A 72089-nucleotide genomic window follows, 5' to 3' on the forward strand; every position below is an offset into this window, starting at 1 on the left:
CCAGAAGCTTGTACGCCAGCTACGGCTTCTATGAAAAAATCAACAACAAGAAATGGTTACTGACTTGATCTAAAAGAAAGTCAGAAAATAAGAGCGCAATACGTACCTTGGCGCAACTCCGTTCGCGAAGCAAACATCGCCATGAAGTCCATTCTACCCTTCTTTGAGGGTAAAACAGGGGACTTCGAAGCGACCTCCGGCGCAGCCTCGGCATCTTGTTGCGCTGTCGCCGGCTCTACAAATATTTGAGTGAGCAAAGATTCATTAGTAATTCTATCAGAATCACGCTCACAGAATCATAAAAGATAAGCAAAAGATATGCAAAATATACCTGTCGAAGGCGCGAGCACCGCTTCCCTTTTCCGCCGCGCGAAGGGAGGAGGTAGCGCCACCATATCTCAAGTGGACAGGAGGTCTGCCCACCTTTTGAGGCAGGGAAGACAAGGAAATCTTGGTGGTAAACTCCTGGGTTTTCCCAAATCCCCCCGCCTTAGTAGGAGGATCCTGAACAACAGGGGCATTATCCTTCTTCTGCTTCTTAACTGGCCCCCTGCGCCAGTTTTCCCCTTAGCTTTACGCTTTAGTTGGGGCGGCTCCTCCTCTTCCGCGAGCTCCAGCTCATAATTTTCAAGCGCATATACAATACATGCAACAGAAGTGTTAGCCAAATTTGGTATTATAAGGGAAAATGCATAACTACAAAGGCTTACCAGGCGCATCGCTGTCGAAGACAAATCCCAGATCAACAGGGATGAACATGTCATCAAAGCGATCAGGGAAACCAACCTCCCCAGCGCCGGAGCGCGACGGAGCCACCCTCCATATGCTCATAATATGCGGTGTGGATATACTCCTTGGTGACTGCACAAAACAAGTCAAGTGATATCAGCAAAAAGAATTATATTCGCGCAGAAAAAAAAAAGCAATGAGATGAACTTACACAAGCCGTCGACTTGGATAACGGGCTCAGACGCGCTGTCCGCCCACCTCCTGCTCATACCCACCCCCACCAGCGCCTCCTCACAAATTTTCTTGGCGGGGGATGGTTCAGCAGTCAACTTCTTCACCCAGGGCGCCAGTTGGGTTCTTGACGACACCCACATCCGCAGGCGCAGAAGAGATCGCGCGCATGGTCATGCGGATGGGGATCATACCAGCCCTAATGTAAAAAAACCTCTCAGACCAGTCATGAAGGCTCTTGAATGAAACAGTGGAGCACTTCACCTTCTGACTGCGAGGAATAAAAGAGAACCAAGAGTCTTGGATCTTGGGCTTGTAAAAAAATTGAAAGCGCCGAGGGGTGGGCTCCTCGCGCTGAGATTTGCACATGAACTCAAAGTGAGTCATGCGCACGAGTCCAAACGGATGGACTTGGGATATATGAATCCCATAAAACTGAAGTAGTGCACCCACAAACCTTGTCATCGGGAGACGAAGGTTGCAGTGGGTGAAAAAATGGCTATAAAGGGATATATAGCCGGTAGGCGGGTCCGCCGCCGTTTGCCCGGGCCCCAGGCAACATGCAGCCAAACAGGGGGGGGGGGGGGGGGAAACCCTGAGAGGCAATAAGGCTGTCAAGATCAGCCTGCCTCAATTTGCAGGGGATTTCATTCCACCTCTTCACAGCCTTGGTCCTCCCTACCTCCTCCGATGAGACCTCAGCAGCCTTCTTCCCCTTGCCGGTCTTCTTCAATGTAGACATTACTAACGATTTTCTACGGCAATGGATGGGGGAGATTGTGTTGTCGGAGCTATCAGACATACAACTGTGACAACGAACAAAGATTGCTTCTGAATAACAGATATTTGGGAAGCAGAACAAAGATAATCAGAAGACAAAGAAAGAAAAGAGCTATGAATATTAAACAAGAAGATGAAGGATAAAAAAACTCTAAGGGCTGGCTTTTATAGGCCCAGGAGAGAGAAATTTTGGTGCTGAACGGACTTCACGCGCCCCCACTCGCAGGTTTAAGCCAATGCGAGCGCGACACGTGTCCCTGACACTGTGTGAGGGGACGTGAAAGGAAACTATACGGCTGCTGCCAGAGTTCACGCGCCACCACTCGCAGGAACGGACCAACGCGTGAGCGCGGACACGTGTCCCTGACAGCATGTGAGGGGACACGAAAGGCAACTGTAGCACCTCGAGCACACGAAAGGCCTGACACGTCCTCCATCACTGGCCCACGTCAGCAACAACCAACCCACGTACAGGGACGATTCGTTTGCAACCAAAAGGATAGAATTTCGCGCAACGATCAATACTAAGAAGAAAAAGACAAACCCCAACTAAAAGAACAAACTGTTAAGTCTAATATCTATCTTGCCTCGCTCGCGCGAGACAAGACACACATTAGACTGGGGGGGCTTGAAGAGGTATGTACCCGCCTCAACACCGAGCAAGGCGGGTCAACCCACAAGATATAGACAAGAGGCTTAAAATCAAGGCATTACGAAGTCACAAAGCCAAAACCTATGCACATGGCGCATATCACATATGCTCATGCATCACATGCTCAGGCATCATATGCCCAGGCACCACACATGCTCAGGCATCATATGCCCAGGCACGCATATGCTCGCGCATCACATATGCTCACGCATATCACATATGCGCGCGGCGCATCAGCGCGCGGCGCATATCACATGCTCGTGCATATCACATCTGCGCATGAAACATCTGCGCGTGAGAATAAAGAGAAGACCTCGCGCATCCTCAGGATTGGCGCATATCACACATGCACATAATCAACCTCGTCCTTATCCAAATCAGGATTAGGGCAACCTTGATTGTGCACGTCAGACAACCTTCCAGAAGGTATCTTTTTAAGGAATAAGAATATGCTGATGTTGAGAGCTGCCAAATGAAAGGTGGACAACTCAGCATAACCCATGTGCTACCACGTGATTATAACCAATGAGAAAGCACCAGGTGTCCCAGAGGACACGTGGCGCAGAGCAATTGGAGGAGGCCAACAAGGCTGAGCCCAATCAGTGGAAACCCTAGCACTATAAATACAGCATCAACTCCACAAGGAGAGAGATACAATCATATCACATTCAATCATATTCAATTACATTCAATCAGACAGTTACATCCAGTAACACAATCACACAGAGTATTCAGCTATTAAGCAATACACTCCAAATTCCTTACTGATATTATTATCTTCTCCCACAAATACTTATTCTCACACCGGAGGGTTACCCCAAAGAGGACCCCTCTGTCCCTTTCTGAGGGGTAAGTTTACGGTGCTGTTCATTTTGTAGGTGGAAGAACCCAGATCCAAGAGAAACCATCGGTGAAATAGCATAATCACACCCGAGGAAAGTAGATCGTCTACCAGTGAGTCGATCCACGCTTCTTCAATGTCGAACATTATTTGATGAGTCCGTTTTTCCTATACACATTTTTGTAACCTAATAAAAATGTGTGCTACTCTTTAGCCATTTACACATATGTTTCATATGTAGTTAGATATAACGTAATCGATTAAGTGGGTGTTTGAGATTGCTTATTTTCACCAACTTATGACTTATAAACATTTTGAGAAATAGTAAAGCATTTGGAATTGATTATATTGTGAGAGAAAAAGTTCTATAAGGTACACTTTTGTAACTTATTAACTTAATAAAAAGTTATAAGGAATCCCGAACACCCCCTATATGCTGACAGTTACTTACCATCCAACCCCCACTCAGTAGTAGAACTTTCATTTAGTTCAAGGGAAGAAATCGGTAAAGAAAAGTTATGATTCGAAGCAAAACCGGTTGCAAAAGCCTTAGGGTTTTGATTCAATATTGTGAGTTTGTAGATTTTTAGTCACTCAAACCTGACTAAAACCAAATATCGCACTCCCAAACACAACTAGATGGAAGTTATTTAGTAATTACAAATAGTTATATTTATATACAAAGTTACTATAAAAACCCAATAAATTTTTTAACGGATTTTTCAATAATTTACTCTATTTTTTTGTAATTTTAGAAATTCGATATAATCGATGTTGATTCAAGCATTTAACTTTTAGTTCTATTGGCATTTGGCACGACAAAAGTATAAATTATTACCTAGATATATTAGTTTAAAATAAAGTTAAATTACTTGTAGTTCACAAAACCAAATTGTAATTGGACTTTTGAGAATATACTTTTATTTAAATTTTATTGTATAACCAATAATATATAATTCCTTAAAGCAAATTAAACGATGCTCTTTTGACCAATAACTATTTTGTCTATAAATTAGTTTTACCAATTATGAGGCATCACTAAAATGCATTTTGATGACATAAGTTATCACAAGAATAATAAATTATTAGTTAAAATAATAAATACACACGTATAAGTGAGAGCATGAGGCTCTTGTTAGGTAAGATGATTATTCTTCGATGGTAATAATTACAATAATACAAAATTTCTACAACCTGACAAGTACACACATAATATCTTTTACAATAACTATAAGTCTAGTATGTAAAAAAAACATATACATAAATTAAAGATAAAAAAATATGCACATGATTGAATCAATAGTATTTAAATTATATAAATAAATAGTATTTGAATTATAAAATTTAATATGTATGTTATTGTTGTATGATGTGTAAATTGATAAACAATATTACTTAAATAAATCAATAGTATTTAATTTATATAATTTAATACGATGTGTATTGTGTAGTTACTTAATAAATAATAGACGTATTGATTTTTATTAATTTCAAGACAGAATTACAAATTTTGTCCTTTAAAATAAGACGAATTACGGTTCGTGTCCTTTTTTTAGTTTCCTTGCAGGCGGTGTACTTTAAACTTTTTTTTCCTACAAGTTTTGTCCTTTACGCTAACTGGGTTAGAAAAAGTCAGTTAAATCCCATCACGTGAGGCGCATGTGAGGGTAGTTTTGTCCTTTCATATATCTCTGCAACTAAACCCCCCTTTATCAGTCTCCCCCCCCCCCTTTCAATCGATTCAATTCCCGGCGATTAAAAACCCTCATATCCGACTCGACTCAACAACCCGACAGTTAATACCTTAAATTGCACATCATTGTCAAAACTTAAAAACGTAAGATGGATGATCCTCCTCCTCCTCGATTCTACATTCGTGAAGCTGATGAACAATCAAATGCTGATGCGTTTTATGGTAAGTTAAAACTTTAGGGTTTATAATTGGGTTTATTTAACTAACAGCTGTTTAATCTTGTTTGTGTAGTAAATAATCCACATTTGTTCACGATCAAGCTGCACCATGGTGGCAGTTTCACTAAATTTCCTGGACGGGTTTATAACAGAGCTGTTGTCCATTTTGTTGACATGCTAGATATTGACAAGTTTTTAGTTCACGAGCTTGATCGAATCTTGCTTGAATTATCCTATCCTACAGATAAGGTTAGATTCTACCATTATGTAGTACCGGGTTCAGAATTGGATTGGGGGCTTAGAGCTTTGGGAAGTGATGATGATGTTAGGGGATTTGCTAAGTATATTGGAGCTTTTAATCAGTTAATGAATGTGTATGTTGAGCATGAGTTCACCTCTGTACACACATACTTCTGCTCACCCTCAAAGTTTACCATTGAAGAGATAACAGATGAGGAGTTTCTTGCAAGTGAGGTCGTACTAGATAAAGCAAACTCAGTTAAGAAAAGGTTGTTGTTGGAATGACAAGATAGCACAAATGAGGTTGTTGTTCAAAAGGTAGTTGTGGAACAAGACAAACAGGATGCAAATGTGAATGTTCAAGAAGAGAATAATGTTGGTGTTGTTGAACAACAAGACCAGATTGATATATGTCATGAGGATCCAGAATTTGACCCTATGTTTGGAGAGGATGCTTTTGGTGTGCAACCTACAAATGAGGAGGAGATTGATTACAATGGTGATGTAGATGGAGGTGGGGATGGAGGTGGATATGGTGTGCAGCCTACAAATGAGGTGGATATGGATTACAATGGAGGTGGGGATGGAGATAATGAAGATTCTTCAATTTCAGATGAAGAAAGTGGAGATGAGTCTTCAAGTTCAGATGAAAGTGGAACTGATGATAGTAGGGATTCTAACTATGAAATGAGAGATGAGAGTTCTGATGATGATGAACATCTAGAGGGTTGTCCAGTTAAGAAACCAAAGAATGTGAAGAAATCTAAGAACAAAAAGAAATCTAAAAATGTTAAGAAAACTAGGGATGGTGATGAAGATTCAGAAAGTGATTCAGATAGTGATTTCAACTATGAAGATGGTGAAACACATGATGTAGATGTAGATATGAGGGATTTCAGACTGCATACTGATTTTGAAGTTGAACAGCAGGATGCAAATTGTAGTTTAGAGGGTTTGGACATAGAAATGGATGATGTGATGTTGGATAATGATAGGATGTATAATGAGAAACAAAGAAATGAGGGGGACATGGATTATCTTTTCCATGTGGGACAAGTTTTTGGTACAAAAGCAGAGGTGAAGGATATGATCAAGGCACATGCAGTTGAAACAAGAAGACAAATTAGGATAAGAAAAGATGATTTGGTAAGGGTCAGGGCTGTGTGTGAAGGAGATATGGAAGATGGGTCCCACATGTAAGGGGTTGGATCTAGCAGTGCTAATAAAGATGAGGGACCAGTCCAGAAAGTATTGGGGGTAGGGGAAAAAGGAAAGACCCACTTGATATTAGATGCCCTTGGGTACTGTTGTTGTCATACCAAAAGAGAACAGCTTCATGGAAAATTACAAGGTTGATAAATGAACATAAATGCCTTCAATCTAGGGAAATTTATGCTTGCACAGCCGGGTTCCTCTCAAACCATTTGGTTACTGATCTTCAAGATGACCCAAAGCTGAAAGTTAAATCCATCAAAGAAAGGTTTCAAAGGAGGTTTGAAGTTGGTGTGTCTGAGATGAAAGCTTATAGGGCAAAGATGTTGGCCAGGGAACATATAATTGGAAATTTCAGAGGCCAATATGGGTTATTGAGGGATTATATTGAAGAGTTGAAGATGACTAATCCAGATACAACAGTGAAGCTTGAATTAGAAGAATGCTCAGATCCAACATCTGAGACAAGACAATTCAAGAGGATATACATCTGTTTGGGGTCTTTGAAAAAGGGGTTCAAAGTAATAGGTAGGGATCTGTTGGGACTAGATGGGGCTTTCCTTAAAAGTGCTTGGCCTGGTCAACTTTTAACAGCAGTTGCTCTAGATCCAAACAATGGATACTACCCTGTTGCATATGCTGTAGTTGAAGCTGAAACATTGAACTCTTGGGAATGGTTCTTGGAATGCCTTGGTGATGACTTGGATATAAACAACAGATCCAAGTTTACCTTTATGAGTGACAGGCAAAAGGGTCTTATACAGGCTGTAGATAAGTTGTTTCCTTCTGCAGAGCATAGGTTTTGTGTGAGGCACATTGAAGATAACCTAAGATCACTCTTCAAAGGAAAGCTTTTAAGGGATGCTCTTTGGAAGCTGGCTAGATGTACATCACCTACACAATATGAGAGAGAGATGAACAACCTAAAAAACTTGAACAAAAGGTGTCATCTTTGGGTATCTAAGATCCCACCAGAAACATGGTCAAGGTCACACTTCTCTGGTAAGTTTTTAATTTTGTATCCTTTATTCTCTCATAACTTTCAAGTTTTGTTCTTTATCTGTTGTGTTTTGTTATAATAGGTAGAGCAATGTCTGATGTGTTGACCAACAACATGTGTGAATGTTTCAATTCAAAGCTGGTAGATGGAAGGGACAAGCCTATTATCACATTGCTGGAATACATCAGAGAATATGTGATGAGGAATATTGTTACTGTGTTGAAGGTAATTGATAGGTCATCAGGGTTACTAACACCATATGCTACACAAATTATGGAGTCAGTGAAGAAGGAAGCAAGCAGGTGAGTTGTATGTGAATATTTACTTGTCTTGTAAATGATGTGAATGGTTTACATATTTGGATGATAGGTACTCTGTGCATTGGAATGGTGAGGATCATTATCAGGTAACAGGTCCATATGGTGATCAGTGTGTAGTGAACATGAGCACAAGTACATGTGCATGTAAGAGATGGGAGATAACTGGGATACCTTGTAGACATGTGGTGGCATGTATTTGGGTGAAGGGTGCACATGACAGATCTGTTGGCAGGCTAGAAACATTTGTCAAAACAATTTACACAATGGATAGGTGGAAGGCAGTGTATAGCTACAAGGTGTATCCCATCATTGGTATGAGTATGTGGCCCACATCACAAGTCCCAATCCAGATCACAGCTCCTAAATTCAAAAAGCAAACTGGAAGGCCAAAGAAATCAAGGAAAAAGTCAGCAGTGGAAAGGGAAGATGGTGGTTCAAGGAAAAAGTCAAAGGTTGATGCAAAGGGCAAGGGAAAGGCTGTGGAGGGTGAAGGTCAGAAAGTGAAGGCAGTGAGAAAGACAAAGCCAAAAGGATCAAACACTTGTGGGACATGTGGTCAAAAGGGTCACAACAAGAGATCATGCATGAAAAATCTTGCTGATTAATGTGCCTACTGTTTGACTGTTTTTGTAGTTTTTATGACTTTATGGTATGGATATTTTTAAGTTGTTAGACTTTTTTTGAAGTTTTTCATGGTATGGATGTATTAAGTTGTTGTCTGGACTAATGTTGCTTTAATTTGTTGACTTTAATATGGTTGATTAATGTTTAGTAGTTGTTAAATGACAAGTAGCTTTTAATATGGTTGTTCATTATTTAACTTGGTTGTTGTTTGCATTTATGGTTGTTGGTAATGGTTGTGCAGAACTGCAGATGGATCAGATGTTACTTATTTTAAGGGTTTGGACATATTTGCCCTTGGATCAGATTTTACATAATTTAATGGTTTGGCAGATGGATGTTTGTGCAGATGACTCATTCATCTTTTTGTGCATATTGTGCAGTTTTTACTTATTTGCCCTTGGATCAGATCAAATCATATTATGCAGTATTCATCTCTTGATTTATGGTTTATGGATGTTGTAGATGGATGTGTAGATAGTGCACAATGTGCAGATTGTGCATGATGTGCAGATTCTGCATAATGTGTAGATTGTGCATAATGTGTAGATAGTGCACAATGTGCAGATTGTGCATCATGTGTAGATAGTGCACAATGTGCAGATTGTGTATAGAATCCATCCAAAAGTCCAAAATAAACTAACCAAAGATCCAAATTAAATCCAAAATAAACTGATGATACATTGCTTAAAAGGGATCCAAAATTACATCCAAAATAAAGTCAAAATACATAATACTTAAACTGCATAAAGTTCTAAATTAACTAATAAAGTCAAAATACAAATAGTCAACAACTTCAAATTCAGTCAACTAGTTACATTTTCATTGCAATTACAATTGCAATGAAAATGATCCAACTAATGACCAATCTGTTCTTCATCTTCCTTGCTTGTTCTTTATAACTCTCTAAACTTTGTTCAACAATGTTTTTCGACTTCAATAAGCTCGGGATAATCTCCAATGCCCGTTCACACATTGGTGGGTCACGCCATCCAAGAAAGGGGCAATCCGATGTCTGGAAAAGAGGAGAAACATGAAGTATAAACAATTGACTGGAACTTAAATCGAATTACACACTTACCATGTCCGGACAAGAGAAAAACCGACGACCTGGATTTCTATCAGTCCATGAAGTTCGAACAACTGCTACCTTGCCACAACACAGTAAGCCATCATCAATTGAGCCCTGGTATTTGAATTTCGCATCGAGCCCTAATTGATTGAAGCCTTAATCGTACCCTGATCGATTGAAGGTGGGGTTGGGTTAAAAAGAGGGGGAAGACTGATAAAGGGGGGGTTTAGTTGCAGAGATATATGAAAGGACAAAACTACCCTCACATGCGCCTCACGTGATGGGATTTAACTGACTTTTTCTAACCCAGTTAGCGTAAAGGACAAAACTTGTAGGAAAAAAAAGTTTAAAGTACACCGCCTGCAAGGAAACTAAAAAAAGGACACGAACCGTAATTCGTCTTATTTTAAAGGACAAAATTTGTAATTCTGTCTAATTTCAACTATAATTTTTTGTTGTTGTTGTTGGTCTGAACTAACAAATTGGCTAATAATGATCCCACATTTAATCATATTTGTTCTTAATGGTCCGCGACTAACAGAATGCTAACGTCGTTAGTTACATGTCACCAAGAAAACGTTTTTGTTTGGAAAAGTCACATTTTTTTGCTAGGAAACTCAACTTAAAACCACAACCATTACCAACTGACTCACCAACTAACAACTACCACCACTTGATTACTAGAAAAGGTTCCTAAAGGTCTAACTAAGATTGCAAAGATGTTTGGGACGAAAAATGTTGAGTTTTCTAGAAAAATGTGAGTTTTCTAGTCAAAGTGGTTAACTCGTTGCTACTTGTTAACTCGCAACGTATAACATCATCAAAAAGGAATAACTAAGTTGAAGCGATATAAAACCCACGTAGGAAAGGGAGTATATAAACGTTCACTCATTAATAATAATAGTTAAAATTAATGTTTAGAATTCAAGGTTATATTATGTTTTTACTAATACTTTATGAGAAGAAAATTAAAAGTAATTATTAACGATTAATTAATAACACAATGGATGAAAAGAATAAGATGTGGTTCAAATCAATTGCATGAGAGTGATGGCTAAGGACTTAACGGTTAAGATTCTTTAGGTTTAAGACTCAAAACTTGATTCAATGGGTTTTTTTTTTCAGAGTGGTGAATTTTCTCTTTGATGGTGTTTTTGGATGAGTTGACATTTCGTCTTAAAAAAACTTACACATGTATTTAAAAAAAAAAACAAACAGGTTAGAGCTCAAATAAGTACAAAAGATATAGCATTAACTAATAACTATATAACAAACAAAATATCATAATATATGGTAAATATATAAATGTAGCTTATACTTAATAATAAACCAGCTAAACTCTAGTAATATGATTCATGAATCGAGGTTGATCCTATTCGTACGAGATTGCGCTAAGGTTTGAGGTCGACTCCACTCAAGACATTTCTTTATTTTTGTTTTTATTTTCTAATTATTATTAATATTACTATTATTATCTGCATTAATTTTAAACTAAGTACTTAATTTTAATCCATTTTACGAAACATTTCATCTATCTCCAAATCTCAAATATAACATAACCGGTACAAATTAATTTTATTTAAATTAGTAACTCACACACTCATCTAATATACTTTTAATTCAATTCGACAATCTATAGTGCGACTCAAACCCTCAATTTTAAAGAGGAGCATCATTTAACACGTTAACATATCATTGTTAAATTAAATAAATAGATTTATACTCAATATTCATGTTCAATGCACAAATACACAATATTTTAAGAATGGTAATCAAAACACAAAAGGAAAAATAAGTGTGAAATGGAAAGAAAAAGTATGGATGCTATTTAGCACTAATTTCAGTCTTTATGCCTTAATGGCTTTAATTATTTGTGACAAGCTTTGAACAAAGAAATCTTAGAAATTAATATTTTAAAACTTAAAAAGCATTATGTTGCCTATATAAAGCATTTGGTTTCTACATACATGGTCATCAAAAAATTTCTTAATATTCAATTTTAGAGTTGAAGAAAGTAGATAAACTATGAAGGCTAGGGTGAATATTTATGGTTGGAGCTTTCCTGTCGCCCCAATCCTGAAAGAAATAGTTGATGGTTCATGGTTTGCTTGTTCATGAATAGATGTAGGTGCATGCACCAACAATGAACATGATTGTAGATCCATGATTCCGTTATCTTTTTGGATTGGGGTGAAGGGAGCTCCTCCCATAAATGCCTTTCAAGTTTTTCGATCTTTTTACGATCTTGTTTCTTTTAGACGGGTTGTTATGAATCATTAACATTTTTTATGTTTTCCTTTTATGTACTTAAGTTAAACATCTTTTTTGCCTTTCAAATACTTTGATCTTCTAACGATTTTTGATTTTTCCTTAAAACAATGTACATTTATTATAAATTGTAATGATAAAAACAAGCATGCCAATCAGTGTTATTAAAACAAAATGACATATTTGTTTCACCTTTATATTCTAACTTTTATTATGTCTTGTAGATAGAAAGAGATTGTAAGATGGAAGTTAGTTGAAATTTCAAGAAAAAGAAACCCAAGTAAACAAAGATACAATATTCATCACAAGAAGATTTTCATCCGCAAATGTTGAATGGCTATTAGTCCAATGATTATTATCATTTTTATTTGTTTATGGTTATTCTATTTTGTATGAATTTGTAAAGTATAGATTCGGTGTGATGAATATAATATATAAGGTTTAAAAAACAAAATAAGAAATGTTTCAATGATACAAAAGCTTACTTCATGTGTTTGATTATAGGGTGATGTGTGCTTCTTTTTTTGTTTTTAAGGTGTTTAATATTAAACAACAAACCATGAACTTTATCTTTCAGATGACCACTTGAGATTTTCAGATTTTGAATATAATTTAATTGGGTAGTTGGTTATGTTTCTTAGGAGTTAAGATGCCTCACTTTAATAGACACATTAGCTTTTCTCAAAGTACATTATAATTGTTGAATTGGATGACATCATTAGATTGGGAATTTAATTATTTTGTGACATGTAAACGTCAACTTGTGTCACAAAAAACCCAGTCGAAATTAATTAAACGTAAGAACATCAAGTTCAATTGTGAACCTATGATTAATTCCTTAATCAAATTATCAAAACTTTACTAATGTGACCAGATTTTAAAGAGTTAAAGAATACAACTCAAATTTAAGTCTTAAAAGGTTTTGATATTCCCTTTATGTTATGTCGAGTATGTTTGAATTCGATGGAAGTTTTGGAACTTGTTTTTTTTAAGTGTCACGTTGCTTCAAAGATTTGGAATGTTATCGGTCTTTGATTAGAGATGGTTCTTCTGGTTAATAAATGGCCAAAAAGTATTTTAGATTGTTTAGATTCTCATGGAAGGTGAAAAAGAAAATGTTAGTGAGGTGTTTATATATACTATGTGGTAGATTATTTGGAGAGCTTGAAATTAGGCTATTTTTGGTCAACCCAATGACAACAAAAAAACTTGATTTGATTGGATTGTTTCTGTTTGGTATTTTTGGTTGTCATCTCGTAATTGTAAATTTTATTTAAACCGGGCAGCGTGACTCATAAACCCGTTACTTAGTATGTAATTTTTGTTGTGTCTCATGTTAGGTTTTTCTTAATTGGGTATGGTTTTAATTCAAGTTTGCCTTAAAAAATAACATTACAACCTTTCGGAAAAACACTGTAAGACCTAATTAGAATGAAAAAAAAAACAATCTAAAGACGATTTTGTAACCCCTTAAATATAAACACATCGGAGTAAAATGATTCTATAAAGATTGAATTAACGAATGATTTAGCAGCAGATCTTCACAACTTGATTTGGAACATATCGGGAAATTGACCATCTCGCTTTTTCTACTCATAAACGCCTTTTAATATAGGTCTAGACCATATTACATTATTAGCCCTTGTAATTTCAAGAAGTATTTATGTAGTCCCTAAGCAACCACACTTTCACTAGTCACTACTAAGTCCTTGTGAATTAGCTAGCTGCCATAAATCCTACATATCTTCACATAAAACAAAATAATAAATTTAAACTTGTTTAATCAACTCAAAATTGAAAAATGATCTCATAAATTGTAACAACTTTGGCAAAATGGGGTTTTTACATTTTAACTAACTAGAGTATGCCATGTTAGGGTTAAATGTGGTGATCGAGTACACTTCTACAGCTATATGAATAGAAAGTTTTCAATGGCACATGTTTATTCAAGTTTTATTACTTTAGTCCTAAAAGATAAGAAGATATAAATATATTTTTCTCTCAACACTCTACAATACATATAGTTTAGGCACACATCTAAAGACACTTAAGATGCTTCGGTACCAAATCAAACTTATATAGTATTATTATTTGAATGCACATGTGATATATTTCTTACAAAAGAAAAACCTGCTTTCTATTTCTTTGATATGAAATAAATAAATAAATACAATCTTTTCAGTATTTAATGTTGACATAAAGTATTCTTAGCATTTCGGAAATTGTATATCACTATTTTATTGATAACAAGTCAGATTGCTAATACGTTAGATTGCAAATCATCGCACATGCCAAACCCCTAAACAAGTTCCGAACATAGGGCATAAGAGAAAGTTAGTACAATCTATTAAAAATAGTGACGTGTGGTGCATTTTAAAAGCATGGAAAAACTTGATTTTCTCCAACAAAACTTTAAAGATAGAGAGCATGCTCAATGATATTAAAGTTGTAAGCTATTTATGGATAAAGAATAGATCAAAATGTCAGGATATATATTGGAACAAGTGGAATTTGAAAGTTATGTAATATTGTTTCTATGTTTGTAGCCGAATTCTGCTAGCTGCTGGTTAGCTAGGGCTCATGGTTTTTGGTTTTAATGGAAGTTAAAAATATAAAATATAAAGGTCTAATAATATACTTATTATATAAATTTTTCTTAACTTATGAAGAATTAGAAAAAAAAAAACAAAATAATATAAAATGATATCTTTCTTTAATGTATGACTAATGAGATTTGGAAGAGAAGCAAATTTAGAAAAAACATTATTGGTAAATATTTTTCAATATCATCATTTTGTTCAATAAAACATTAAATTTGTTATTGTAATTTAAAGCATTTAAAACAAGACTTTAAAAAAATAATGACCAAATCACCCAAATATGATTTACTAGATGATTTAGTTATGTTGCCTATATAAAGCATTAAGCTTCTACATACATGGTCATCAACAAAAATTCAAAGACTTTCAATTTTAGAGTTAGAGAAAGTAGAAAATTATGAAGGTTATGCTGAATATTTATGGTTGGAGCTCTCTATCACTCCAATCCTGAAAGAAATAGTTAATGGTTCATGGTTGCTCGTTCATGAATACACTTTGGTGCACCAAAAGTTATAGTGCATGCCAACGGTGAGCATGAATATGGAACCATGATTCCGTTATCTTTTTGAATTGGAGTGAAGGGAGCTTCTCCCATAAATGCTTTCAAATACTTTGATCTTCTTACGATTTCATTTCATTTCATTTAGATGGGTTGTATCAATATTCTCTACTTGATAAGTTTAGGTTACGACTCATATTTGTCAAGGATAAAAAACCTTGTGTTTATCTTTGTCCTTTAGTATAGGCTTCTGAATGCTAACAATAATGATATAGGTATCGGTGAAGTTAAATTAAACACGATGCATGTCAATCAGTTTTATAAAAAAAGACTTTTTTGCTCCACCTTTATATTCTAACTTTATTATGTCTTGTAGATATAAAGAAAGAGATGAAATTTCACAAGAAGGAAATCAGAAGTAAATAAAGAGACAACATTCATCACAAGAAAATTATCATCCGCAAATGTTGAATAGCCTATTAGTCCAAAGATTGTTAGTATTTACAACAAGAGCTTCAGTTGTTGAAATTGTTCAAACAATTATACATATTTTTATTTGTTTATTCATTTCTATATAAATTTGTAACTTAGGATCCGGTATGATGAATAGTAATTTACGAAGTTTAAAAAACAAGGTAGAAGCCTAACAATGATTCAAAAGCTTACTAATATTAAAAATAAACCATGAATGTACGAGTTAAGATGCTCACTTTAATATTCATATTAGTTGTACTCATGTACATTATTATGGTTCAATTAAGTGACACCATTTGCTTGGAAACCTAAGGCTACCTATATAATAGGTGTGAGTTAGGCTATGTGAAAGTGGTATTTTGTAAATGGGGCTTTCGCGTTTAGAGTGTTATAGAGTGGTGAAATGTAATGGAGTGAGTGGACTCTTTTTCAAAATAACTAAATGAAAGAAACGATTAAGTGGTTAAATCAAACTAGTTTGAGGGACAAACTTTAACAATGAACTTGGGCAGCACACATGAGGGAATTGGATGTGGAGGGTAGAGGTGATCATGAAAATTTGGATGATGGGTCAGGATGAATTTTTAAAATAGAGGATATGGGTCAAAATGGGTAAAACTAACTCATCTTGACCCAAGTGAAGGTTGACATACAAAGGGTTTTAAAAACCCCTCAAAAAAATATTCAAAAAAACTATTAAAAAAATAATAACTCAAAATATAAATAAAAAACGCAAAATGTAAAAAAATTAAAATGTTCCCCCCATCATCCACGTTCTTAAAAAAAAAACTTTTTGTACCGGTTCAGGTTCGAGTTTTTCGGGGAGGTTTTTTTGGTTCGGTTTTTTTCATTTCGGTCGGTTTCGGTATCTGCTCGGTTTCAATGATTTCGGTTTCGATTTCTCGGTTTTTTCAGTTTCAGTTTTGTTTTAGTTAGTTTTTTCGGTTTCATTTCGTTTCGTAACATTTGTTTTATTTTGGCCGGCTACGTTTCAGTTTTTTTTGTTTCATTTTGGTCAGTTTTTTGGTTTCATATCGATCCATCAACCGTGGACGCCCATCCCACTTCACCTTGGACTTGCCAATATGAAAATTATGTGTGGTCATTGTATTAAATTTTTGGTTTCTAATGTTGACCAAAACATGTGGGAAGAAATTCTCTTCACCTCCCATTTAACCAAACAACATCTGACAACCAGAACGTTTTTGCTAATCATAAGAAGAAAAACTGCTCAAACATTAGTGGCACTAACCAATTTTTCAGGACGAAAATTCTTCCAACAAGGGGATGATGTGACACCCAGAATTTTCATGTTAACGTCGTTAACACAAACTCCGTTATCTCAAACACTCATTAATGCATTTCACTCAATTAGGATTAATTAAGTGTGTCAGTTTTATGCACAAACATTCACGTAGGGGTAATTTGGGGAAACCAAATCACACAAGTCTAACCCGAACTTTGGTATAAAGATGAAAATAATATCTCGAGTATATATTGATAATATAATTTATGTGAAATTATGTGCTAAATTATTATGTGTTTAGTTCGTTGCTTAATTTGTGAATTATGATCCATTGTGTGTATTTATTGCGTTTTCGGCTTTTATAAAATAGTTTTTATAAAGTATGAACGAGGTTTTATTTTTAAAAACTTGGGTTAGTGTTCGGGTTATAATGGTTTGTTTCTGATCCGGTTTGGTGTTAAAAAGTTCGTTTTAAGCCGAAACTCATTCAAAAGGGGCCATTCTTGTATACATGGTTTATATATTTTGAATAAAAATTACCCAAACCTATTTCCCCTCCCATAATCGTGACCAACCACTGGCTGCCCTCATACGATTGAACAACACACAACCATCCACAATCATCTTCAATTCCTTGGTGATTTCTGAGCTTTGTAAAACTCCTACACGCATACCTTGTAAGAATCATTGTCATTTTGATTAGTTCTCATGAAACCTGCATGTCCAAACGATTTCTTCATATTTTTTGTGTTTAGAATCATGATGTGTGCTAGTTTAATCATTACATGTAAGTGCTACACATTTGACGGATGTTCTATGAAAAGTCTATTATTTCTTGATGAAAAGTAGATCAAATTCACTTTAATATTGATTATATAATATGATTATGTTGTTAACTGATTGTATATAATCGATTTAGAACCCTATAGATGTCATAAAAATCATTTTGGATGAATGTTGATGACAACAGTTTTCTGACAAATTCATACATGTTTCTTAACATGGATGTAACTTACAAAAAACTAAGTGTTTTTGATAGATTCGTTTTTGTTTCGTTTTAGTCAGTTCAGGGTTTTTGTTTCGTTTTGATAGTTTTTTTGGGTTTCGGATGAGTTTTGTTTCGCACGTGATAGTTTGGCTATTTTGAATTAGATAAATTTTGGATAACTTGGATATTTTGTTTTGACCCATTTTAACATATAAATGAAAGTCACTTGTATATTTCCAACCCATCCTGACCCACTTGAAGAATTTTTATAATCCATCCTAACCCATTTTACTTATAAAGTTTATCCATCTTGACCCAAAACAATCCATTTGGGTTGGGTTTGCCACCCTTAGTGGAGGGGGCAGCACCCCATGGCGCTAAAGGCGTTATAATGGTGGGTGCTAAAGCTTGCCGACAGTCCGACACGGACATTTTCGCGTCTCAAACAAACAACCATAACCACTCATTACCCATCTAATCAGTAATCACAAAAGTTGAAACTGCATTAAAATCTTTAAGAATCAAAATCAGATTATTAGATACATAAGCGCTATAAGCGCTATGTGCAGAAACTTTCTACAAAAGAAAAACCCGCTTATATTTCCTACAAACTTAATACACATGAAATAGAAAACTTCAATCTTTTTAGTTTTTAAAATTGATATAAAGTAGTTTAAGTAAATGTTAGAAGTGCTAACAAGTTCCATATTCCTATTTTGTTGGTGGCGAGTGATATTTTGCATATTGCATTTTCTATGTAACAAGTCATATTGCTAATGCTTGGTGACATTAAAGTTTAAAGTTATTTGTGGATAAAGAATAGATCAAAATGTTAGCATATAGATTGGAACAAATGAAAGTTGAATGTTATGTAAAAAAAAAGTTATGTGTTTATAGCTAACTTCTAGTAGTTGCGGGTTAGATGTGGCTCATGGTGTTTGTTTTTAATGAAAGTTGCAATTAAAAAAATAAATATATAAATATTCAATAAAATATACATAATTTTTTAATTAATATATTTTTACAAACTTTTTTAAAAATAATAAACCAACATATTCTTTAATGTAGTGAGATTAAGGCTAGAAGCAAATTTAGAAAAAAAACATTATTGGTAGATATTTTTCAATATCATCATTTTGTACAATATATCATTTAATTTATTTATTATGTATTTTACAACATTTAAGACAAGACTTGAAAAAAATAATGACCAGATCACCCAAATTATATGATTACTAGATGATTTAGTTATGTGGCCTATATAAAGCATTAGGTTTCTACATACATAGATATCAACAATAATTCTTAAAAGCTTTCAATTTTAGAGTTAGAGAAAGTAGAAAAACTTTGAAGGTCATGGCAAATATTTATGATTGAAGCTCTCTATCACTCAATTCAGAAAGAAATTAGAAAGAAATTGTTGATGGTTCATGATTGCTCGTTCATGAATGCATGTGGGTGCACAAAAAGTTATAGTGTGCATGCCAACGATGACCATGAATGTAGAGCTATGATTACATTATCTTTTTGAATTGGAGTGAAGGGAGCTTCTCTCATAAATGCCATTCAAATACTTCGATCTTCTTACGATTTCATTTCTTTTAGATGGGTTGTATGTTTTGAATCGATATTCATTAACATTTTTGTGTTTTCCGTTTATGTTCTTAATTAATACCTTTCAGATAATTTTAGGCTATTCTAAAATATTACGACTCAGATTTGCCGGGAATCAAAAACCTTATGTTTATCGTTGTCCTTCCGTAGAGGTTTTTATATGCAAACAATAATGATATACTTAGTTTTGAAATTAAATTAGATACGATACATGTCTATCAGTTTTATAAAAAATGACATTTTTGCTCCACCTTTATATTCTAATTTTTATTATGTCTTGCAGACAAAAGATGAATTTCATGACAAAGAAATAGAATTAAACAAAGAGACAACATTCATCAAGAGAAAATTTTCATCGGCAAATGTTGAACAACCGATTAGTCCAAAGATTATTTAGCTTTTACAACAAGAGCCTTCAGTTGTCGAAATTGTTTAAACAATTGTACACATTTTTATTGTTTATTGTTATTCTTTTCTATATGAATTTGTAATGTACGGATTCGGTATGATGAATAGTAATTTACGAAGATTAAAAAAGCAAGATTAGAAGCCTAACAACGATACAAAAGCTTATTTGATGTGTTTGATTATAGGATGATGTGAGTTTCTTTTCTTGTTTTAAAGTAGTTTAATATTAAACAATGAACCATGAGTGTATGAGTTAAGATGCTCACTTTAATATTCATATTAGCTGTACTCAGAGTACATTATTATGGTTAAATTAAGTGACACCGTTAGCTTAGAAAACTAAGGCAAGTTATTAATGTGCTAAAAGTAGTTAAATAATTTATTAACTAAAATATGCTAATTTAGACACTTAAAATATATAAAAAATAAAAAACATTCAAATAAATAAAAAAGAACTATTCGTCGTCCTTGTTCCGTATTTTGCCATTATCCTTATTTTTATTTTCTCCAAAAACGCTCGTGTGGCTCCATCTAGATGCGAGAGATCCTTTGCGATGAGCTTGAAATCCTTCTCTCGTTGCCGCTCTGAGTTAGCCTTCTTTCTTTCTTCATGCATGCCTTTATATTCCGCATGCCTCACTTTTCTTTCTTCATGCATTATCTTGAGTTCATTTTTTGGATGTTTTTATCTAATCGCGAAACTCTTTAAGTGCAAGCTCCAAGTTGTCAAACCACGCGCTCACATCGGAACTCATCGAGGATGTCGTTCTAGACGAAGATCCCCCAGCTCTAGCCACCGCCTTGGCCTTTCTCTTCCTACTGGACGTGGCAACTTATCCAGTTCATCAAAAAGAAAATCGGGATCAATCTCGTTTAAGTTAAATTGAGAACGAGCATCCGACCCGGCTTGAAACGGCGATTGATTGGCCGAAGTAGACGTTGTTTTTGACCGTTTGGACGGTCACGATGAGGATGTCGGGACCATATGCCACTTTGGTGAGCTCGTGCATCTCCTCCAAAATTCCAACATACCGAACTCGTGACCATTAAGGACATGTATTGTTTTAAGCAAGTCTCAAGGAGGTCGACATCGTTCGTGCTGCTTCCTTTATTGTTTGTAAGGTGATTGTAAATTTTGGAGAAGTTGTTCATATTTAAACCCATTGCCTTCCATTTGTTGGAGACGGAATCATCCCCGCGGTAGCGACCTCGACCCATTATCTCAAAGAACTTACTACGAATTTCTTCCCAAAATATTGTGTTGTGTTTTCTGTCACCTACGATACATATAAAAGCTTAGTATTAGTAAACAAAAAAAAATAATAAAACATGAAATACATATAAGTAATTTGATGATTTACTTTCAATTGAGTCTTCGGATGAGTCGATCCACGCTTACGGTAGCTGTTTGACCGACATCAACCTTCTTTTTATTACTTCGTTTGCGATGAACTTGCAGTTCATTTACTTGGGTTTGGGGTGTCTGGGTTTGGGTTGGCGGAGGCATAAACAACATTGGCATTCGATACAACATATCGTTGGGAAACGGTTGTATGGTTGGAGGTATTGCGGGTCGATGTTGGTTGGCATAGAAAGGGTTATGAGGGTCATTGTTATTTGAGAGCAGACTAGCCCAAAACAATTGAGCCGGATCCCACGGGTTTGGGTTCAGGTTTGAGCTCGAGCTTGTTTGGGTTTGGGTTTGAGCTCGAGCTTGTGAAATTTGAGAAAAGATCCATGGTAGAAAGTTGTAAGATTTTTAGAGTGAAATTTGAGAGTTTGGTCGAGTGAAATTTGATATTTGTTTGAGTAAAAATTGAGAAAATGTTTTGTATTATATAGAAAATAAATAAATACTTTTTTTAATGTTACTGTTAGGTGACCGTTGGGGGGGGACCCACATTCACCTTGGATCGCGTCCATCGTTTGGACGACCTTTGGGTCCTCGCACCATCACTAAGGGCGCCCCTTGGTGGTGTTCCGTGCCCAAGAGCGCTCGCCTTCACACCATTAGGCACCCCATAGAGGGTGGTCTAAATAATGGGGTGAAAGTAATGGAGTGAGTGGACTTCTTTTTAAATAACTAAATGAATGAAACGATGAAGTGGTTAAATGTAACTAGTTTGAGGAACAAACTTTAACAATGAAATTGGGTTGTAACATCCTAAATATTCTAGTGTTTAATAAAGAAAGTTTGTGTTAAATTGTCGTGTGTTAAATACTTAATTAGTATTAAATAACGAAAGAGGTATGGACTTGGACTAATCAAGATGGATTAAGGGAATGAGCCTTAGGTCCATGGGCTTTAAGGGATATAAATACCCCCCTTAAACCACCCTAAAACCCTAACCATCATTTCCATCTTTCATAAATCTCTACACCTCCTTAAAACACACACTTAAGCCATAAAATACCTCCCCTAGCCGCCGGCCATTATCCAAACCCTAAATCGATCTTAGAAACGTTAGATCTTTGATCATACAAGCAAGATAACAAGTCCTCGATCACTTATTAAGCTAGCCGCGACCTAATAACCGTATAAAGGTATGTTCTTGACCTTATAGATTACGTTTTTATGAACGGTTAGTCATGAAACTTAACCCTAGAGTAGATCGGGTGTAGATGTTCCATAAAAATGCAAACTTGGAGATTAAAATGAACCTAATGGTCTTATGATAGTATTCGGCTCATATATGAACCCTAGATCTAGTAAAGAACGTTTTATGGCTAAAGGTCCGAGCTTTATGCTAGGAAACTGGCTAAATCCCGATGAGGGAGTGATAACGGATGTAAACAGTTATGACTAATGATGAAAAAGGGTTAAAAATGCATGATTTTAATCATTGAACAAGTTAACTGGGCAAAGTGGGAACCTAAGATAGAAAAATTTGCTGAGCTGGGTATTTTCGGCCAAAATTTGAGAATCCTTGGTCAAGCCATAGGGTTCTCGGTCAAACATGCAGTCACCAAGAGTTCTCGGTGGCCGTGTGTTCTCGGTGGCCATGTGTTCTCGGTCAGGGTCTCGGCCGAAAACACGAGTTCTCGGTCAAAACACGAGTTCTCGGTCAAAACAAGGTTCTCGGCCAGAACAGGTTCTCGGTCAGAACAGGTACTCGGCCAGGAACAGGGTTCTCTGCCAAAGAGTTCTCGGCCAGTTCTCTGTTTGGATTTGGGCCTGAGTCCAGTTGGCCCAGGTACCATAATGGATAGTTGGGCCTGAATCAGCTAAGCCCATACCCAAATTAGACAAACTAGCCCATTATCTTGGATCTTAAATAGACAAGCCCAAGCTTAAGCCCAGCCAGGGGCTCTGCCCCTTGGACTCCGCTAGGGGCTGCCGCCTCTAGAACCCCGCTGCCAGGGGCGCTGCCCCCGGACCCCCGTTCGTTGTGGGTCATATAAAGATAGAAATACGAGATGAGTAGTAATAGTTAATTAATACGTGTAACCCATATACAGTTAGCAGAGCACAGTTAAAGAGAGGAATCACGATTAACGGAGAAAATAACAGAATACAGGTGAGTTTCTAGCCCCATTCCTTGTTATGTTTTCGGGGCTGTATGCATACTCGATGTGACTAGTTAATACACTTATCCTAAGTGATAAGTGTATGCCATATATGTATTATGTGAGATGTATGAATGAATTCTTGTCAATACATGAACGATCTTCGGAATTGCATGTACTATCAGGAAATGGTTGATGTTATATGTATGATGTAAGATGAATGAATGATGTATGTATGTGCAACACCTACGATTATGTATATAGAAAGCATGTTAAGAAGGTATGGAATAAAAGGTGACCGGACCCTAATAATATCCGAGGATGGAGGGTGACCGGACCCTAATAATATCCGAGGTATGTAGGGCGAATGCTCTTTATAATGTAAGGATAGTTATGTATGTGTATGAAAGATTGATGGACAGGTTAAGTATGTGATGCGTACCTTTGGGCACGAGTATGTGTATGTAAAGTAAGTTATGCGATTAACTAGAACTCACTCAGCGTAGCTGACTTTTAGTATGCACGCAGGTGAGTAGAATGAGGCAGCTTGCATAAGGGGCAGCACATGGCATGATCTTGAAGAAGCTGGCATCTCGAGAAATGTTATGTTATGATATTTTAAAAGACAATGTTTTATGTTTAAATGATTTGAATGCTCGATAAGACAAGAATTACGGTTATGGAAAGTAATGGTTCGAATGTTTTTAATGTTCCGCGAATTATTTTAATTAACTCTGATATTTAGAACTGCGTTTATGAGTAAATCCAACGGTAATGTGAGGCACCGGTAACGGGGCCTTACAAGTTGGTATCAGAGCAAAGTTCGAGAGATTTAAGCATCCTACATGCTTAGACTCGAACAAAGAATGGGATTTAAGTAAGAAAAGAAAGAAAATGCTAGTTCAAGAATGCCATGTGTCGCTCAAGCAAGCTCAGTAAAGGTAAAGTGTATGGTTAAAAGACGTATGTGAAAAGATAAGGAAGGTTATGTGAATGATAGAGATAGGATTACTTGATTGTTTTGATTGACTAACTGTTTAGAGTAGAACCAGCACAAATAGACTCATAAAGGGGAGTGTATAGGACACAGAAAGTAACGTGATTAGCTAATCACAGCTGGCCACTGTTATTACCTGTTAGCCTTACTATCCTTGTACTAAATAGTTCTCTGAGTGATGATGTTTGTGTTTTCCCTTTTAGAATACGATGGCTGGAGCTGGAGAAATTGTTGGAGTTGGAGGTCGCACTGGACGACGCGGCAGGCCTCGTCGTGTCCAGCAACCTTCGGTTGAGACAGCCTCCAACACCGGTGATGAAGGGAGTGCAGTGAGAGTAAACCTGAACAACAATGAAGGGGTTCAACTGGATCCCGCAATCCAGGCAGCTATCATTCAAGCTGTAGCCACTGCTGTGAAGAATATTACTCCGAGAGGGTCTGCTGGAAGCCGTGAAAGAACTGCTGGAGGGGCAGGTGGTGATGGTAGGAGAGATGAGGAAGAAGAGAGGGAGGCCTCGAGTGGAGTTAAATCTGTGGAAGCTGCTGACAGGAAGAGGGGCCGAGGCGGGTGTAACTATAAGTCCTTCAAAGGATGTGACCCGCCGAAGCTGTCTGGGTTGGGTGACGCAATCGCTACTCATCAATGGATAACCACCATGGACAAGGTTATCCGCATTAGCGAGTGTCGTCCCGATCAAGCTGTCGGTTATGCCGCCCAATCGTTTGAAGATGAGGCAATGTATTGGTGGGAATCGATTGAGCAGAGAAGGAGTCGAGAGGAAATCAAGGCTATGAGGTGGGAGGATTTGAAATAATTGGTTATGAAGAAATTCTGCGCTGACGCCGAGGTGGAGAGGGCGGAGATGAAGTTCCTGAACTTGAAAGCCAGAACGATGACACATCGTGAGTATACCACCGAGTTCAACCGCATGTCTAGGTTGGTACCCGATATGGTCAACACTGAGGCTAAAAGAATCAAGTGCTATGTGAGAGGATTGCCACAAAAAGTCCGCATGCTAGTCAGGACGAGTAAACCCGCTACCTTTGAATCTGCTGTCGAACTCGCAGAGATGGTTTATGCAGACATGGCTGTGGGAGATATTGTGGTGGATGAAGAAAAGAAAAATAAGAAGTGGGTCAATGTCAAACGACCCGGTACCCAGTTATGGAACTCTAAGGACAAGAAGCAGAAGGTGTGGGAGAGGAAGACATGCAAGACGTGTGGAAAGGTGCACGGTGGCGAGTGCAAGTGGGGTGTTGGTTCGGATGTGTGTCACAAATGTGGGAAGACTCATGGTGGGGAGTGTAGGCTCGGGACAAATGCCTGTTATAAGTGTGGGAAGGTGGGTCACTATGCTAATGAATGTGATGCAAAACCCGCATGTTTTAAGTGTGGTAAGACAGGTCATATGGCAAGGGAGTGTACTGATGGTGGAGCTGGAGGTAGTGGAAAGAGAGATGCTGATCAGGCTAGGCCAAAAGCTAGAGCCTATATGCTGACTCAGGAGCAAGCTAGGCAGATTCCTGATGTTGTGACCGGTACGTTCTTAGTAAACGGTATTTCTGCTTCAGTATTATTTGATTCAGGTGCGAACAAAAGTTTCGTAGCTACACCATTTACTAAATTAGCTAAAATGAAATTTTATAGTAGAAACCGCTAGTGACACTTCGGTTAAAATAATGAAAATGGTTAAGAACTGTAAGATAGAACTAGAGGGGCATGAGTTCCCTGTTACCTTGTATGTTATGACCTTAGGAGGGTTCGATGTGGTTTTGGGGATGGATTGGTTATCTGAGTTCGAAGCTCAGATAGTATGTAAGAGTAGGATAATAAGGTTAAAGTCTTTGGATGGTATTGCGGTGACGGTTTATGGTGATAAGGAAAGTTCTGGGCTTAACGTCATTTTGATGATAAAAGCCGAGGGATTGTTAAGGCGAGGGTGCGGTGCTTACCTGGCGTATGTTGTCAACGCTACGACCGAGACGAAAGAAATGAAAGATGTTCCTATTGTGCGCGACTACCTAGAAGTATTCCCTGAGGATCTTCCGGGGTTGCCACCGGAGCGAGAGATAGAATTCCAGATAGATTTAGTACCGGGGCCCAGCCCGTCGCGAAAGCGCCTTACCGTCTAGCACCGTCCGAGATGAAAGAACTGATGTCCCAACTGCAAGAACTCCTCGACAAAGGTTTTATAAGACCAAGTGTTTCCCCGTGGGGCGCACCCGTCTTATTCGTGAAAAAGAAGGATGGAAGTATGAGAATGCGCATAGACTATCGCGAGTTGAATAAGCTTACAGTAAAGAATAGATACCCTTTGCCAAGAATTGATGATCTGTTTGACCAACTGCAAGGTTCAAGTTAGTTCTCACGAATAGATCTTCGATCAGGCTATCACCAGTTGAAAGTGAAAGAGGCAGACATCCCTAAAACAGCGTTTCGGACGCGGTATGGACACTACGAGTTCCTCGTGATATCATTCGGTCTAACAAATGCTCCCGCAACATTTATGGATATGATGAATAGGGTGTGTCGGCCGATGTTGGATAAGTCAGTTATTGTCTTCATCGACGATATATTGATCTATTCAAAGAGTGAATCTGATCATGCTAAGCATCTGAAAGAGGAATTAGAAACTCTGAAGAAAGAGAAGTTGTACGCCAAGTTTTCAAAATGCGCGTTCTGGTTGCGAGAAGTGCAATTCCTAGGACACGTGATTAATCCGGAAGGGATTATGGTGGACCCAGCTAAGATTGAAGCGATAACTAATTGGAAGACTCCACGGTATCCAACTGATATACGAAGCTTCTTAGGGTTAGCTGGCTACTATATGAGATTCATCGAAGGTTTCTCCAAGATAGCCGCACCGTTGACCTGTATGACCCGAAAGTCGATAGTATTCAGTTGGGGAAAGTTTCAAGAAGAAGCGTTTGAAGAATTAAAGAAGAGACTCACGCAAGCTCCAATTCTTGCTTTACCCGATGGTGACGAGGATTTGGTTGTTTGTGCAGATGCCTCGCATCAAGGGTTAGGTTGCGTGTTGATGCAACGACGAAAAGTAATTGCTTATGCGTCTAGACAGTTGAAAGTCCACGAATGTACTTATCCAACGCATGATTTAGAACTAGCAGCTGTAGTGCATGCTCTTAAGATATGGAGGCATTATCTGTACGGTACTAAGTGTACCATCTACACAGATCATAAGAGTTTAAAGTATTTCTTCGAGCAGAAGGAGTTGAACATGAGGCAGAGAAGGTGGTTAAAATTGATAAATGATTACGACTGCGATATTAAGTACCACCCTGGAAAAGCTAATGTAGTCGCTGATGCGTTAAGTCGTAAGAATGAGGAGGTCCTTGCAACACTGAAGTCATACAAGCTAATTATGAACACAAGTCTTTTTGAAGAAATCATCAAAGTACAGTCAGATGTGTTATTAAATGAAGAGTTAGTGAAGAGGGAGAGAGTTTACGATGAGGGTCAGATAGAGAAACTCGATTTGAAATTGCTTAACGATCACTAGCTAATCCAGAAGTTAGCAGACTCAACTTTTACGTGGACCAGCTAGACAAAAGAAAAAAAAGCAAAAGGAACCCAAACTTAAAATTATCATAACTTGGACTACAAGTGGAGCTATGGATTAGCTAGTGATCGTTGAGCAATTTCAAAAGGATTGGTCCAACAGTGATAGCTAAATATATATATATAAATGTCCCTTGAATTAAAATGTTTTGCAAAAGAATGGAAAATGATAGAAAAATTGGAGATTGGTTTTTCAAAACTATTATATATATATAAGATAATATAAAAAGAGAAAACGCACTTAACGTGTGATGTGTTGGTAGGCCCAACCGACTTTGAAAGGTTTTTTCCCGAAAATAAAAAAAATATATACTTAATTAATCAAAAAGTTTTGGTGGGTTCCCATCTTGGGAGTAATGGCGAAACCGAAAGTCGATACGGTATTAGAAGTATTACTGTAAGATGACAACCCTTAGGTGGTGGGAATTAGATGAATTTAAAATTAGCACACCATTCGGCTTTTATGAAAATAAATAAAGAATGGTGGCGCCCGCAAAGTCCAAATTTTATACGAGCTTAGAAATTAGTTATATTTTAGGGTGAAGATGCCTAAGAGCATAAAAAAACAAAAAGCAAAATAAACAAAAAAGAAAAGAAAAAAGATTTTAAAAAAAAAGCCATGCAAAAAGATGCGAAAGAGCATCTTAACTTTAGAAAAGAAGGCCAAAAAGTCCATACTAGATGAGCCGATAACCTACGCGTTGATCTTGGGGATGGTGACTCTGAGTGAAGGCTATTGGGGTCTAGGATTTAGTCAATAAATATTTGCTTAAGGAATACTGAGAACAAAGTCTAATAATAAAATTTAGGTTATGCTCGTAAAGACCTTCATATGAGAATTCATCCATTCACTTTCATCTAACTTAACATTAGTTCTTACCATTAAAGGGTTCTTGTTTTACGGTGATAGGTCAACCAGTTTGTTTGACCTTAGTTTTGAAATGCTTGAGATAGGGTAGGTCCAGCTGTGAATTTTGAGTGTGGGACCCATGGACTTATTGATATGTACCTAGACTTAATTGTTATTTATAACTGGGGCCAAGATTGTCGGTGGCTGGGTTTAATTGGACAAAAATACCAGCAATCGCGGTTTTTGCGCTTTTCTTTCATCATTTAAAATAACTTAAACGTTTTGAATACCGGTTTCCAGTTCTGATTCCATTGCAAATAGCTTTTTTAGGGACGAAAAAGCTTTAAGTATGGGGATATTTGATATGGTCTATTTTATATACAAATATTATAAATATTTCCGACACTTTGAATTACTTTTTAGTAAGTTTTTGTTTAACTTTACGCCTAATTGGTTCATATTCGGATTTCAATGTCTTTTAAATCTACGAGCTAAAATAGATTACTTATACCATTCTTGAGCCTAGCGAGACGAAAACAAAAATTAAACAAGTTATTTTATATATATATTGGTTAGTGTTTAACGAATTAGAATTTTAAGTGTGATTCGTAATATATAAAGCCTCACTAAATATAATACTTTAATACTTATATCGATTTATATTATGTTTGGATTTTTTATGTAGGAGTAGTGAGTTTAGCTACAAATGCAAGTGGGTCCACACAAGAAGTAAAGAAAAAATAAAAAAAAAGATTAATGCAAAGTATTGTGAAGCAAGCGTGCATCAGTTTTATAACTAATTAATTGAAGGCTAGGGCCCATCTCAATATTGTTATGAAGAAAAAGAAAGGAAGTCGGTTAAGAGAGGGGACTATATTAATTGATTGGCATTTTTAACCTTGGGGGGGGGGGGGGCGTGGGAGTTGGCGGCTGTGGTGATTGGAACGAAAAAAGAAGAAAAGTGCCGAAGCACATTAAAAAGCAAGCAGCTCAATAATTGATTTCTTTTCGTTGAAGTGTATTAACGAAGTAAGCAGTCAAGCTTCTTAATTAATTTAAGCTACTAAGCAGGCTAGTAGCTGAACCTATTTTTATTTCTTTCTCGATGAACTCATTTATAATTATATTGTCTGCTGTTTTGAACATGGTTGTTGGCTAAACCCCGTTAGTTACCTAGGTTTTGGATGATGAATTGTTGAATTTTGGTTCTTTTATCAGTTTATGGGTATTATTGTTGGACTAATGTTTATGTAAAAAATCTAATTTTAGTCGATTTGACGTAATTATGCGTATGTAGTTTTTATTATTTATTAATTATTGTTCCACATGTTATCTGGTTGAATTTCTTTCAATAATAGTTGCATGTTAGGTTGCTTACTGTGTGTTCGTGTCTCGTTTATGGTTTGCTGAGCTCGTGATCCATAGGAATAAATAATTAGTAATTAATTAGGACTGCATATTCAACCTATCTGGATAACCGACGGGTGATAGGTAGTCGGGTTCGTATGTGGGATTAGAATTTCAGGTTTAAACGCTCTGACAGGAGGTTTCCCTAGAACACCCTAGTTTCATTGTTTTCCCGTGTCTTATTGACTATTATTAGATTACCCCTTTGTATTTAGGTGCATTGAGATAGTGAAACTGACGGGTAATCTGTCTTTTAGGGTACTTAATCATTGTTGGAGAGACTGACAGGTGATCCAACCAACCGGTATGTGTCATACGTCCCTTAGGGTTTCCTTTTAGGTCACACCCGGAGAATGATCAGGGATCCACTAGATTGTCTAGGGGTGTCGTATCTTTAGATCCCGGTTCCATCATATCCCCGTAACTGATAGAAGTCCAAAAGTCACAATTAGGATTCCAAGCCTAGGTAACGCCTTTCTCATTATTGTTTTAGTCTAAAATTCGCTAGCTCGTTTAAGGTCAGTTTAATCTAGTATTTTAATTAAGTTTTTATTTTTATTATAATATAGTTATTTAATATATTTAAAATTATATTTTTATATAATTAAAATCAATTTATTTTTTTTTACCGTTTCAAGTTACTGTTTAAAGTCTAGTTCGTTTATTCGATCGTGTCCTTTGGGTTTGATATCCCGGACTTCTTTAGCTAAATTACATTCGATAGGTACACTTGCCTGTCGTTAGTGGTCTAGTTTAGAGTTTTCTAGGTTTTATTACAAGCTGTGTTTAGCTCGTTTTTACGCTATATTTTATATACCGCTTTTAGCACATCAGCCGTCTCATTTGAAATGGATCCGTGACAAAATCCTTGGATGAGACGGACCGTATCAAGATTAGACGGTCCGTCTAATCCTCTGTTTAGGCCCGTTAAGGCAAAAATGTTTTTTACATCTTTTCGACGTCCGTTTTTGCATGCTATGGACCGAAACATGTTTAGGAACATTTATACAACATGTATGAATGAATTTGACTAAGGTTTGATCGATAATGACTCGAATACTCGTTAAACTATAGCAACGAACTTAAAACGAATATTAACATGCTATACCTTGTATCTGAGCTTTAACAAAACCTAAACACGACTGGTTAAGGTTTCTAACACCTCTGGAACTTGGTCACACGAGCTAAACAGATTAGAACCTCCCCCTCTTTGCATGAATACACCAAGAACACCTTCTTAGTTTGTTCCCCTTCAATCTCCTTGATCTCCAGATGTTTGTGGGTGTTATGGGCTGGTTAGATCGTGTATTTATAGCCCAAGGTGTGAGCAAGAGCCTCAAATGGTCGTTTGCCACGTTACACACGATATTTTATCAACTTGTGCTGTCAAGGGCGGTTATACGGACTGTATAACAATGAGACGGTCCGTATAACATGTCCGTATTAAAATTTTAGGCGGCTTATACGGCCCGTATCAAATGATATATTTATACTCAAGAAAGGTTTGAGACGGACCTTATGAAGATTATACTGTCAGTCTAATCTGAATTTTGGAAAACTGCAGATTAGACCCCGGACTTTAACTTTGGCTTAATTACCAAATGGCCTTTCAACTTTTAAAGTTGGTAAAAATGACACGAAAGTTTTGGAAATGTTACAACAAGACTTCAATTTTGGATCTTTATGACAAGCAATACGAAGTTTTTTATTTTGATTCTTTTTTACCAAAATTATTGTAGGCGGAAGGCTTATTCAATCATTATTAATTTGCTTATGTGACATTCATCAATTTTCAAACCCAAAATCCGGCCCGTTTCAAAATTTTGGATCTTCATATACTAATGAAAATATTAAATTTAATATCATATATAGTTCATGTTTATGATTTATTTATATGTTTTAGCTATAAAATTAATTTCATAACAATTATATATTCATGGATAATATGACACATTACATGTTAAACATGACCTTTTGACTAACATGTGCATCCATCAAATTAATATTGTAACATATTTTATATTTATGTTACCATCTCTTTTTTAATATTTATATAATATACATTTCATAAACTCTTTTAAAAGGGTCAAACTTCCTCCCCCAAAGCACTTCATAATCAATTCTGTCATTATGATATTCTTAAAGAGTAACCACCTATTTTTAGTATAAATAGGAGCGTACTCCCCCTTCATCTTTTGCAACACTCTTTGACAAGTTCAAGAGAATTCTTTCTTCTTTTTCCTCTTCCAAGCTACAATTTTGATTATTTAAGTATTCTTCATCTTATTTCTAATTCTTTTAAATTCTTGTTCATACTAGCTAAGCAATATGATTTATAATCATAATACAATCATGTCTATGAATCCACATAATCCATACACCATGGTGTATAGGGTGGAAGAGACAAAGAACACAAGGAGGTGATCGCTTTCATGACGATCACACTTAACATGTTCTTATCTCTTGATTTTTCTGTTTTGAATCATTGTTTTTTTTATTCAAGTACCCATGGGTATTGATGAAATATGCTCATACATGCTATATCATCATATCCTAAAATGTCTATAATGCTTTTAGCAATATTTTAGTTTTGACATCAGATCTGGCTGTTAAGGAATGAGCCATATCTTGTTCAAACAAACTGAAAAATTGCAATAACATTTTAGTACGGTTCATTGTAATACGGTTCTAATCGTTATTTATACACATTTTAGTTCATTCGTATGACTTTGCAATCAATGTTTTAAAAACAGTGCGCAGATTCGTACCTTCTTATTTAAACGGCTGTTTTGGCCTGTTTCGAGTCCGAATTTGGAAATCTTTTCTAAATGAAAGTGGTTCAAAACATATGAAATTATTAGACTGGAAAGTCTTGTATTTTATAATTTTTTTTGATATTTTTAAAGACTAAAACAAAACAGTGACAACTTGTTTTCCAAAGCTGATTTTTATATTTTATCTTTCCTTTTAATCTTTTCCCTTGTTACATGTTATTCATGTGTTCAATTGGTTCAAGTTATCATTTATTATAGTCTAAACACCCTTATAAACTTTTATTTAGGGCTTCATAATTAGGATTTACCAAGTTACATCCAATCCAATTAACACATTCACTAATTGAGGTAAGTTTCATAACCACTTTTTATGTTTTTACATTATTTTGGGGTGTAGCACGTTCGTTGTTTCCAATGTTGTTTATGCTATCAAGTTTTCAAACAAATTCTCATGATGTCATATATGTTGATTCTTTATACATGAATCTTGTGAACTACTTGTATTGCTTGCTATTTGTTTACCGCTTTATGAGATGGATTGTCAAGTGGTAGTGGGAGGGTTCGACGGGACGTACCCACGCCTCCAAGTATTTCGACTTATGTCGAATGAAAAGGAGGTTCTCATTTTCAAGTTATCCAAAGTTAATTGACGTTGTGTCAAATGCAATGGGACGTTTTTGTGCTATCATGTCACACCCCGCCCCCTGGGCCAGGCATGTGACCACTAGTTGGTACCTGTTTTGTAAATATATCAGAGTTACGGTTTAAAGCAGAAGTCTTTAATTAAAATATTATTTATTTATTTCAAACAAACGGGTAGAGACTACCCGTATCGGTTACAGAAGCGTTGGATGGCAAAACGTTAATTTACAAAATTTCATATCAATAAAACCTCTTGAGCCATCAGATCGTCTAACGGCCTATCACCATCTCCACTCATCTATTCCTGTTCACCTCATCATCATCATCATCATCATCATCATCATCATCATCGTACTCAGTATATCCCATCAATAGCAAAGCTATGGTAGGGTCTGAGGAGGGTAAGATGTAGACAGCCTTACCTCTACCCTTTAGGAATAGAGAGGCTGCTTCCGGTGAGACCCCCAGCTCAATAGTAGTTTTGCATCAAGCCTTGGACATAAGACACATAACACTCAATCATCGGGGCACCGCCGATTAGTGCATGCACCCATGTCTTTCGGCTATTAACGCCACCACATGATGCCTGATTAACCTTCCGCCGCTTTTAACGTTATTTTCATGAGATTAGTAAAATAACGTCAAAATTAGTGCAATTTCACTTTCGCCCACCCGAGGGTTCACACATATATACATTATATGCAAGTACCGCTGTTCACCTGTAAAACAGTTTTGTAAAATACGTTAGCAACACATGCTGGTGAATATGTTGACGCTAAAACATTTATATAAACCTTCAGTTCATACTCAAAACAATTAGCGGCCATCTAGACCGGAGTACCAATTATATCACATTAGTCCAGCCCTCACAGCCCTATAGACTGGCTCAGCGAGATGGGGATCTGATACTACGCGTGGTGGGGTATGCCTACCCTCTGTCCACATATGCGAGGATCCAAACACACGTATAACTCCAATTGCCAGCAGATACTAAAGTTTTAGGGATACATAATCCCGTGCAAACATTTGTTTATGGGTAATGACTCAATTAAAGAGTGTAGGGTTTTGAGCGTATTCACCTTTGTTCTGATCGGTGTATCTACCGATTATGAAGTTATCCCGGACCTATAGTACGAGTATAACTTTTATGAGTGTCTAGATCAAAGATCTAGGCTCAGACCTTTAGTCTGTTTTGTATAGCCATTACCTTAACAAGGTTTCGTTTATTTGAAAATCATTAGGACCTTTAGTCCCTATTTTGATATACCAGCGTTTCCTCATTACGAGGGAATATTCATTTGATTATACCCTAGGCATGCACATTTGTATTTTCCAGGTATAATATTATAAAACCTTATTTTGATTATAACCCTAACATTTAAAAGGTTATATTTGATTGTTATTGCATTTAAGGTAAGGCTATAACTCTGACTATGTCTAAGCCATATATTAATACAGTAGTCGGACAGAACCCTTACCTTAAGCGGGTATCACCAATGAGATTGCCTACACGTCGAGCGAGTAATACTCCTACTTCTGGATTGTCGAGAATCACCCTAACTCCTTGCATGTACTTCGAGGAATCATTGTAACGAACACCGGGATTCTAGGCACGAATACCGAGGCTTAGTATGTGAAAACACACTCCAAGTTGGTGTGGAAATGGCTGTGATCGACCTCCTATTTATAGGGGTTTTATTGGGATCCACCGCGTATCGCGATGGACCATAACAGGGTCCATCGCGTAGCGCGGTGGACCTGGTTATATTTTTTTTAATTATTTCCTTGATCCATCGCGTATCGCGACACCGCCCACCCTAGGCCGTCGCGTAGCGCGACGTAGCCTAGTAGGCTTGTCGTATCACCACGTAGGCTTGCCACGTGGTGCCACGTGTCCTGTCACCGTGTGCCACACTGCCACGTGTTGCCACGTGGCTGGCCACGCGTCCTCGGCCGTGGTCAGCACATCACGTATCGCGATAGCCATTTCTTGGCCCATCGGGTAGCGCGACCCGTTCCATTATACCCGGTTATTCTGGGATCCATCCCGTTGCGCGATAGGTCCCTCTTGACTTGTCGTGTAGCGCGACGGGTATATAAGTTTGAAATTTTCATTTTGGTCCTTCTTTGAAATGTTATTATTTCATGTCCAAACTTTTCGAGATGTTACATATCATTTTCACTTACATTATGTTTAGAGTTATTATATTTTGAGGCTTGAGCATGTGTTAAATAGATTAACTAATTTGCATGTTAGTAATAAGATGTTTTATGGTTATTTGATAAGTGTTTACTTGATTTAGTAGAAATTTGATAGTTAAACTACTAGTCGGTAGCGATAACGGTCGAAAGAACGACTTAACGGTCGAAAGAACGACTTTTAACGTGAACCGAAGTGATATAAGAAACTATTGATAAAATAGCTTCTAAAACTTAAAATAAGTAATGTTGAATAAAGATAAGTTGGAAAAACTTAGTTTTAAATAACTCGAGTTGTGAAAACCGACCCGAGGGCATTAAAGTTACTATTTTTTTGGAAAGGTAACAATAAAGATGAGAAATGATATATTTTTATGAAGTTAAATATAAAACTTGTGTTTTTCAACTAAAAGTATTAATACATTTTAAATTTATAAACACATATAACCTACTTTTATAAAACTTAATAATAGTTAGCATAATATAATAAAGAAATATTAAATAATTAATATTTAGATTAATTGTCTTATGTGTATAAGTATAGCTAGATACGTATATGTGTGTAAATATACATATATAAAAACGATAATTATTACTTAAGATTAGGATCTAAAGGATCCGGTAAGTTAAAGTTGGCTAGAAACTTAGAAAGAATGGTTAACGGCTCGTCTCACACAGGACAAATAAATAAATAAAAGACTTATTTAAAGAAATCAACAAAGGAAACTAAACGGTTGTGTGAAATACTTTAAGTTGACCCAAACAACTTGAAAGTATTAACGAAGTATGTTTAATAATAGGATCAAGTGGAATTATTCGGAAACCGCCGAAACAGTGAGTTTTTCTCTTACTACCCCTCTTTATTTAAATATTTTTAAATGTTTTTGGTGGAAAGTACGTTTAACAGATATTTTCAAAAGTATGCGTTTTATCTTGACTATTGTGGTATTGTGATGACGCTAAATTGTATTACGCACAGTAAAACGTAATTTGGGTGCACACATTAAAACGTAGCCCATATAATCATTAACTATGAATTTAGGTATAGAAATGTTGATAGATCCATTGGGGTGACGTCCTGTCAATCACCAGTCGCACTGGTAGGTAAGGTGGCAAACATTTCGATTCTGGTATGCTTTGATTATAGGTTTAGTCATCATGCAGTTGTTATACTCTTAGCTAGTTTATAACTATCACAATATGTTAGAGGGTAAAATGTCATGATTTGGACACATCCGACCGTCGAGTCGATGGGTGTCGATTACGTCTTTCGTAGGTAAAACGAGAGCGGGATTTTATGACTTTCGTGTAAAAATCGAAAGTTCACTTCGTGACCTTATGGGCGAAGTGGGTATTTTTAAATCAAAAGATATTGATTTGAAAACGATAAAATGAATTTTATGAGAGAACTCACTAACCATGTGTTGACTTGATTTTTAACGTGCTTTCAGGTAAATGATGGGACCAGAAGCTTGCGGATGGCGATGGGAAACATGTAGTTGGGCATTTGTGTTTTAAATAAACAATTATTAACTCTGATAAACTATTGTAAAACACGTGACTTGTAATAAATTTGTCCAACTTATTATGTGATGAATTATGGTTGTGTGTTTAAGGGATTAGGGTTGTTCGGCCGCTGTCACAACACCCGAACTTAGTCGCTAAGACTTCCGCTGTATTAATTAAGGGTTTGCGGGGTGTGACATTTCATCTGTAGATGAATGCTTCTACATACATATATAACTATAGAAATGAATTTTTATGTGACATTTTGGTAACACGTATGTTTGGAATTCATTGTTTTGCCACAAATGTTAATATTTAGCTACTTGAATCACATGAAAACAACCTGAGTATATCATCAATGTCGAGGTGTAGATCAAAGATAAGAGATTTATATGTCCTAATCACCTAAATTAGATAGGATAAATAGTGTGTTGAACAATTAGATTGTTTGTTATAATTTATATGATAAACACGAAGATGTGAAAGAAGAAACAACTAATTTAAACAATGAACACAACCAGATTTAGATTTGATAACAGAATTAATAATATGAGTTTCTAGATCAATTATGAAAAGTTACATAGACATAACTTCAATTAAACAAGTCTAGAATGTGTAATGGAGGACCTAAAAGTTGTATATCTAACTTGTAACAAATAAACACCGATATAACTCGATGACACAAGGTGATCAATCAAATACCAACACATTAATATGATCTTCTATCATATATCTAAACATTCAATCATTAAAACACCAACAAACTAAAGATACATTAAGTGATTCTAGTTAACATGTCTTTGTGCAAGCATGAACTTGCATAAAACACATGAAAACATCAAAATTGCCAATGGACTTTAACATAAACAATGTAATCATGTCCAACACAGATGAGAACTCAAACTGAAGAAAATGATACACAAGCCCTAGCCTTGTTTGTGATCACGAGGGTTGTAGCCACACATGTTTAGTAGAAAATTTGAGATGTTGCTGTTTTGGGTAGAAATTGTGAAGAAATTGAAGTTTGGAGGCCTTGTCAATTGATCTACTTTTTTCTCCTTCGTTCTCGATCTAATTTCTATGGTGAAGTAGTGAAAATCCTGCTCCAAATGTCTTTGAATTTGTCCAAAACTAAAGCAAAACCGTCAAAAATTGTCTGCATCATAAATTACGGCTTGATCGCCGTATATTACCGTGGAACAAAATTCCAAATACGCCCCCCTTTTGTTTTACAGTGGACTAATATGTTCAGGTTCAAGATGCACCGTAAATTACAGTTGTGCCAGCACAATTTACGTTTGACTTTAAATTCTCTTGTGTTTGTTGTTTCTCAACAATCGAACACACGATCAACTTCCTAACCAGCTTTCCACATGCATGTAGTATGCATCCTCCATTTGCTACCTTACACATAGAAACATGTCATAGTAGTACATTATGTAGAAAACTAGGGGGTAAATACTAAATAGTTAAACATTTTAATCTAGTTTTAGTGAGCTAACGCCTTTCTTAGACTCTTTTCACAACTTATAAATCTAATGCAAATATGTAAAGAGTCTAAGGGTTAGAGATGACACAACCGGGTTTATAGAGGTTCAAGTGGTTATTACCTAAACCACCCTATGTCCTCACCTTGATCCCAGTTAAGAGTTTTCTTCACTAGTCATCTTCCTGAAATGGTGGGGATCATCAATACAAACGTCTAACTCTTCAAAAGAAGTGATCGCCTTCTTCACCAAGCACACCAACTGCTTAGCTTTAAAATTTCGTGTAATCTCACTGTTAAGATAGTGAGTCTTCACTTAATCAACTAAATAACTCTATATCAACATAGAGTTCCCAACCCAATATAAAACAACACTATATCAAGATACTGTGTTCCCCTCTCAAATCATCAACCACTGATGATTCCTTACTTGTCAAAACATTAGAACAACCTCCAGTGTTGACCCCTCATACTACAAGTAAGTTGGTTAGACGTTTAGCTTCAAAAGCTCTTCTTTTCGTTCTACACTTTAATCTCTCCTCTATATAACTGAAGCTTGGACTAGACTTGAATAATGTAGGAGATTAACCTTGAAGTGTGTATGTAGATGTTGTAGATCAAAGAGGTAAAGACTTAGTTTGAATAAGTCTTCTATTTATATCCAAGCATGTGAGATGTACGGCATATGGACTCCAAGCCTAACGGTCACTTACAATCGTACCATCAACCGTGGACGCCCATCCCACTTCACCTTGGACTTGCCAATATGAACATTATGTGTGGTCATTGTATTAAATTTTTGGCTTCTAATGTTGACCAAAACATGTGGGAAGAAATTCTCTTCACCTCCCATTTAACCAAACAACATCTGACAACCAGAACGTTTTTGCTAATCATAAGAAGAAAAACTGCTCAAACATTAGTGGCACTAACCAATTTTTCAGGACGAAAATTCTTCCAACAAGGGGATGATGTGACACCCAGAATTTTCATGTTAACGTCATTAACACAAACTCCGTTATCTCAAACACTCATTAATGCATTTCACTCAATTAGGATTAATTAAGTGTGTCAGTTTTTTGCACAAACATTCACGTAGGGGTAATTTGGGGAAACCAAATCACACAAGTCTAACCCGAACTTTGGTATAAAGATGAAAATAATATCTCGAGTATATATTGATAATATAATTTATGTGAAATTATGTGCTAAATTATTATGTGTTTAGTTCGTTGCTTAATTTGTGAATTATGATCCATTGTGTGTATTTATTGCGTTTTCGGCTTTTATAAAATAGTTTTTATAAAGTATGAATGAGGTTTTATTTTTAAAAACTTGGTTAGTGTTCGGGTTATAATGGTTCGTTTCTGATCCGGTTTGGTGTTAAAAAGTTCGTTTTAAGCCGAAACTCATTCAAAAGGGGCCATTCTTGTATACATGGTTTATATATTTTGAATAAAAATTACCCAAACCTATTTCCCCTCCCATAATCGTGACCAACCACTGGCTGCCCTCATACGATTGAACAACACACAACCATCCACAATCATCTTCAATTCCTTGGTGATTTCTGAGCTTTGTAAAACTCCTACACGCATACCTTGTAAGAATCATTGTCAATTTTGGCTAATTTTATCATTTTGATTAGTTCTCATGAAACCTGCATGTCCAAACGATTTCTTCATATTTTTTGTGTTTAGAATCATGATGTGTGCTAGTTTAATCATTACATGTAAGTGCTACACATTTGACGGATGTTCTATGAAAAGTCTATTATTTCTTGATGAAAAGTAGATCAAATTCACTTTAATATTGATTATATAATATGATTATGTTGTTAATTGATTGTATATAATCGATTTAGAACCCTAGAGATGTCATAAAAATCATTTTGGATGAATGTTGATGACAACAGTTTTCTGACAAATTCGTACATGTTTCTTAACATGGATGTAACTTACAAAAAACTAAGTGTTTTTGATAGATTCGTTGTTCTAGGATGTATACTTTGAATCTAGTTTTTAAAAAAAGTAAAATTTGTAATATTTTGATGAGTGTTGCATAGTTCTTATGAATTTACAAAAACCATGTGTTGAAGCTGTTTCGGGGAGTAGTTAACTGACCCGGGTTCCCGATATCATAACTCACTATTAATAAATCCAAATGGGTTGGTTCCTTCTGAAACTTTATATTTTGAGTTAGGATTCTAACCCAATAGCCTTGCTTGATTTGGTTAAGTATTGATATTTAACCAAATCAAGACTTTAAGTTGCACAATGAAATAACTGCATGTACCTTTTTGTGTTAGATGAATTTTCATGATTTTTTTGTGTATAAAAAAATGGATTAAAATACTTTGCGAAACGTAAGTCATGTAACCTATTGCGGTAAATTTTCGTAATTTAAACCTCTAGTTTGATTTGTGAATAAAATACGTCTTGGCATGTCATATTTGTCTTGTAAACTCTGAAGTTATACACGTGTTATATGATGAGATGCTTGACTGTTTGATCAATAAGTGGTGTATGAAGTGTGTTAGAGTTTTTTTTTTCGCTTATGATGTTAGTATAATCACCAATGGGTCGTTGGATCAAACTTGTTTGCATTGTGAGTCATGACACACGAGATTGTCGAGCACTTGGGTTTGTTCAAGTTGCATGAACACGCACTTATAGCTTAACTTGTAATAAGTAACCATTAGCGGGAAGCTAGGTTCATACTAGCTTTTTAATTTTAGCAAGCAACTCTAAGGTGAGTTTCATGGCCTCTCTCTTTTACGTACTTTTCCTTTTAGGGAAGAAAGCATACATACAAACATTTTCTTTTGGATTTTGTAATACTTATAATCAAGTGCGTACTATAGTGCATACATTACCAAACTTGTAAGTCCTACATTTTTGGGCCGTTAGTATATGGGATATAGCGAGGATTTGACAGAACCCACCAGGGGCAAGTCGAGCTAGCACGACTGGAGGTCATACAACGGGTGTGAATTGTCCTTAACAACATTGCCATTGTATCGGTAAGACATGGCAGAGGCATATATTACAGTCAGCTTCAGTTGCGAATGCTGTTAGTTGCATGCACATAGACTAGAGGTCTACAGATTTACATTGATTACATTATCAGTATCACTAGAACGTTACTTACTTACAAACTTGTGAACTCACCAACCATTGTTTGACACCTTTTAGCATGTCTTTCTTAGCTCACTAAGGTGCACCTCAGTGGTTAAGATGCGTCATGGTTGCATGGATTTCATCAAGCATTTAAACACGTTTAAGGTTTCATGAGTTGTTATGTCTGGGCACGTTGTACACTCGTATTTTTGATCATACACTTGTTTTACGGTTGTGCAAAAGTAACTTACATTGTAACTGTATTTTCTAATATTAATGAGTAATAATAAATAAAAATTTTACATTGGTTAGTTCGGTATGACACATGGCTAGATCCTAAAATGTCACGTGCTTCGCGTAAAACCTTATTAGTCGAAATTTGGGGGTGTGACACAACAAAACACAAATATTTCACCCATTTGGTTAAACATGCTTTATAATCTTCACCCAAAGCTTCACCCCTTGCCATGTTTGAGTTTGACTTGCCGTTTTGGTGAAGTAGGTTGTTCAATGCATGGATTGAATGAAAGACTCCGAGAGAGGAATAAGTCTTTAAAATATTTATATATTTAAAAAATTGTGTTTAAGTATGATTTTATAAACTTATCCTAAGTTATAAAAACTAACAACCTATCTTAAATACATTGTTAATTAATCTTCAATAGATTTGTCTTGTGAAATCTTCATCTTCATGTTGATGTAAAAATCTTGATTTAAACCTTTAAATGATTTGAACTAGATAATAGTCTTGAACTTAAGTGTGCTTAGTCTTGATTAAGTCTTTGTTTCTTAGTTGTGCTAATGATGATCAATTAAGCGTTTAGAAACATTTGTGTGACATATATCATCAATGATGAACTAATTCTATTTTATGTCACATAGTCCTAATTAAGTCATTATCAAAACAATAAGGTTGATTAAAGTTTAAACCATTGTTTTCCCAACACATTGCATACACAAAGACATTTAAAACCATGCATTTTACTGCAATTTAATCATGATATGCACAAGCACATCAAAAATTCCCCAATTTACCGTTTTTTATCCTGAAAAATACTTTGCAATGGGATCATAACCAAGATGTTAGTCCATGATACATTTTTAATTCTCAACAACAAGCATCAATATATTAATTGTGATTGTTAATATAATTGTCCACCTTAAGTACAATTAAACTTTTTGACCAATTAACATTTAATAAAATTTAATTGTCTACTTGGTTTAACATGCCATAAGGATCCTAGATCTACATAGAATCATACCCCTCACAATAAGTCACTTAACACTCAGTTATATCTATATATATATATATATATATATATATAGGGTAAGGATCCTCGGAGAACCATTTGAAAATTGAGAACTTTGAGAACCATTTTCAGCCACTAATTTCTTTAAGCCAATTTTTTTATTTTATTTTTTATTTATTTTTATAAAATCAGACTTTTTTATGTAGGTCTTTTTTTACTTATACATATGTATATAATGAAGAGCATGTGTATACATATATGTACACAGGAAACAATATCAATCTACCAAATATGAGAGTGTAGGAAACAATACAAATCTACAATACCAATCTACATAATCAATGTTCATAAAAACAAAGAAAAACCTAATTATAACAACAAAATAATCAGAATCAACAACAAAATAATAACACCAAATATATATAACAGCAAAAGAAAAAAAAAACTAATAATATCCACAAAATACAAATCAACAAATAGTTGTAACGTCTTACAGTCGGAAATCAGCAAATACGAATAACAAAATAACAAGTACTTATAAAAACAAACCAAATAATAACAGAAAATTGGTTCTCACAGTTTTTATGTTAAGAATAAATTGTATTTGATCCTGAAACTATGTACATAAATGTTTAAAATTGAAATATAAGTATTATACATATATGTAAAAATAAACAAAAGTAACACATTATGTGATTGGATAGGAAAATGGTAGTAGATGTATGTAAACAAATTAACAAATCATGTAAGATAAAGAGGGAAATAATAATGTAGAAATGTGTATAAAGGAAACCATGTGAGTACATATATGTACAGGCGTGTTTAAAAGTGAAAAATAAGTGTTACACATATATGTACAAATGAACAAAAATAACAAATTATGTGATTGGATAGGGAAATGATGTATGTATGTATATAAATTAAGAAATTATGTAAATGAAAAGAAAAATGATAATGTATATATGTGTATAAAAAAGAATATGTGTGTACATATATTTACATACGTGTTTAAAACTGAAACATAAGTATAACACATATGTAGAAATTAGTTACACATTATGTGATAGGATATGGAAATGATAATGTATGTATGCATACAAATTTACAAATTATATAAATGGAGAAGAAAATGATAAAGTACGTATATGCATAATTTAAATAAATGATAATGTACATATATGTACATTATGTAACTGGGAATTAAATGATAATATACATATATGCACATACTAAACCCCAAGGCTAACCCAAGCGGGGTTTTTGTTTTTTATGAACAGTGGATGCTAGATCGATGTTTTGGTTTTTACAATTTTTTTTTTGTGTTTTATTATTTTTTTTTTTGTAATTTTTTGGAGCGGGGGGGTTTTAATGGTCCAAAATGGTTCTCAAAGTTCTCAATTCCCAAATGGTTCTCACACGATCCCAATCTTATATATATATATACACACACATATAGGGGAAGGTTAACATATAAATTAAAAAAACTGTACTAAACATGCGAATCGAATAGTGTAATTATATATACAAGCAGTGTAATTATGTAAAGTAGTTGTTTTGTGTGTAATGTTTGCAATTACACTACTTGTATATATAATTACACTATTTGATTCTAACGTTTAGCACGTTAATTTATATTGTATTTGAGCCAAACCCTATATATATATATATATATATATAAGGATCGAGAGAAAACATCTGTAATACATCTGTAAAAATTTTCAAAATTTTTCTAGTTAGTTTAAATTACAATAATATACATCTGTAAATTCTTTTTTTTGAAAAAAAATGTTTTCATATGTTTTTTATGAGGTTCTCAACGTACTCACGACTCAAAAGGAGTTCTCAAATAAACCTATATATATATATATATATATATATATAAGCAATACATGGCCCTTAGTTGTCTTCATAATTTGGTGAATTCGTGAGAAAATTCACTGAATCCAATTTATTTTCCTTGTTTTCAATCATGGTTATGAATGGTTTTGGTCGATAGCCATTAGCGACTTGCCTTCGCTTACCAAAGAAACTTCAATTTCATATTCAACATGCTTGCCAATCCTTTTGATGGTGAAAGGCCCTAACCATTTGCTTTTTACGTTTCTAGGGACGAACTTGATCTTTGACTTATATAACCACACTTGTTGTCCCACTTCAAAGTTCTTATCCCTCAATTTAGTATCATGGAGTGCCCTCAGTGCTTCATGAAAGATGGCTTTAGCTTTGAATCTGTATGGTGGAGCACACTATCCATCTTTAGTTCCATGGTGGTTGCGTTTTGGTGATTGTTAAAGCCTTCTTTTTGCACTCTCCACCCATCAAATTCTTGATCATATTCATTACACACCTTTCATATACAAAAGAGTTTTCAGAACCAAAGTTTCAGCAGTGGTAGATGAAGAGGTATGTACCCGCCTCAACACCGAGCAAGGCGGGTCATCCCACAAGATATAGACAAGAGGCTTGAAATCAAGACATTATGAAGGCACAAAGCCAAAATCTATGCGCATGGCGCATATCACATATGCTCATGCATCACATGCTCAGGCATCATATGCCCAGGCACCACACATGCTCAGGCATCATATGCCCAGGCGCACATATGCTCACGCATCACATATGCTCACGCATATCACATATGCGCGTGGCGCATCAGCGCGCGGCGCATATCACATCTGCGCATGAAACATCTGCGCGTGAGAATAAAGAGAAGACATCGCGCATCCTCAGGATTGCCGCATATCACACACGCACATAATCAACCTTGTCCTTATCCAAATCAGGATTAGGGCAACCTTGATTGTGCACGTCAGACAACCTTCCAGAAGGTATCTTTTTAAGGAATAAGAATATGCTGATGTCGACAGCTGCCAATGAAAGGTGGACAACTCAGCATAAACCATGTGCTACCACGTGATTACAACCAATGAAAAAGCACCAGGTGTACCCAAGGACACGTGGCGCCAAGCAATTGGAGGAGGCCAACAAAACCCTAATTGGGTCTGAGCCCAATCAGTGGAAACCCTAGCACTATAAATACAGCATCAACTCCACAAGGAAGGATCATCAAATATCACCTGACAACATACAATCACAGAGTATTCAGCTATTAAGCAATACACTCTAAATTCCTTACTCTCACATATTATTATCTTCTCCCACAAATACTTATTCTCACACCGGAGGGTTACCCCAAAGAGGACCCCTCTGTCCCTTTCTGAGGGGTAAGTTTACGGTGCTGTTCATTTTGTAGGTGGAAGAACCCAGATCCAAGAGAAACCATCGGTGAAATAGCATAATCACACCCGAGGAAAGTAGATCGTCTACCAGTGAGTCGATCCACGCTTCTTCATTGGGGCCATCCGTGGGACAACGGCAACAAGATCTCATCAGATCTATAAAAAAACCAATTTTCACCATGGTTTCTGGCGTTCGTAACGTTGATCAAGTTCTGGAGGATATTGAACGTGAGGATGTTATTGAGAGACAACAGTTTCTGAGGGCTCCGCGTGATTCTACGCGCGCCACCAGTAACCGTCCTTTCATCACAACTCCTCATGACCAGACTGAAACTCCTCCAGACGATCTCACGTTACAAAATCTTGCCGGCGCGAAACAAAAAGGACCAATGGGTCCAGAAGATGAAACAAGTGACCCTAAGGAATGGCTCATAAACGAGCAACGACGTCTAATGGACAAGTACAATGAGATGGTCAAACAGAAAAAGTTAGCCGACTTAACACAAAGGCTAGCGTTTGACAAGCAAGCCATTCAGGGAACAAAAAGGGCGCGCGCGCCGGAAGATGGTCATTCCATTCACACTGCACACACTGAGTTCAGTGATGAAGAAGTGCACAGCATGAGGAAAATGCGAGATGCTCATGCAGGAGGCTCACAGCTCCGCGCGCCTGTGAACATGGCGCCTGGAGCCAGAGCCGATCTGGATCTGCGCATGCCGTACAGCCCACAAGTTAGAGGGCAAGTGGACGTAACCACACCATATAGACCAGCCATCTTGGTGAAACATTCAAAGTTCACTGAGCGCATCGCGAAGGCTCCCATCCAGCACAAAACCAAGATGCCAAGTGGTTTGGGCAAATATGACGGCACAACGGATCCAGACGATTTCTTGCAAGGTTTTTACAACACGGGAAACCTAGAGAGCTGGACGATGCCAACATGGTGTCACATGTTTGCTCGCTGCCTCACGGGCGCGGCGCGTGTCTGGTTCGAGAGCTTGCCGACTGGGCAAATTGATGGGTTCGAGGAACTATTGGAAAAGTTCCAATCCCACTTCGTACAGCAGCGCAGACACACGCGCGACCCTGATGACATCATGCACTGCGTGCGCAGGAATGATGAAACGATTGAAGACTACATCACTCGTTTCAATCAGGAGTCTCTGGCAATCGGAGGTATCACTGAGCAACTATTGCGCGTGGCCTTTATACAAGGCGCGCGCAGTGATCAACTCCGCCGAGCTCTGGTAAGCAGAGATGGCATGCCCACCACGTGGGCCAAGTTAATGGAAGCATCGCGAGTTTTCGCGAGAAATGAAAAACAAATTGCCCAGGATAGGGCAAGAGAAAAAGCGCATCAAGCTGAGTCACCGCGCAGCAAAGAAAAGAGGGGCAAACAGAACTCTGTATGGTCCAGGTTGCAACCAACCAGTTTTTCTTCCGCAGAAAAGCAGGCGCAACCAAGCTCACCCCAGCCCCAAAAAGATGTTCGTAATCGCGGGGAGGGTGACAAGAGGGAGGGCGGCAGAGATCCTAACAGACCTCTGCCAAGAATATGGACTCCCCTCACTAAAACGCCTTCACAGGTGTTAAGCACTGAGAATGTCCAATTCAAAAGCCCCAAGCCACTACACTACAAGGGACCATCAGACAGTGGCAAGTACTGTGAGTTTCACAAGTCCACAGGACACAACACTGATGCATGCCACCACTTGAAGGATGCAATTGAAAAGGATGTGAAATCAGGCAAGCTGGCTCACCTGGTAAAAAACTCAAGACCAGAAAATGAACAACCAGAAGGAGCCTCTTTAAGCAAAAAGTACAAAAGAATCTGTGTAGCCGAGGGAGGAAGGCAAGGGCAAATATCAAGAAAGAGAAGCGCGCAAATCCAAGGAGATTGGCGCGAGCAACAAGTAATCTTCCCAAGAATCATGGGAGGCCCTTCTATCAGCAGTCCTCTTGTCATCACTACACATATTGCTCATTACAAAGTGTCAAAAGTCCTGGTGGACACTGGCAGCGAATCAGACATCATGTATGAGCAATGTTTCAGAAAACTGGATCCGGCGGACCAGGCAAGGCTTGAAATTGTGAATGCACCAATCTCTGGTGTTTCAAATGAAATCATTCATCCCCTAGGTCAAATACAATTTGAACTAACCATGGGGGATGAGAAACACAAGCGAGCCGAAGTTGTTAACTTCTTGGTCTTGCCCACCACTTCTTGCCACAATATGATCTTGGGTAGGGGAACGATTGCCCAATTCAACGCCATACCGTCGCCAGCGCACGGCGCGTTGGGGTTCCCAACACCAACAGGTGTAACTTTTGTATACCGGGATCATTTGTGTGCAGTGACAAGTACTCCGCGGGAGGGGAGAATGAAACTTCCAATGGCAGACAACGCGCCAGAGGAATGGATTCTCAACCCAAAATTCCCGGAGCAGAAGATCACAATTGGCGCAACGATATCAGACGACACGAGGGTGAGAATGAAAAGATTGCTCACAACATATATGTCGGTCTTCGCGTGGCAACACTCTGATATGACTGGGGTTCCGCGAGACCTGGCACAACATTCTCTCAATACGTTCAAGTCTGTAGAGCCAATTGCTCAAAAGAAGAGAGTCATGGGGGATGAGAAAGCGAGGGCCATGAATGAGCAGGTTGAGGATCTACTGCGCGCAAAAATCATCCGCCCGATACGATACCAGACGTGGGTAGCCAATCCTGTGATGGTAAAGAAAAGTAACGGGTCGTGGAGGATGTGCATTGACTTCAAGGACCTCAACAAGGCGTGCCCAAAGGATTGTTACCCCCTCCCAAACATCGATGCAAAGGTGGACTCCGTGGCGCCATTCAAACTCAAATGTTTCCTGGATGCCTACAAGGGCTATCACCAGATTCAAATGGCACCACAAGATGAGGACAAGACCGCATTTAGAACCGACAAGGGTGTTTTTTGCTACACAAAAATGCCCTTTGGTTTGAAGAATGCGGGCGCCACCTACCAAAGACTTATGGATGCCGTTTTCAGCGAGCAAATCGGAAGAAACCTAGAAGTCTATGTGGATGATTTGGTGATTAAGAGCAGGGAGGAAAAGCAAATGCTCAAAGACATCGAAGAAACCCTTGGGCGCCTAAAGGAAGTTAACATGAAGCTCAATCCGAGCAAATGCACCTTCGGCGTACTAGAGGGAAAATTTCTAGGTGTAATGGTCACCAAGGATGGTTTCAAGGTGAACCCTGAGAAGGTGGAGGCCATCCTTGACATGCCCTCGCCATCCACCATGAAAGAAGTCCAGAAGCTGAATGGTAGATTGGTTTCAATCAACAGGTTCCTAGCGAACCATGCAAGCAAATCTACCCCATTTGTCAACACATTGAGGAATTGCTTAAAGAAAAGCCAATTCAAATGGACTCCTGAGGCCGAGCAAGCTTTCAGGGAGATAAAAGAATGTTTGATAAATCTGCCCGCGCTCACAGCTCCACTTCCTGGTGAAACTTTGACATTATACCTATCAGCAGGAGAGCGCGCCATCGGCACAGTATTATTGGTGGATCGCAAGGGAATCCAAACGCCAATATACTATGTGAGTCGGGTGCTGACAGATCCTGAGACGCGCTACTCCATCATGGAAAAGTTAGTTTTATCACTAACACAAGCGTCGCGCAAGCTTCATAGATATTTCAATGGTCATTCCATTGAAGTTCTGACTGGTTACAACATCCAGCAAGTTTTGCGGCACCCCGCGCTCTCAGGAAGGCTGACAAAGTGGGCGCTGGAATTAGGCGAGCATACGATCGCCTATAAGCCCCGTCCAGCAATAAAGGGACAAGTCTTGGCTGATTTCATTGCCGAGGTCCCCGAAGAAAAAATTGAAGAGGCTCAGTTCGAGGTAGATCCTCCGCGAGCCAATGACGAAGAAAATGTGTGGAGATTGTTCACTGACGGAGCTTCAAACAACGAAGGGTCTGGCGCAGGCCTAAAACTGGTGGATCCAGAGAATCATGAATATACTTACGCCATCAGGTTGGACTTCAAAAGCACCAACAATGAGGCTGAGTATGAAGCCCTGCTGGCTGGCCTGCGCATCGCGCAAAAATTCGGAGTTAAAAAGCTAGAGGCACATGTTGATTCATACTTGGTAGCAGCACAGGTCAATGGCCTTTATGATGCCAAGGAGAACACCATGCCTCTATATCTAGAGCAGGCGAAAAAGCTCATCGAGCAATTTGACTGCTTCAGAATTATTCATATTCCGCGCAGTGAAAACAATTCTGCAGACGCGCTGAGTAAGATGGCATCAACCAGTTTTGATCACTTTGGCAATGATGTCAGGGTAGAAGTAATGAGCAACCCGTCGGTGGTAGCGAAGTCTGTCCTGGTAACTCATACAACCCCTTCATCATGGATAACTCCAATAATGGAATTCTTGAAGGAGGGAAAGGTACCAGATGATCGCGCGCAAGCGAGGAAGATAAGACACAAGGCGCAGAACTATGAACTGCTTGATGGTACATTATATCGACGCTCTTATCTTGGGCCGCTCATGAAATGCCTAGATGCTGAGGAAGCAAGCTATGTGATCAGAGAGATACATGAAGGAATCTGTGGAATACATGCTGGCCCGCGCATGGTGGTTGCCAAGGCAATGAGTGCAGGTTACTATTGGCCTGGCATGTACTTGGACGCTCTAAAAGAGATACAAAAATGCAAAGCATGTCAGAGCTATGCTCCAAACACAATGCGGCCAAAGAACAACTTGATTCCGGTGACCTCCGCATGCCTTTCCACAAATGGGCAATCGATATTGTGGGTCCCCTACCGCAAGCGCCTGGGCGAGTAAAATTTTTGGTAGTGGCAGTAGACTATTTTACAAAATGGGTCGAAGCCAAGCCACTAGCAAAAATCACAGCCGAAGCGATGAAGCAGTTTATCTGGAGCCACATCATATGCCGTTTTGGCTTGCCCATGGAAATTGTGAGCGATAATGGCAAGCAATTCACTGACAAGAAGATATCCAGCTGGCTCAAGGAATTGCGCATCAACCAAATTTTCACTTCAGTTTATCACCCTCAGGGGAATGGACAAGTGGAACGCGCTAACCAAAGCTTGCTGAATGGACTGAAGAAAAGGTTAGAGGGAGAATCCCATTCTTGGGTTGAAGAGCTACCTAATGTCCTGTGGGCACACAGGACATTAAGCAAAACCAGCAATGGCGAATCCCCGTTCAGCCTAACCTATGGAACAGAGGCAATGATTCCAGCAGAAATTGGGTGCCCATCCCATAGAGTGCTCATGATGAGCAAGATTGATAACGAGCGCGAAAGAAGGTTGGATCTCAACTTACTTGAAGGGCGCAGAGAGGCGGCTATCATCAGTGAAGCCAAATACAAGAAAAAGCTGGAAAAATATTACAACCAGCGCGTGAAAGAATGCCACTTCAAGAAAAATGACTTTGTCCTTCGAAATAATGAAGCTAGCCGCGCGATACCCCCGGGAAAAATGTCCCCCAATTGGGAGGGACCTTATCAAGTCTCGGAAGAATTGGGAAAAGGCGCATACGCTTTAAAAGATTTGAATGGAAAGAAGATCCCGCGCGCATGGAACGCGGCACAGCTTAGAAAATGTTTCATGTAAAAATGTCAAGTTTGTAATCAAGGCTTTTTAAGCCATTATGAATAATGATACGCGCTATCTTCTCTTAATGTGGATTCTATTACCTTTTGCATACATGTTTCACACTTCCCTTTATTAGTTTTGAGCAATATGACAACATTGTATTGACATCAAAACCAAATAAAAACGAAGTAAAACATACATGCGCGAGCTTCAAGCTCAAACGCGTTAAGGAGTCTTAACTCTAAAGCGTCAGGGCCTTAGCCCAATTCTATTACCTTTTGCATACATGTTTCACACTTCCCTTTATTAATTTTGAGCAATATGATAACATTGTATTGACATCAAAAAGAAATAAAACGAGGTAAAACATACATGCGCGAGCTTCAAGCTCAAACGCGTTAACGAGTCTTAACTCTAAAACGTCAGGGCCTTAGCCCAATAATGTGAGCCTTAGCTCAAATCACTCACAACATCCATCCTACATACTGCGCAGCCTGACCATAAAACACCTAAACACAACTAAGGCAAAGCAAATGCCAAAACATAGTTGTTAAGGTCTCAGGTTGGGGTCGCGCATGAAATGGTAGTGGATATCTGAGTAACACATTGACACGTAAAGGCTAAAAAACTCAAATTTCCATAAATGCGCGATAACGTCGCGCAAAAGAGGAATAATGAAAACGCCAAGACACGTGTCAACATAATCAAGATATGGCAAAATCACTTACAATATGACAAGGGTTAAGTATAATAAATTCCATACAACCTTGTTCTTATTCCAACGTGCAAGCATATCTTATATTCAACATGCAATATAAAGAGATGAATGGGGAATGCGCAAGATGCGAAGAAAGGAAAAACAAAATTTCATTCCAAAGCATTGAAATTTACAAGTTTACAAGATGAGATACAAATTACAAATAAAAATAAAAAACATGAAGGGCTTCTCAAGTCTCCACGTTGACATCAGCCTCTTCATCATCCTCATCATCGCCCTCAGCATCTGGCGCAGCCTGCTACTCATCATCTCCAAACTGACCATAGTCAAGTTGTTCATCTTGAATGGAGTCTTCTAGCACAACAGTGTCAGGAGCGGATCCTTTGGCCACGCCAGAGCCGCTTGCAGGAGCAGTATTCCCCGCGCCATCATCGCCGCCGCCAGACCCCTCGCATTCGTCAAGTAACTTCGGTCTCGCAAGGAGGGCTGTGCGCAGGAGGAGGTGAGGGAGGTCTCGACGCCGCCAGGTCGGCGCGCAAAACGGCCTCCTGCTCCTTAGTTATCCCGATGAGGGGAGATTCATCGCTTGCAGGAGCAGGAGCAGAGCCAACGGCGCTGGCACCGGCGCCAGGAGTGCCGCCAGCAGCTTGTACGCCAGCTACGGCTTCTATGAAAAAATCAACAAAAAGAAATGGTTCATGACTTGATCTAAAAGAAAGTCAGAAAATAAAAGCGCAATACGTACCTTGGCGCAACTCCGTTCGCGAAGCAAACATCGCCATGAAGTCCATTCTACCCTTCTTTGAGGGTAAAACAGGGGACTTCGAAGCGACCTCCGGCGCAGCCTCGGCATCTTGTTGCGCTGTCGCCGGCTCTGCAAACATTTGAGTGAGCAAAGACTCATTAGTAATTCTATCAGAATCTCGCTCATAGAGACATAAAGGATAAGCAAAGTATACCTGTCGAAGGCGCAACACCGCTTCCCTTTTCCGCCGCGCGAAGGGAGGAGGCAGTGGCACCATACCTCAGGTGGACAGGAGGTCTGCCCACTTTTTGAGGCAGGGAAGACAAGGAACCTTGGTGGTAAACTCCTGGATTTTCCCAAATCCCCCCGCCTGAGTAGGAGGATCCTGAACAACAGGGGCAACATCTTTCTTCTGTTTCTTACTGGCCCCTGCGCCAGTTTTCCCCTTAGCTTTACGCTTTAGTTGGGGCGCCTCCTCCTCCTCCTCCTCTTCCGCGAGCTCCAGCTCGTAGTTTTCGAGCGCATCTACAATATACGCAACAGAAGTGTTAGCAAAATTTGGTATTATAAGGAAAAATGCATAAGTACAAAGGCTTACCAGGCGCATCGCTGTCGAAGACAAATCCCAGATCAACAGGGATGAACATGTCATCAAAGCGATCGGGGAAACCAACCTCCCCAGCGCCGAGCGCGACGGAGCCACCCTCCATATGCTCATCATATGCGGCGTGGATATACTCCTTGGTGACTGCACAAAACAAGTCAAATGATATCAACAAAAAGAATTATATTCGCGCAGAAGAAAAGCAATGAGATAAACTTACATAAGCCGTCGACTTGGATAACGGGCTCAGTCGCGCTGTCCGCCCACCTCCTGCTCATACCAACCCCCACCAGCGCCTCCTCACAAATGTTCTTGGCGGGGGATGGTTCAGCGGTCAACTTATTAACCCAGGCGCCAGTTGGGTTCTTGAGGACACCCACATCCGCGGGCGCAGAAGAGATCTCGCGCATGGTCATGCGGATGGGGATCACACCAGCCCTGATGTAAAAAAACCTCTCAGACCAGTCATGAAGGCTCTTGAATGAAACAGTGGAGCACTTCACCTTCTGACTGCGAGGAATAAAAGAGAACTAAGAGTCTTGGATCTTGGGCTTGTAAAAAAACTGAAAGCGCCGAGGGGTGGGCTCCTCGCGCTGGGATTTGCACATGAACTCAAAGTGAGTCATGCGCACAAGTCCAAACGGATGGACTTGGGATATATGAATCCCATAAAACTTAAGCAGAGCACCCACAAACCTTGTCATCGGGAGACGAAGGTTGCAGTGGGTGAAAAAATGGCTATAAAGGGATATATAGCCGGTGGGCGGGTCCGCCGCCGTTTGCCCGGCCCCAGGCAACATGCAGCCAAACACAGGGAGAAAACCCTGAGAGGCGATAAGGCTGTCAAGATCAGCCTGCCTCAGTTTGCAGGGGATTTCATTCCACCTCTTCACGGCCTTGGTTCCGATGAGCCCTCAGCAGCCTTCTTCCCCTTGCCGGTCTTCTTCAATGTAGACATTACTAACGATTTTCTACGGCAATGGATGGGGGAGATTGTGTTGTCTGAGCTATCAGACATACAACTGTGACAACAAACAAACGATGCTTCTGAACAACAGAAATCTGGAAGCAGAAGAAAAGTAATAGAATGAAAGAAAGAAAAGCTCAGAAGAATAAACAAGAAGGTGAAAGATAAAAAAAACTCTAAGGGCTGGCTTTTATAGGCCCAGGAGAGAGAAATATTGGTGCTGATCGAACTTCACGCGCCCCCACTCGCATGTGTAAGCCAACGAAAGCGCGACACGTGTCCCTGACACTGTGTGAGGGGACACGAAAAGAAACTCTACAGCAGTTGCCAGAATTCAAGCGCCACCACTCGCAGGAACGGACCAACGCGAGCGCGACACGTGTCCCTGACAGCATGTGAGGGGACACGAAAGGCAACTGCAGCACCTCGAGCACACGAAAGGTCTGACACGTCTCCATCACTGGCCCACGTCAGCAACAACCAACCACGTACAGGGACGATTCGTTTGCAACCAAAAGGATAGAATTTCGCGCAACGATGAACAATAACAAGAAAAAGACAAACCCCTACTAAAAGAACAAACTGTTAAGTCTAATTTCTATCTTGCCTCGCTAGCGCGAGACAAGACACACATTAGACTAGGGGGGCTTGAAGAGGTATGTACCCGCCTCAACACCGAGCAAGGCGGGTCATCCCACAAGATATAGACAAGAGGCTTGAAATCAAGACATTATGAAGGCACAAAGCCAAAATCTATGCGCATGGCGCATATCACATATGCTCATGCATCACATGCTCAGGCATCATATGCCCAGGCACCACACATGCTCAGGCATCATATGCCCAGGCGCACATATGCTCACGCATCACATATGCTCACGCATATCACATATGCGCGTGGCGCATCAGCGCGCGGCGCATATCACATCTACGCATGAAACATCTGCGCGTGAGAATAAAGAGAAGACATCGCGCATCCTCAGGATTGCCGCATATCACACACGCACATAATCAACCTCGTCCTTATCCAAATCAGGATTAGGGCAACCTTGATTGTGCACGTCAGACAACCTTCCAGAAGGTATCTTTTTAAGGAATAAGAATATGCTGATGTCGACAGCTGCCAATGAAAGGTGGACAACTCAGCATAAACCATGTGCTACCACGTGATTACAACCAATGAAAAAGCACCAGGTGTCCCCAAGGACACGTGGCGCCAAGCAATTGGAGGAGGCCAACAAAACCCTAATTGGGTCTGAGCCCAATCAGTGGAAACCCTATCACTATAAATACAGCATCAACTCCACAAGGAAGGATCATCAAATATCACCTGACAACATACAATCACAGAGTATTCAGCTATTAAGCAATACACTCTAAATTCCTTACTCTCACATATTATTATCTTCTCCCACAAATACTTATTCTCACACCGGAGGGTTACCCCAAAGAGGACCCCTCTGTCCCTTTCTGAGGGGTAAGTTTACAGTGTTGTTCATTTTGTAGGTGGAAGAACCCAGATCCAAGAGAAACCATCGGTGAAATAGCATAATCACACCCGAGGAAAGTAGATCGTCTACCAATGAGTCGATCCACGCTTCTTCAGTAGATGTTGATAGTATGAAGGCATGTGAAGTAGTAGAGGAAGAGGAACATCATATGGAGATGATGTTTTATGAGGATCTGTTGAAAGTGCTGATGGAGAAACATAATGTGCAAACAACTGATGCATCAACATCAATCAATTGCAATACACATGTATCTGAACAAGCACTAGCACTAGCAACATCTCAGGTATCTGCTCATACCTTAGAGAAATTATGTTCAGATAAATGTATAATTGCTTTTGCAAACATCAAACAGGAAAAAATAAAATTGGCCAAACAATCTGCTGATAATGAATCAGTTGTTTCAAAATTAAGAGCCAACTTTGAATGTAAAATCAGAGAAAAGGACAAAGAAATTTTGAAATTAAAATATGATTGTTCTGAAAAAGATGCCTTCATTGATGTGTTAAATAATAATCTGAAAGAATACAAACAGGATTTGGAAAACACTCAGATTCACTGTAAAAAGTGGATTGAGTCAAGTAAGGGTTTCCAAATGATGTTGAATATGCAATCAAAGAGCAATGTCAAGTTTGGAATAGGATATAATCATACTTAGCAACCTCAAGATTATAGGCCTATTACATCATACAATTGTATTGATGAACTTGAAGAGGAATGTTTATTTCCTGTTCAAGAACAAACTGTTGGCAAAATTGTTTAATGTACTGCTAAACAAGTAATAGAAGCAAGCTCATCTAAAGTATCAAATACATTAGAAGGATTTGTTCCTATATCACTTGATCAACTTGTCAAAAGTGAAAATAGAAATATTTCACAAGCAGCAGTTAAGATCACAAAGCCTGATAAAGCAGTCCAAACTGCCGATGTTCCCTCTACATCAGCAATTTCACAAAAGACTGTTATATCAAAACTAAAAACAATTGCTCCTGCATTTATACCAAGATCAGTTGTTACAAAACCCAAATTGGTAACAACTGATGTGATCAAAACAGCTGTTCATCCTACCTCAATGCCTGATCATCAATCACCAGGTACTTTGGTAGTTGACAAGTTGAAAAGGAAGAAAAACTCCTTTGTCAAAAAGGTCTTTCCAACTCCTTGTGATATCTGCAAGAAGAAAAATCATCTTACTCAAGATTGCAGATATGGACAAGATGTTGAACAGAAAAAGGAGGAAATGGATGTTGATGTGGAATTGATCACTAAACAAAGTCCAACTCCTAAAAAGAAAGTCCAATTTGAGCCTGTTGAAACACCTGTAACTAAGGCACTAAAGAACATTCCTAGTTCCAGAAGTGTTCAAGTAACAGATGTTTCACCATATCACTTGAGATCTACACAAACAACTGTTCCAAGTGATCCAACAGTTGTTACACAAAGTGAACAGATCAAAGTGCTGATGAACAATCAAACTCAATTGTTAAATCTTGTAAAAGATTTGCAAAAGAAAATTGATTGTTCTACTTCAAAAGAACAACCCAAAGCCAAAAAGGCTTGGGTTAATCAATCTAACTAATTTTCTCACATTGTGCAGGGAACTTTCACATGCCTTGAAAGCTTATGGTATGTTGATAGTGGAGGTTCTAGGCACATGACTGGAAACAAGAATCTACTAAATGAGTTCAAATCTCATGGAGGTGGAGATGTTTCTTTTGGAAATGATGAGAAAGGAAGTATACTTGGATCAGGTAAAGTCAAAGCAGGTAAATTGACTTTTGATAATGTAAACCTGATTGATAAACTAAAATTCAACTTGTTAAGTGTATCACAAATGTGTGATAAAGGATACGGATCCTTCTTTACAAAGAAAACATGCAAAATTGCAACTTCTGACTGTGCAAGTAAAATTGAACAGTTGATTGCAGACAATACACTTTTAACTGCAAACAGAAGTGGCAATGTCTATGTGGTAGATCTAGAAAAAGATAATAAAATACCTATTGCCACATGTTTTCTAAGTAGAGCATCTTTACAAGAAACTGATCTTTGGCATAGGAGACTTGGTCATGTTAATCTTCAAACAATTAACACACTTACAAAGAAACAACTTGTAAGAGGTCTTCCTATCAAAGAATTTATATGTGATCAAAATTGTGTATCCTGTTTAAAAGGTAAACAACACAATGTCTCATATAAATCTATTGAAGAACCCCAAATAACTGCTTGTTTTCATCTAATCCACATGGATCTCTTTGGACCAGTTAAAATACTGAGTCTAGGGAAAAAGAGATATGGTTTGGTTATTGTAGATGACTACTCAAGGCATACATGGACATTCTTCCTGCACTCAAAAGATGAAACTGCTGACAAGGTCAAAAACTTCATTATTCAAGTGGAGAGACAATTTGATCTACCGGTCAAGATCATCAGAAGTGACAATGGAACTGAATTCAAGAATGAAGTGCTAGATTCCTTTTGTGAATCTAAAGGCATAATCAGACAATTCAGTATTCCTAGACAACCTCAACAAAATGGAGTTGTTGAAAGGAAGAACATGACACTTATTGAAGCAGCGAGGACAATGCTTGCAGACTCAGGGTTACCACTTTATTTTTGGACAGAAGCAGTAAATACTACATGTTATGTTCAAAATAGGGTGCTGGTAAATGCTAGACATGATAAAACAACCTATGAAATTTTATATAAAATTAAACCACTAATTTCATTTTTCAAAGAATTTGGATGTCCTTGTTTTATTTTAAACATAAAGGATTCAATCTCAAAATTTGCTGCAAAAGTAGATTGTGGTTACTTTTTAGGCTACTCTACTACATCTAAAGCCTATAGAGTTTTTAACTCAAGGACTAGGATTGTAGAAGAGACATTGAATGTTAAATTCAATGAAATATCTGATCTAAAAATTCCTCAAAATCCTGTTGAGCTGTTTGATTTAGATATTTTACAATATAATTTAAAAGAAATTGATACTTCTTGTTCAGGTGATCAATCTCATGGATTATCTTTTGTAGATGAATCTGAAGACAGATGCACAACATTTCCACAAATCACTCTCACAACAAAATGCTGCTCAACTTCCTGAAACTGCTGCTACAACTGTCGCTCATCAATCAGTACATACACAAAGTACGGAGAGCACACCAGTTGTTTTACCAGTCAGTTGTTTACAAACTAGTTCTATACTAGAAACAACTGATGATCAAACAGCAGTTTCATAAACAACTGTTTCCAATCCTATCCTGGATATAGTTCCATATGTGTTTCATCAAGCACATCCTCAAGAACAAATTATTGGTGACATTCAAAGTGGTGTCTTAACCAGAAGTCAACAAGCCGATATTTGTTTCTTTGCTGGTTTTCTATCTCAACTTGAACCCACAAAGTATCAAATTGCATTAAGGGACAATAGTTGGGTTGAAGCCATGCAAGAGGAATTGATGCAATTTACCAAATTGCATGTATGGGAACTCTGTCCATTACCTAAAGGGAAAAACCCCATTGGTACAAGATGGGTATTTAGAAACAAGACTGATGAAAGGGGTATTGTGATAAAAAACAAGGCCAGACTTGTGGTCCAAGGTTTTTCACAAGAAGAAGGAATAGACTATGAAGAAACATTTGCTCCAGTTGCAAGACTTGAAGCAATCAAACTCTTCTTAGCCTATGCATCAACTCAAACATCAAAGTCTATCAAATGGATGTCAAAGGAGCCTTCTTATATGGTGATATTCAAGAAGAAGTTTATGTTGCTTAACCACCAGGATTTGATGATGCACATAATCCTGATCATGTGTATAAACTCAACAAAGCACTGTATGGATTAAAACAAGCACCTAGAGCCTGGTATGAGAAACTTTCTTCATTTTTATTGAAAAATCACTTTCAAATAGGACAAATTGATAAAACGTTGTTTTTAAAATGGGTTGATCAAAGCTTAATTCTTGTTCAGATTTATGTTGATGATATCATCTTTGGATCCACAAATCCAAAACTGTGTGATGACTTCAAAAATCTCATGAAATCTGAATTTGAAATGAGTAATATGGGTGAATTACAATACTTTTTGGGCTTGCAAGTTAAACAAACAAATCAAGGGACTTTTATACATCAAACAAAATATGTCAAAAATCTCCTTGATAAGTTTAAATTAACTGATTGCAAAGCAAGCCTAACACCCATGAGTAAAACTGATCCGTTAACACCAGATGAAACTGGTGAATACATAGATCAGACTCTATATAGATGTATGATAGGATCACTGATGTATCTTACTGCATCTAGGCCTGATATCATGCATGCTACTTGTGTATGTGCAAGATATCAAGCTTCACCCAGAGAATCTCATCTAATTGCTGTTAAAAGGATTCTTAGATATCTGAAAGGTTCACCATCCTTAGGAATCTGGTATCCTTGTAGCACAAATACCCAGCTAGTTGGTTTTGCAGATAGTGACTATGCAGGTTGCCAACTGACAAGGAAATCAACATCTGGAGGATGTCGGTTCTTTGGAGATGCCTTAGTGTCTTGGCAAAGTAAGAAGCAAACAACTGTTTCAAACTCAACTGCTGAAGCAGAATACATAGCTGCTGCAAGTTGTACTGCTCAATTACTTTGGCTGCAAAATCAGTTACTTGATTATGGGATCACAGCTTTGAAAACACCACTCAAATTGGATAGTGAAGCTGCTCTCAATATAATCAAGAATCCTGTTCAGAACTCCAAGACTAAGCACATAGAGATAAGACATCATTTTATCAGAGATTGCTATGAAAAAAGTTTGATCTCTATCTCTCATGTTAAATCTGAAGATCAATTAGCTGATGTGTTTACAAAAGCACTGGATTCAGCTACTTTTCAAAATTTGATCTCCAGACTTGGTATGTTAAAATTTGAGTAAAAGCATCCCAGCAGTTTACCAAACTACTGATGGATGATAAATTACTCATAAAATTTTCATATATCTAAAATATAAAAAAATATAATAAAAAAAATATATATTAATTTAAAATATATAATATTAAAATATTATTTCATATTATTTATTATTTCATTTTTTTTAATTTAAATAAAACATTTTTTTTAATTCTTTAACAACCGATCTTTGGTTAACTACTGCTGATATCAAACATCAGTAGTTACGATTTAAGCTATATCTGTAGTTTTGTCGTATATTACATCAGTTGTTTGATATATCAACAGCAGTTACGAATATTTTATATCCGTTATTTACCAAATGTATCCGTTGTTTCAATAAAACAGTGGTTATAACGGTAATATTTTATTACAGTTTATAACTAACTCTTTCTTCTTCGTGAAGATTTTCTGCAACTTGCTTAGTCAACTTGATACATCCACTTGTAATTTCATTTCTCTATAAAGTTTACAATTGGCAAACTGATTTCGGCACATTCAATTAACCAAATCATCACCAAGTGTCAAAATCAGAACCCAAACACATCACTCTTCAATGGCTCACGTTAACCTTCAAATCAAAAACCCTCACAACCTACTTCCATATCTGACCAAAAACCCTTCTTACCCAGATTACGATTCAATCATTGACACTATTCTTGAATGTGATCTTTACAATCTTTTAACCCTAAACCCAGAGATTTATCCACAGACCCAAAATGATTTTTGGAAAAATGCCTCCATTATTTATAATGATAAGGAGCCTGTGGAAATTAAATCAAAGGTTGGTAATATTGAAGTTATTGTAACACCTGCTCTCATTTCTGAGTATTTTGAACTAAATGATATAAATGAAGCAGAAAAGTTTTCCAAAAATGATTTAAAATCAGATTTTCTTGAATGAAATTATCTTGGATCAACAGATAAAGCAACTTTGTACAAAGGAAATTTTCCACCAAACTTGAAATTTCTATTTCATACTTTGTTACAATGTTGCTCTGCCAAGGATTTGGTAAATAATGTTAAAAACAATGAAAAATTTTGTTTTTCAAAATCATTTTTCAAGGATTTGGTGAATAATGTTAAAAACATTAAAAATCCAAAAGGAAAACCATTTTTGATGTTTTCTAGATTCCTACAGGTATACCTTTACAAGGTTTTACCACCAAATGTTTTGGAATTAGGACCATCTGTTGCTAGTAAAAGTCTCAGTGTTGAGATTTTTGCTAGAATGCATACAGAGGTAACACCAGCTGCTGAAACAGCTAAGCCCACTGCTACAGATGATCAAGGTGCACAACCCAGCACTTTGAAACCAACATCAGGACCCAAAAAGACCACCAAATCAAAGACCAAACTCCGCAAACTCAAAAAGGTAACTCAGGAGGTTGAGATGCCTGAGGAGCCTGTAGAAACACAAACTCTACAAATTAAAACAACTGTTGATACTTCCTCTTAACAAGTTGCATCTCCTCCCAGCCAAACTCCTCAATTTTCCTCACAAAAGGAAATTGTTGTAAGCACAGGGGAACCACATCTTATGATGGAAGGGCTAGTCAGCACTCCATCATCAACAAGCTCCTCTCCCAGAGCTGATCACCCCTCACCACCCTCAGATCATCACATTCTCACAACAGAGGATCCCTTGGATTCTATAGTCCAAACTGTGACCTCACAATATGTTATTTTAAATAATTTTGTATTTTGTAATTTAAATATAATGTCATTTTAATTTTTTTAAACATTTCCTTCTTGACACATACTTTAAGTTAATTACACAGATAGTCCCTAAAAAGTAAAAAGACTAAACTACCGTCATGTGCAAGGCACATGACCATATTTAACGAAAAAATCTAACTCTCGTTAGTGAAAAGGACGAAACTTGCAAGCCTTTTCAAACATGAAGCATGTCTTCTGCTATTTAGTTTGCTAAAGGACAACCGTTGAAAAATTGTGCAAACATAAATGACGTCTTTTGCTATTCTGTCTTTATTTTAATATACTTACAATAGTGATCGACTTATAGATGTTTCTACCACCATCCATGTTGTTTAAACTATGTGAAGGTTTTTCCTTCAATTTTGGAGAATATCTCACTAAATGGGTTTAAGAAACAAGAAAATGTATACATCACCTAAGGCAAATGTGAATGCCAAGAGGTTGAGGGAGGTTGAGTGTCAATCTAATTGACTATATCTCAAAATTACAATGATGTTATACTACTACCATTCATCTTGGTGGAGGTGAATGTGTTCACCGTTGTGACTTGGATTAAAGACTTATGTTTAAGTCCTTATGAGTCAATGGTGTAAAGCCTTGGAGGTTAAAGGAAAATGAGTTACGAACTTAGCGGATGAAAATAATTATGGTTCCAAAAACTAAGGTTTAGGGACGGAAAATGAAATTTCATTAGTTTGTCTAAACTAAGAAAAGAATGTTTGGAAGAGATAATGTGTTATCTATTAACGGATGTGAAGAATAGAATGATGCATCTTCTGTTCACATGCCAAAGTATTTAGCATGCTAGACTAGTACTTGTTAATTACGGTTCTTTGCGAAGACTAATTAACTTGAAACATTCAAAACATACACAAACACAAGAATGAATTTGTGCATAGACAAAGTTCACGAAGTTTTTTCATCCAATCTAAGGAAATGATGTTTATGAGGATCTTAAAAAGATCTCAACTTTCTAGGTGTGTTCTAAATAAATATTTGTGATAGTTTGATAACAAGCTTATAACCAATTTAGCTTAATGGCTAGTAAGTGGTGGAAGATGACACTAAGACATGTATTGCTATATGAGTGAGCATTGATGAACTCATTGATACAATGACGTGGTTTCGTTCAAATCATGAGTGTCAAGTTTGTCCTTGGTAAAGTTAAACAAACTAAATCCAAATGCAAGAAATGTGGGGGGAAACCATTTAAGAAACAACCTTTTAGGGTTATGTATAAATGGTAATGAGAAAGGGAGAACCTTTACCCTATATAGAAGTTGAATAAAAAAATCCAATAACATTTATCTATAAATGGTAACGAGAAAGGGAGAACCTTTACCCTATATAGAAGTTGAATAAAGATATCCAATAACATTTAAATGTGGGAGTATCTTGCATTTGAAATGGGAAGGTTTAAGCAATAGGGATTATTGTAATCCAGATTAATATTGCAAACACATGACTAAGTGAAGTACACAAATGTCATAGTAAAGATGTGTAAGCCTTGAAGTGAGTCTTCATGTCATCCCAAAACCAAGACATGGAACTAGATTCGAGTCTTGGATTTTGAGTAAGAGTGTTAAGGATTGACAAAATAGGCAAGACGAACGTGTGAGTTCAGAACACATCAAAAACAACTAATCTCACTAAAAATTATCTTAACTGACTTGAAGAAGTCAAAAAGATAATGGTTTGGATCCAACAACCTGAGGGTTAATAAGAGATCAAGTTGTGGAATGAGACTAAAGCCCTAAAAAAACTAAAGTTCATATGAAAGAAACCTAACTCATTTGACTGGAGATCCCAAGATTTGAGTTCAATAGGAAAACCTAATTGTATGAACTAGTGAGGTCACTGTGGGGGGGATAAAGATTGATAACCCCACATCTTCTAAAAGGGAGTCTATTGCAGGACATAGTAAACTTCCTAGTCCATTCCTAAAAAGTGACAAATTTGAGGCTAAGCCTGTGGCTTTTAATGATTCAGCTAGAGTAACCTTATGTGGTGAATCACCTATGTGAGAGAGAAGTGGGGTCGCTTCTAGGGTATTGTTAGGGCACAATACTTAATAGCTCTCGCAGAACCAGGCACATGTTCATGACCATAACGAACATAACTATGAGGTCTTGACTTTGTCAGGGAGAGTCTTGTGTGAAGTGTATTGTCGTCTACACAAGCGGCTGACGAGTTCAAAGACATCGCCGTCTACTCGGAGCCAGTTGGCTAAGTGCGCTTCATGAGCGAAGGTTCAAAGGGTAACACCTACCGATCGTATGCAAATCTCAACTGTTGAAATTTAATCATAGTAATGTTGTTTTGAGATCGACCTCCGTTCATGTGGGGGATTGTTGGAAGTTTTGGGTATAAGTGTGAATGAAAGTCTCAAATGTAAATGTGGTAAGAGCTTGTCACGCGTGCCCGCATGTCCCGCGGACACGAATGCAGCACAGAAAACCCGGTTTTTCGTGAGGCAGTTTTTGCACGCGGTTTTGACTGTTAACTGATGCATTTCGTAATTGTAAGATCATCATTATCTTAATGATTATTAATGATCATTATTTCTTTTGAAAATACAATAATGACCATTATTTGATATTATTGTGTACTAATGGTCATTAGTATCACTTAAGTTATGAGTTTTATGGCTATAAAATCATTTCTAATGCATTAGTTCAACACATACGAAAGACACATGAAAAACCGAAAAACACATACACTTCCAAACATGATCTCTATTGCAAGATTGCTTCGTTTTCATTTCAGACAAGTGGTCAAGTCCGGCAGTACGCTGTTGCTGCTTCGAACAGGCGTACCCTGGGAACAGACCGCGAATCTGTTTAAGGGAATTGTGTCAAACACAAGCCCGGTTCACCGTTAACTCTATTGCATTTTATTTCTGAGATCGGGTATGACTTCTACGATAAATATGGTGATCGATCAGGGATATTATGTTGGGGGTTTGTGGTGGATAAGAACTTGTGGTTTGTGAAAAGGAAGAGCAAACGGGTGGAGTACTATGGGGACGTATCAGACTTTAACACGTTTACCAAAGTGGACCTGATTGAGTTATATAATGCTCCTTTTATAATCCGAATCATGAACCGAAGGCTGACAAATTTCATGCAGCGCTGGGCAAGCAGATAGAAAGAGGTTTTGACAAGTTCTTGACTGCTGAAGCGTTTGTTAAAAGAGCTAAGGGAGTTAGAGATCCACACACAGACAAGCAAATGAAGAATGTTATGTGGCCACCGACGAAGAAGACAAAAACGTTTCCAATGCAGAAGAGGTTTGATGAAGGAACGTTGGATAGTATTAAATACTGGGTATACGACACTGAGACTGCTACAGTAGTAATCGTTCTTGAATATTGTCAGTTCAGAGTCGTCGATCCCAAAGACTTATTGAGATTCGGTGAGCGAGATATTCATACGTTGTCAAACTTTCAAATCGTGGCAGAACCGTTATTCGAAGAAGCTGCAAAAGAGTATACCGGCATGGTTGCAAAGATCATCGCAAACAAGTTATGGGCTGGAGCGTTAGCAAACATAGACGTACAAGTGGTTGATCAATGAAGAAACAAATGAAGCAACAAACCAAGGGGGAGATTGTTGGGTCTAGTTTAATATGGTTTGTCACTTCATTGGTTGTTCTCGGTTAGCATGGGAGCCGAGAACTCCTTATAGAGTTCTCGGTGGGCTTATTATTGTTGGGTTAGGCTTTACATGTACACCCTGGTATATAAAGGGTATTTAGGTTGTTTTGTAATTAGTTGTTCACAGTTGTTAGTTTTACGGGGCTAAGGATTCTATCTAGCCGATTCACATAGAGGCTTATGTACTAGACGATTAATCTAATAAAATCGTGTGCATTGAAGCTTGATTCTCGTGTTCATCTTCTGTGTTCTTGATAGTTTATATTACGGTTTCCGCACGTAATATATTCTTGTTTGATATCGTATTGTGATCTGTCACGGGACTTACAGTTTCAGATATGGCCGATGTTGTTGCTGCAGGTGGTGATGAAGGTGGTGACAACAATCCGCGAAATTTGTTTTAGAACACAACTTGTACACGTTACTAGAACCAGAAGGCCCTGCAGAATATCAAGAAATCATCAACTTCTTACTCCGATCAAGGATCTACTTTGATATTTCGCATACTCATCCGATCAGTATTCCCGATATACATGATTTTTTGAATTCCGTTGAGTATGATTGTCAGATTGAACCTTCGGTTATGCGTGCAACTGCTTTCAACGAGGTTGTAGAGTTCAATGTGGCTGAACTTCGAGAATCCTTGCAACTGGAACTGCACAAGAAGACTCCGGCCTAATTGAATATCCAGCAACATTTCAAGATGGTGCTTTTCTTCGAATGGGTTACTCTGGATTAATGTCTGACAATCAATGGCGAAAGGGTTTCCTATTGGATCAGTGGCGCTTCTTAATGCATGTCTTGATCGTTTGCATGTTCGGTCGGAAGGCTGGTACAAATGGTATGGGCGCGACAATGCAGTCATCTTTGATGACTCTTGTCTATAACAAGCCATATAGCTTCACTCAAATGATATTTTATGAGATTGACAGACAAAGCCGGGCTCCTGAGCGTGAGAGGTTTTTGATGTATCCTCGCTTCTTACCGATGATTATTAATCATGTTGCTCCACAAATCCGTGCAAGGCGTCCTATTGGTTTTGTTGACCCCATCAACAAACGGATCTTTCAACAACGTCGAGGTTCGAGCACACGAAGTGATCCTGCAAGGAGGCTTCGGCATACAACGTTGATTGGGGCCATGATCAATCCACACTAAGTGGCACCCCCAAATGATGGCTTTGTCGATGTTCAACAACCTCCTGTGGCTGTTCCTCCTCGTCCTACTCCTCCGGCCCCGGTTATCGAACTTGAATTCCAGGGTTTCTTTGATATGGAAGTTGAAATTCCTGCTGCTCCACATGTTACTGTTGCTGAGGTCTCTGCACCTCTAGTGTCTAAACGAGTCTCGAGTAAAGCAACTCTCTCTGAGTCATCTTCATCTGAGGATATTAATGAGAATGAGCGTTACCGGATGGTGTTAGCAAAAGCAAATGGTAAGGGGAAGAGGAAGCGAGTTGATGTTGGTGATGATAGTGATTATGATTTTGATGAAGAGATAGACGTACAAGAGCTTTCAAGGAGATCGAAGAAGCCTCGTGGAGTTCTTATTTATGATGTTCCACGTTCGAATTCATCAGTAAGTATCCCAGTTTCAGTACCTGTTGTTACTTCCACAGTTGTTAGTGCACCGGCGACAACCATGGTGGCTTCCACAGCACCTAAGATTGTTTCTTTACCTACCATATCTCTAACTCCATCCGATGTTGTGGAGATGTATGTGGAATCTACATTAGTGGCGACAGTCGGATCCTCTATTTCTTTGACTTCATCATTTCCAACAGTTAGTCTGCCTACTACTGTTGAGCTTACATCTGCTATACCTACATTCCCGCGACCATATGGTATTGATTTGTCCCACATTACATATGCCTTCAATACAAATCTCTCAGACTCGGAACGTATTGCTGCTTTGGAGAGATTTGCAATTGAACAAGTTAGGATTAATGCCGTTCAGAATCAAGCCCTTCACACTTTGATCGCAGAAAATCAACTTCAATCAAACCTATTGATTGAAGAAGGAAAGATTCTTGATGCCATTAAGAACTTCTTTGCTTCTAAGGGGGTGACGAGTTGTAAAGGTGATGACCTGAGGATGAAACGGTCTGAGGACAGAGACGATGATCCCAATGCACCGGAAGGTGCAGGTGGTGAGATGCTAAGAAATTCTCAAACTCTTGGTACTCAAGGCACATCTCAGGGGGATTCAACTTAAGGTGTGTCTGGTGGTGAGACTGTTGTGCTTGTTGATGAACAGATTGAGGCGTTGCAAGGTTTAGATGTTGAGGAAAATTGGTCTGATGTTGATGATGGTGACGATCTAGAGGAAGGTGAAATAAGAGAGCTTGGAGATAAGATTGTTATTGATGAATCACTGAACTCTTGGAATGAGAGATTGTGGATGAAGGGGTTGAGCATGTTATTCCTTCTCCTGGTCATGATAATGTCTTTGTTGATGATGGAAAAGAGGTGATAAATGTGAAAGATATATGGGAAAAGATAAAGATGGAAGATGATGAGGCTGACTGGGATGACGATTTGAAGTGGAAAGAAGGTTGTCAAAAGTGGTTTAATTGGATCAAGAAAGCATTTATCCCTACTCCATTCAAAAAGAGTTATAGTATCAAGGAAGCTACAAAGTCAAAGAAAGGGATTATATGTTGGTTGTTTGATGAAGTGTTGAAGCTGTTTGTGATAAAAAGATTTGATGGAGTTCAGTATTTTCCACTGCGATTGAAGTCCATTAACTCTTTGCCAGAATGTGAGGTTAACTAGTTAGGACGGATGAGGCTAATTAATCGAAGCCAAGATCCTCAGGCAACAAGAATTGCAAAGATCATTTGGAAGGAGGTTGTCAAGGAAAAGAAGTTACTTTGTTGAAAGCACAGAAAGGGAAATATGTGGAAGATAAGGAAAAGGGATTAAGGCCAAGTGGGAGACCGTGGACGCTGCTAACATACAAGCCTATTCGTTGTTTGAAGGAGATCCCAATGGGGAAAATGCGTCAAAATGTGTTGAAAGAGATGCATATTTGGTATGTTGATTGTGAAACAGGTGAAGCAGTAATGGAGAATGAAGACTGTGAAAAGCTGATGAGGATATATGATCCAATGCAGCTGGTGAATCTATCAAGGGCAGATCTTCAGGTACTACACTTGATTAAGATTTTCTATTTGCCAGGTTGGAAATCGGAAGGGAAAAGGGACCAGAAGGTGGAAACAGTGTGTGTCAAGCATGTAGTACATTCGAAGAAGCATGATTGAGTTGGTGGTGAAAGTATTTTTGTTTACAAGCTGTTTTGAAGAAAACGAAGAAAAATGAAGCAACTGTCAAGGGGGAGTCTGTTAGTGCATTTTGTGTCAGTCGTTCATTTGTTATAGTTTAGTTTGGCTTGTATTTACAAGATACGTTTATGTTTTGTATTTGGTTGGTTAGCAAAGTTAATAGATAGCGAAGTTAGCGGCGAAGTTGATAACTTCACCGCACACATAACCAGCGAAGTTAAGCTGGTTATATATACAACTTCGTTTAGGGTTAATGGTATTCATTTCAGCCGTCACATCCATTGTAATTTTGCTTAGTATTGTCGAGAATTGAGTTTCTAAGCAATAGAAAACATTAACATTCACTGTGTTTGTCGTGTTTATGTTTAATATTTATTCTTACACGTTAACGATTGCTACGGGGATTCTGCACCCTTAGTTGTCGTGACATACCTATTATAGATCCATTCCAAGGACCTACAATCGGCTCGACGTCGGCTGTTCGTTAGCACTCTATCTTGCACGTACTTCAAGAGAACGCTCGTTAGATCACCGAGACATCATGGCATGTACTTCGAGGTAGAGAGAAGAGCTATGGGATGTGAGGAATGAAGTCCCCATGGCCGTCCTATTTATACCGGATTTTGGAATCCGTCGCGTAGCGCGACGCCCTGCGAATGTCGCGTGGTATGCTGAATCACCGCGAGGTCGTGCCATGTGTCGACACGCGTCTTACCGGCTTGATGCATAGTAGCGCGACGTATGAAAGGTCGTGGCCATCGTGTAGCGCGACGCGACCTTAATCTGAATATTATAACTTATTCTTCGTGTTACGCGAATGACTTGGCTCTTGCCCCGTCGCGTAACGCGAAGCTGGAGATTTCATATTTCAGATTGTCACTTTTAGGATGTTACATCTGGAGGCCAGGAGGAAGGCTGAGGAGAAGGCGGAAGCTTTGAAGGAGGCGAACCTGGCTTTGCAACAACAGGTTTTGTCTCATGATGACGTGGTGAGGGAGATGACTGCCCAGGCTGAGGCCCGGGAGTCATCTATTAAGGAGAAGGATGCCTTGATTTCTCACTTGACCACGGAGGTGGAAGAGTTGAGGGCTGTGGCCGCGGCCAAGGATGTTGTGCTGACGGGCGTGCTTTAAATGAACAATATCTTATTCTATGATGCCGTTGATGCTATCTCAAAAGTTATTGTCGCGACAGCCACCAGCATGCACTATAAGGGGGAGCGTGACTGGTTTATGGATCATGGCATTCATGGGGGTAAGTACCGTGTCATTTTTTGATGTTTTTATCTTGTTGCGTTGATATGATTTTACCACGTGTTTCTTTGGATCCAAGATGGCCCGGAGCTTACTGACATGGTGGCGGACTTATCATCGGCCAGCCTAAGACTAAAGCGCCAACTTGGTACTAAAGCGCCAACTTGGTTTCAGAAGGGGCTTCGCTTTTTTGATGATGGTCGGCCTGCCATAGAGCATGAATTATTTGGAGTAGATTGCTATGCGTACCTGGAGACTGAACAACAACGTTATAATAATTTAATGTTTGTTATTATGACAGAAGTGGCGAAGCTCGCAGCCTGGGATGATGGAGTGGTCCGCCTACAACAAGCGTTTAAAGCTGAAGACCCTCCTATTGATAAATCAGGAGAATGTACTTCTGTCGGCGGAGGTGGGGATGATGATGGCGGGAATGGTGATGAAGGCGATGATCATGGTGATGATGGTGCGCACCCTTGTGTTTTACATTAGATGTTAGACTAGCGTTGGTGCTCGGCCTTCCATTTCTGCATCATACAGATCGGGAATGTTAAATGATTTAAACAGTTTATCATAGTCGAAAGCCGCCTCTGGTCCTGAACAAGGTTTAGGTGGTGAGTAGCTAGTGATATTAGTATTGCATAGCACCTCTACCTTGTTTCTTGCAATGTTAAAAACAGCAAAAGAGGCAAAAAAATCAATCCATAGAAAGATTTGGCGCCGCTCACTAAATTGTGTGGTTAAAAAAATTTGTAAATCGGTGGTTCCTGTTTGGAAAAGAATTAACAGAATTCTCACATCTACCAAGTAAGTGTGA

The sequence above is a fragment of the Bidens hawaiensis genome, unplaced genomic scaffold, assembly GCF_021521415.1.
Source record: "Bidens hawaiensis isolate Kalapana, Puna unplaced genomic scaffold, B.hawaiensis_p1.1 tig00028477_1, whole genome shotgun sequence".
NCBI classification, from domain to species: domain Eukaryota; kingdom Viridiplantae; phylum Streptophyta; class Magnoliopsida; order Asterales; family Asteraceae; genus Bidens; species Bidens hawaiensis.